General features: G+C 45.2%; 1 long non-coding RNA gene across 1 annotated transcript; it reads left to right on the top strand.

Annotated features, from left to right (window-relative positions):
* The first annotated feature begins 795 nt into the window (after positions 1-795).
* Positions 796-35,994, top strand: LOC147659127 (uncharacterized). The gene is made up of 2 exons (XR_015307314.1): positions 796-877; positions 31,592-35,994. It is a non-coding gene; the product is annotated as an uncharacterized LOC147659127 (long non-coding RNA).
* Positions 35,995-72,089: the final 36,095 nt, after the last annotated feature.

The raw sequence follows: 72,089 nt of genomic DNA on the forward strand, positions 1-72,089 counted from the left end.
GGAGAAGATAGCGAGCTGGATTCCCAACTACTCCACTAACACAGCACTTGTTGCCTGGTAAAGAGTTATAGATAGTGAGGTGCAGGCTGACAGGTAGGCGCAGTGGCTCATTAAGCTACAGCAGCTGAACACGACTGTTCACAGAGGCCATTCATGTCAGTGGAAAAGGTTGACGCCAATGACGCATAAGTGAAGCTCGGCAAGATGGCCGGCCTCCATGAACGCAGGACCCATCTGAAGCAAAGGGGATGCTGGCGCAAGGACTGCAGTACCCAAAGTTATCCTCAGAAGTATGGGGATTTGGGAAGTTGATTTAGTGGAATGGATTCACAGATGGAGGATAAAAGTAAAAAAGTAGGGCACGCCAAGCTGGAAAGCCTATATTAGATGCACAGTAGTTTATGCCACCATGAAGTGTAACAAAATCGGATGATCCAATGAATATTCAATGATCAGATCTGGTAATCAGGACCTGCTACTTTTTTATTTTTTATAAAAACGTGTGTTTATCACAACCTAGTACTTTTTTATTTTTTTTAAAGTGTTTAATGTTTTTTCAGCATATACCTTAACATTAATAATACCTTTCATGCACCTTAATACATTTAACAGTATTCCCTTTAGTTCACATTGTAGGCATAACTTCAGCAGGTCAGAGCCAGCATGCTTCGGATTTAGCTGTGTTGTTTCGAAGTTTAGCGAATGTTGTTCAGCATACTTACTCTATGTGCTTCAACCATATACATCAGTATTCACTTCTTTTTATTTCCTTTTTCTGGTATTTTTTTCTTGATAGGAATATTTAGAAGCTATCCATAACCTTCATGAGGACTGGCTCATTAATCGAACCCGGTTTACAGTGCCTGCGCCTGTTCTAGTAAGTCAAGTTTTTCAATTATTTTATTCTCATTCAGTTGTGCTTGTAAGTACAGGGGAGTGGCTCTTTCTTGAAGAGCAATCCATTACACTTTGTTCCATACCATAAGTAAGATAACATATTTTAATTGAAACTATGTGTCTTGTCTACAGAAGCCTAGAGATAAAATAATTTTCAGGTGGGATATGCAGCCTAAATATGAATTCAGCGAATATATATCTTTAAATTGTTTTTCCTTATTGAGATGTGTTGTCTCTTTAAGGGTATCCTTCAGCTAGATTTCAGAATGGTTGCTTTGAATGCCATTTAAAAAGTATTCTGGCGTTGATATCTGTCTTAGCTTGTTCTCGACCTCCCTCTGTTGTCAGTATATCCACATACATAGGCCATGTATATGATCCCTATATAAACAGTAGTGTGCTCGAGGATCTTAAGTAGGAGTTATGTAGTTCCTAATTCACCTCCAGCAATTTTTCCTCGTTGAAGTCCAGCAGTTTCCAAATGCAGTGTTTACATTGGGGAAGGGGTGCTCTCAGGTAATTGCAGGTATGGAAATACCTCCGTTCATATGTAAATACCCATTTTCGGTGTGTCTACTAAGTGTAAAAGATGTTTACTATACCCGGTAAATGCCTTACCCCTTGGTGTCAGTATTTACCTGGTGTAGCAAATACTTACCCTGTCTCTGAGCCACCCATAATTATTGGGTGTGAGAATTGTTCTTTAGCAATAGTGCAGATGATACTTGCATGGCCTTCCCTTGGCTCCATCTCCCTGGCATTCCTGTTGCACTTTATCTTTCAGTTTTATGTTCTCCCCTCAACCAAAGTGGTTTCGAGCTGTTCTTTATTAGTTTTTCTTTTCAACCAGAATCTCATGGTGTGGGGCCCTTAAGAGTTTTGTGTGCACAGGCTTTTATCCATCTAGATTGTACAAATGCACAGCTGGTTCATGCAACCGAGACCTGGATTCAAGAACTGCCAGCCTGCAGGAGTCTGTTTCTTTTTTACATCTGAGATTGTCATCAGGTGCTAAGGGCTTGCTACCTCGAAGCACCTTTTTAAAGATTTAAAGACTACTCTGCAAGGGTCTTTCAGCTTCTAGCTCAAGAATGTGTTTTATGAATTTAGCTGTTCATTTTGGTTTTGTAAGTGCTTTAGGTTAGTAGTACTGGTTGAAAGGTTGTAGGTTTTAAATCAAAGTTTTTGGGGCACAAAAAAACCCAATTGTGTGCAGTCTGCTACTCGTGATACAATTTGGGAAATGTCCCAATCGGTCTCCACTGAATCTCGCTTCAGGAGTAAAAGCGGGATCGCTTTGTGAAGATGCTCTGGTGCAGTCATCAACTTTATGAACACGGCCTTCAAGTTCCCTAGTTGTCAGGCGCTTGTTTTACTTTTGGAAGGACAGATAAGAGAAACAACTTCTGCTCTTCTAGAGAAGATATCACAGCCATGAATTCGAAAGTGCAATACATCGCAGGTTGTGATAAAGTGATCAAGGATATATGGCAACACCTAAATAATATAGTTCATGAGAACTCTAATAAAGGTGTTGATACTCTCTAAAAATTGGGATAACATAAATCCCCCAACACATGCAGAGTGGCTATCTTCATTATATGCAACTTCAAAGCTGGATCTATCGAGAACATGCAGCCCTCGATCTCTTAAATTTTGGGACCTCTTGATCGATTGGAGGAGGGATAGTTAGCCAACCCGGGTTTTTTTTTTTTCCTCACCGGGTCCGATGATTGGGCCTAAAATCTCTCTGTCCAAAAGGGTGGTACCGTACAGCTACTGGACAACTGGCCGAATTGGTCCGAAGGGAGTATGTCTGTCCAAGCTCTGTTGGCGTTATTGGGGCTGACTCTCTGGGCACCTGGAGCTCAGCATTGGGCTTCTGGGTGCTACGGGGGGGTCGGTCCTCGTGTCTGTAAGGACAAGAGCATAGTTGGATCGACTTATTGGCTAATGAGGACAAAAAAAAGGGGGAAAAAAAAAGGTGTTGATACTCTCATTAGAGAGCTAAGCGAACTCATATGTACTGATGATGCATCTTTACTGCTGGAGGAATTCATACTGCATGTTAATGAGAACTCTGAATCCTCATATATTCTTACAACTACTTTTGAAGGAACATTGAATTGAGTGAGGGCATTGTACACTGGTCCAGTAATAATGAGGTTGCTTAAGAACACATGTACTGTATTGAGCCTAAAGCAATGCAAGCCAGTGTCAGTTAAACATATTTTGCATCCGCGTCTTTCTCCATCAAATTAATGGAACATGGAGCAGAAGATGGCAACATAAAGTAACATTGGCAATTTTTGCAAAACCAAATGTACCCTTTTGTGGGGCAGTGGAGCTAAGGTAGTTAATTCCATCCCATTTAAGGAAAGCCTTGCAATCCCCCTTATTCCTCCTTCAATATCTCTTCATAACCCTCGTTGATACATTTGTGTCCACAAACAGGTTTTCTTAAAAAAAGTATGGTATGCTTTACCAGGAAAGTATTTAAGCAGCCCAAAAACGTAGTTAAAGCAAGAGCCGTGAGCAAACTCCAAAACCGCTCGCCCCTTCCAGATCAATACACACCCAGACTAACAAATCCTGACAGGTATTTAAATGCTATAGTTAAATCTTACTTTACTGAATGACATGCCTCACAGAAGAGTTAGGAGGAAAAAATCAATTTATCTCGGAAAGGTCCCACATCTTCACTTCATGTCTCTTAAACAGCATTTGTCATGGAGATCTCGAGACTAAATCAGACATCTAGAGATTACATTAAGATGCTGTTTAATATCTTTATTCCTTGGATTTGGCATTTTATAGGGTGCCCTTGTGTCATTATTGACAACCTATCGGAGACTGTGAGGCTTCTCTTCAGAGACATCAAGATGTGATTAAAATCTCATTCAAAGTGCCTTGGTTGAGGGGCTATACCAGGCTTCTCCATCCAGTAGAGTCTGCTTTCTTGAAGCCAGCCAGTTTACCAGATTACCTTCACTCTGCATAGCTCCCATTTCTCATGGCACACTTGAAAACTATGGGGGCAGTTTGTGCTGTTCACACTCAATCATGTTTGGATACAGTAGACTGATAGGTGGTCATTCCACAGCATTCCCAGTTCAGAAGCTTGAGGATCCCCATACGTCGGCTAGCTCAAATATAACTGGTGTGTATTGAGAACTTAGTGACCTTACATTGGCACATTTTGCTTTATAAGCAACTATCCTATTTGCTTCACTGAGATTCTTGGCAGCACTGTAGAGGAATACCTTATTTGCTAGGATGCAATATTTAGACTTGGAGGGATGATAAAGGGGAATCTCTTCCTGATTGGCTAGAGAAAAAAAAGACATAATTTATGATTTCTCACTCATCCATCCGTTTAACCCCTCTCAAGGCTAGATGTTTGGTTTACTAAGCCCCTTTAGATAATATTTTCAAATTAATTTGGCTCTTTGGGGCATCTTCTTTGTGAGAGTCTGCATAATTTAACTTATTCCCGTGGTGGGGGTGGTGTAGCCTGCTGATCTCGGTAGTGACTGTTCGACTGGTGGTCTACTGCACAACTCCCAACCGTTGGGCCGAGAATGACCGCCTGTTCGATGTCTGAGTCTGTGTGAAAAGTGGCAGCATTGCACGATGAGATGCTGCGCTGAAAGATTTGCTTCTAACCTTACTTCATAACAGCACAGAGTTCAGTGACCTTCTTTGAACACGATTGATACATCTGTCAAGATGGCTCCCTCGGACCCAGGTAGCACTGATTGGGGCCCGGTGTGTGTGGCTGCAGTAGTATAATGCTGTGCAGATGCCAAAGTGGAGAACAGCATTGAACTGGACCCTGACCAAATTGTTGAGATTAAGGGGGTCTCCAAGCCCTGATGGAGAATGGGTTTGCAGGCTGGAAGTGGCAAAACAAATGATTTGGATGTCTTAAAAGCTGGTTTGGAGCTGTGGAGCTGATGGGCACATGGCTCTGTCTGGTCTGTTCAATGGAGTAACTGGGACATGCCATACCCAACCTTGACAGTGAGTGATTTCGGGGGCTGTTATTGTTATCTACTCATGTACTGGTATGCCACTTAAGGAGAACAAGGGTAAACAGACAGAAATTAGTTCTTTAACACCAGACCTTCCATATCTGGGAAAAATACTGACCCTGGGGCTTTGCTGCCCTGCACCTAGCTAACCACTCACAATTAGAGTCAGTGGTGGTTTACATTTTACAGGACTTGAACAAAAATTTCAGAGAGCTGTCCGTGACAGACACTCTAGTTAAGTTTGGTGCTGCAGAGATAACACTAGAGTTTAAGACGTAGAGTGAGAGTTGAAGTGGTTGGCAATAGATTTGCGATACCATGAGCCAGCGTTGTGGCAACATGAAACTCAGACTCAGCATCAGAAATCCTTAAAAGACTGCACGAGAGTCTCCACCCTTTCTCTGTAATCCAGGATTTTGAACACAGAGGTTTTGTAGGTCATTTCGCTAGTGCAATTTGACATTCACAAAGTGATGAAAGCCATAGAAACCCCCAGATAAGCGGTTTACAGCCATTGTTGAACTGCCTGGTACCAGGGAGTACCAGGATGGTAGAGAAATAGTTCTTACCCTCCGAGGCAAAATAATAAATCTTTTCCCAGACCTAGTCCAGACCACACGAAGTCTGAAAATATAGTTGTAGGTCAGCATATCTTTTGTATATCTATAGGCATGCTAATGCCCTCTAGCTCTGCATTTGTTAATAGAAGGGTTATATTCCTGACAGGTCATGGCCTTTCGGTGGCACTGTCCACGTTTAACAGAGGTGTATGCATTCAGATTTTCCTTTGCCACGCAACTTTCCCCCATTTTCTCCATATGTATTACATTGTAGGGATTGCAAAGCCGGCTTAGACATTGTGTCTACTTAAACTTAGCTGATTTACAATAAATGGCAATACTCAGATGTCGTTGTATAATGTACCTTGAACCAAGTTTTATCACAGTATTTACATTGTGTATGATTGAACATTTACTTCTGCAAATTGAGCAGGTAGAAAAACTGTTCAAATAAAAAGTTTCAGTCTGGAGTTTTTGCATACCAGTAGTACCACTCACTCTTTAAAGTGACCAAGTTTAGGTCTAACCTCTGTCAGTGTATACATATACAGAGCTTAAAATTTGGGTAAGCCCCCTTTAGTCGTTGACCTGATGGGTCAGGCCCCTTCCATTATTGCTTGTCTGGTCTCCATCTTTTTTATGTGGCGACTCCTCGCATTTGGTGGGTAGCTAAATTTTGCAGTGTCCAGACTTTCTATAGGTGGTGGGAAACAAAGTAGTCCCACTCCAAGATCGCATCTGCTCTTCTCCAACCAGACAAATTGCATTGCAAGCTAAGTCCATCCTCGTTGCCAAAATGTGGTGTCCAGAATTTATACAAAACTCATCCTTGGGTTATCCAGCAGTAAATGTGCTTATTGAACATTGGAGACTCCAGTGTTGTATGGAATGTGAACCAGTATTGTTCGTGTGACTTAAGTAGTCGCGTGATGGTAGTGATGATTCTGATTATAGAATCAGGACTTCAGTTTGGCAGTTGAAGATCCGGTTCTGGCATTGGAGAACGTGCATTGATGGGCTTCATTGTAGATATGAAATAAAGAAGATTTTGGATTACCTTTCCTTTTATCTCTGCCTCAGTGTTATTGAATGTGGTACTACAAATTGACGAGGAGGAAAGCTTCAAGAATAATCACAAGGAGCCCAATGAGATGTAATGAAGTGTGATTCCCAATGTGTCTGAAGAGCACTGGATCGTTCTGACATCCCCGTTGTGGTCAAAAAGGCGCTGGTTAAGAGCGATAGCGACCTGGCATCTGGCTGCTGGAAATTGCACATGCATGGTGAAGGTGCACAACAACAAAAAAGATTAGCCGTGCCAGGAGGTGAGCTACGGGGCTCAGTGATTGAAGAGCCTGCGGTTGTGCAGTGGGTATCTTGTGACGCAAAGGGTGTCAGATGGCCATTGTAGTGTCATATAATATTGGAGGTGTGGTCCAGGTATCCAGCGACGTCATCGCGCATCATGTCTCGCGGCAGCCATCTTTAATTCTCTTTTGGAAGTATTTTCCAGCATATACTGCGCGAGATCTAGTTATTCAGCTCAACGTATATTGGTGGCCATCTTCATTTTGGTTTTGAAGTGTTTCCCAACCTCTACAAGGCATTTAATAGGTGTTTCAGTGGTGGTTAAACAGTAAAACAAAATTGTCACCATTGTTACAGTCAGGCTTTGGGCGATCACCAGGTACTGTAAAGTCCTTTGGAGTCAGAGTCCTTATTTAAAGGATTTAGAGGAGCCTACCTTTTTGGTCCAAGAAGAAACTTGTATATTCTTGATACCCATTCAATTCCATGTTGAACTAACTATTTTTGACAGGTGGAATCATGAACGGAGGGGGTTGTTTCTAATCATAATTTGCCAACATTTCAACGTCAGTATTATTTTGGTATCTGTTGGTCTCAGCTACTCACTACGTTCATAACTCTGTTCGGAGCATTGAAATATTTGAGGTTACCATTTGCATTGGCCTCAGCGGCTTGCATATTTCAGAAACAAATGTATTATTTATTTAAGGATGTAACTGGAGTTGTGGCCTTTAAGGACAACGTGCTCTTCTTTGCTAAAACTGTAAAAGAGCATAACTTGATTCTGGATAAAGTGTTTTCCATGCTCAAGCAGGGAGACATGACGGTCTCATTGGACAAGTGTAAATTCCCTATTGAGGCCGTAGATTTGGGCCACAGGATTTCCTTTGGGGATATTGAACCTAAGACAGACATTCTCGAAGCTATTTAGGATGCTTCCAAAGGATAAGGACGAGTTAAGATCATTTATTGGTCTTAACGATTATTATTCAAGATTTGTCTAAGGCTACGCCACCATCATGGAACCACTAAAAAAAAATTGTTAAGAAAGAATGAAAAATTCGAATGGGGTGACAAAAAGAGCAGGTCTTCCTTGACATCAGAAATACTCTGCTAAAGGTCGAAGCCCTAAAATCATTTATCAGCGGATTGAGGTGCATAGTTGATGTTAGTGCGGTAGGGTTAGGCGCAGTGTTATGTCAAAAAGTTAATGGGTTTGAAACCACTATTGCCTTTGCGGCCAGAGCTTTGAAGGATGCTGAAAGGAGATATAGCACAATTGGAAGAGAGGCTGAGCTTGGTCAGTTGAGAAATTGAAGATGTATTTATAGGAGACACAGTTTGTACTCTGCACAGATCATGAGCCCTTAACTTATTTGTTCGGGGGAAAAGGTTGTAGCTTCATCCCTTTTATTAACGAATTTGGCTAAACTATAGGAGTACAATTTTGAGGTGCAGTATATTCCGGGTAGTTCTAATTGTAAGGCAGTTGTCTAGGTTACCGGTAAAGAGTGAAACAGAGGAGAACCCATCAGGTGTCGCTGTAAGCGGACGACCTCCTGGTATTTGTGCGGGACGTGAGAAACATACCGGCTCAACTGGAATATACACTGCGGGACTTCGCTGCTCTCTCGGTCTCAGAGTGAACGTTAACAAATCCTGCCTTTACCCATTTGGCGGGGACACGCAGGATCTGGGCTATGTTTTAGAGGGTACGAGGGTGCAATGGAATGCAGACACTTTCTGCTATCTTGGCATTCAGGTCTACCGTTGGCCAGAAGACCTATTTGACGGTAACCTAGGACGGGCAATGGCAGCCATCAAAGCACATGTGCGCTTCTGGAGTACATTACCGTTGAGTCACAGGCACAGTGGCACTGTCCAAGATGGTGATCCTCCCCCGACTCCTGTATTACTTTGCCAATCTTCCCCTTTACGTTCCAGCGGCCTTCTTTGCTCACTAAGATGCTCAGAGAATTCTTATGGGGTAACACGCGGCACAGGCTAGCGCTAGCAAAACTATATTTACCCACGGATCAGGGGGGGACTAGCTGCGCCCTGCTTTGAGCACTACTATCTGGCCGCACAACTGCAGTGGGTGGCCCGCTGATTCACTGACAGGGGCGGGGAGGATACTTCAACTTTACCCCCCCCTATTCTCTCGAATATATTGCTAAACTTTTCCACCCCGCCACCAAGGCCCCAACAACTGCTCCCCCCTTCTGGCGGTGGCTTACAGGTGCTACCGACGCTGCCTGTATCTCACTAAGACACTGGTCCCTTACGTGCCGGCCATACCATTAGCGGGCTCCCCCAGCGGGTCTGGGGTGCTCACGCCTTTTGAGCTCACGACCTGGCATAAAGCTGGCATAGAGACACTGGGGGAGTTGTATTGGGACGGCAGGTTCCTACCTTTCGACTTACTGGTTGAAGAGACAGGGCTTCCGCCGGGACAGTTTCTGAGGCACCGTTCACTCATCATGACTCTGTTCACCAGATGGGGAGACATGCAAGAGGAACCGGGCCAACATCTCACCATTCAATACCTACATGTGAATAAAACAGATTTATTAAAAAAAAAAAGACTGAAACCGAGGAGGTTATTGCGTTCGATGATGAATGTGTTGTGGTTGCAGTTGATGTGGTTGAGCAGTGTCAAAGTATCATTGAGGAAAACGTGCAACCTTTAGTTTGTGAGCAAAAAATGATAAAGACGAAGGTGTTGGATTACATACAGAATGGTTGGCCGCTTATTAAGCAATTGAAAGGAGAGCTTCTGAACTTTGCACATGTCGCAGATGAGTTATCTATAGATTCTGGGGTGTTTTTAAGGTCAGACAAGTTTGTTTCACCAGTGAGTTTGAGACCCAGAATATTGTCACTGGCACATGGTCATGTGGGATCATCATCGACAAAATAAATGCTCATATGCTCATTTTGGTGGCCAGACATATAAAGAGTGCATTTTATCCAATAAATATTGGAAGTTAAAGGACATCTCAATGATACCAGTATTGTTTCCACAGAAGGCTTGGGAAAAGATGGCCTTGGATTTTGTGGGAACCATAAATGCATTGAACAAGGAATTGTGATATGTGATTGTCTTGGTAGATTATTTTTCTAAGTGGATATACTATGAAAAGTGGAGGAAACTTGCACTAGAACGGCTATTTATTTATTGTCTAAAATGTTTCTATTGAAGGTCCACCCGCAGAATGAGTTACTGATAATGGTGGACTAAGGAGTGAAGGACTGTACTCTGGCTCTGTATAGTGCACACGCTAATGGTGCTGTATAGGTCCTGTGCCAGCTCCCTACGCCAGGCAAGAATGTCTCCTGACTGCCAGCTCAGCTTTCTCCTTTCACCACGCCGCTTTGTGTCTGTGTGACACTTCCACTCCATTCCCCAGCACGTGTGCAGTCAGCCTCATTTTGATAGCCTGCCAGCATTTATTGTGCCCTTTGGCTGCCTCCATCTGTGTTACTGTTCCACTGTAACTGCTTATTTTTTTGGGTGTCTTTTGTCTCTCCCATGCTGGTTCCCACCTCCTGCTATTTTCCTCTGCCTGCTCCTGCCACCGAGCGCCCACTCCCCCTCCCAGGACCTACTTAATAGAGGCTGCAGCACCAGCCCATTGAGCAGGTCCTGTGCCAGCTCCCCATGCCAGCCAAGCAGGTCTGCTGAGCTTTCGCCTTACTTCCTCCCTCTGCTTGCCGCCTCCTGTCTGCCAGTAAGTGTCTGTGTGAATCTTCTACACCCCTCTGTTCCCCAGCGCCTGGGTACAGTTTGCCTCATTTTGATAGAATACCAGCAATACCAGCGAACTCTCGCACTCGACTCCCACCGCACTGGACCACAATCCCTGTTCACAACCGCGAAAACCGTCCCCATCGCTCCTGTAATCCTCTCTCGGACCTCGACACAATCGCCCTCCTCCGCTCCTACGACCCAGCTCCCCATAGCAATACACCCAACACTCTCACTGCCATTCCTACGATTCACTCCAATCCCCTTAGACCCCCACACTGAACAACAGAATAGCTATCCATAGTAACCTGAGTAAAGTCCCCCTCGCTCTAGAACCCCCTTCCACCCTCGACACACCCCGTCTCAAATGCACTCTCCTCAACTGCAGATCAGCCGCGAAACACTCCTTCGCTATCGCCGATCTCATCCTAAAACTGGATCTTGACTTAATCATCATGACTGAAACATGGCTAACAGAATCTTCTACACCTATAATGGACATTCTGGTTCCCCCCAACTACCACATCACTAGACTTGACAGGACTGGCAATAAAAAAGGTGGCGGAATCGCATGTATACACAGGCGCAACCTCTCTGTCCTGAAAGTAACTTCCCCCTCCCTACCCTCCCCAACCACATGTGAATATATCTGCCTCGATATTATCAGTGAGGGAAAACCGATTTGCACTCTTCACGGCGTTTATCACCCACCCGGCGACAACCTTACCTTCTCCCAGCAAATCATGGATATAATCTCAACCAACTCCGGGCGACAACTCACACAAATATACCTTGGTGACTTCAACCTCCACTGGAACGATCATAATGATGCGGTGGTAAAAGGTCTGAAGAATTTCCTTAACGCCCTTGACCTCACTCAAATCTGCAATAGTCCAACTCACAAGAAAGGCTCTATCCTCGACCTTATCATCTCCAAAGAAGCCTCTATCCAACTCGAATCTATCCAACCCTGTGACTGGTCAGACCATCATATTATCACATTCTTCATCAATGAAAAAGTTAAATTTAACCCTGTTCAATCCGCCAGGCCCAAAATTTGGAAAAGAGACATGAAAAAACTAAACTCAAACTCTCTGCCCCCCAACAGCTGCAACTCACTACTTCCTCCTACTGGCGTTAAGGACGTCCAATCCTTGACTGATCACTATCTTAATACTATGTCCTCAATAATTAATGAAGTCGCACCCCTGCAGCTAAAGAAAGCCTCCTCAAAAATCTCCAATCCCTGGTACGACGGGAGTCTCAATGACGACAGACGCGCCATGCGAATGGCAGAGCGCAGCTGGAGATCAGCTCCCTCTGCACTGAACCTAAAAACCCTGAAGAAAAAGAGAAATGCCTACTTCAGGAAAATAAAACGCTCAAAATCAGTCTTCTTCAGCCGTCAGCTTGACCTAGCCAAAAATCGTCCGAGAAAGCTGTTTGAGCTTATCCGAACGCAATCCAAAGAACACCCCCAACCTCTCAACACTATGGGTGAAGCTCCCTCCTGCGAAGACTTCGCCTCTTTCTTTATCCAAAAAACTGACAACATAAAGAATGATCTACTCATGGATGCAAGCCGCTACCCCAAACCCCACTGCATAGCACCAACTAAACCAAAAAACAATGCCACCTGGTCAACCTTTGTCACCTACACGGAAGAAGAAATTGGCAAACTGCTCAGCACTCTGAAACCTTCCAATCACCTCACGGACCCCCTTCCTGCTAACGCTGTCAAAGTCCTTACCCCGTCGCTCCTTCCACTCTGGACTAAAATCATTAACAGCTCACTTCAACAAGGGTCCATTCCCGACTCCCTCAAAGTTGGACAAGTCACACCCTTACTAAAGAAACCTACAGCCGATCCCTCAGACCTCAACAACTACCGCCCCATCACCAACATTCCGACTCTTGCCAAACTGCTGGAAAAATGCGTACAAATACAGTTGTCTAAACACATTACTCAGTTTGATCTTCTCAACTCTCATCAATCAGGCTTCAGAGCAAATCACAGTACTGAAACTGCTATGACTCACATAATCGATGACGCCCTCCAAATCCTAGATCATAACGATACCTGCCTCCTCATCCTCCTTGATCTCTTCTCCGCATTTGACACCGTCAAACATGAGAATTTACTCGAACTATTAAACACAAGAATGGGCCTATCTGGAACTGTGCTCAAATGGTTCACGTCCTTTCTGCATAACAGGTCGCAGAAATTCAAGAGCAACAACTTGATGTCCGCGCCAAGACCTGTATCGCTAGGCGTACCACAAGGATCCTCCCTATCCCCAACTTTGTTCAACCTAGTTATGGAACCTCTCACCACCTTGCTACAAGAAGCCAATGTATACTTCCACATGTATGCTGATGACACCCAACTTTATCTCAAACTTCAATCACCCAATGACATCACGCTCTTGAACTCAACGATCAGCAGCACCCAATCCTGGCTGGCCGCTAATCACCTCAAACTTAATGCCCTCAAAACAGAGTTCCTTTTGATCTCACCTCCCGCGAAGATCACTACCGCACAAATGTGGCTTAAACACCTAACGGCACTCAATGTTCAACCCACTATCGTGGACTCAGCGAAATCCTTGGGCATAACACTCGACACCAATCTCAGCATGCAGGAACACATCAACAAAGCAACTAAGGGAGCAAATTACCAAATCAACACCCTTAGGAAACTTAAACCCTTCCTTCCAGCCAAAGACTTCCAAACTGCGGTACAATCACTTGTCATACCTCGAATAGAATACGGCAGCACCGCCCTCTGCGGTCTCCCCCTAGCTACTACGGCACCCATAAGAGCCTCTTTAAACGCCGCAGCGAGACTTATCACTGGATCAAAAAAACACTCACACATTTCCCCTGACTTCAAATCCCTGAACTGGCTGCCTTTTGAAGCCAGGATACACCTGAAAATCGCTTGTTTGACGCACAAGGCTGTCCACCTTAGCTCACCTAGATACCTCGCTCAGAAGCTAACGATTTCTGGAGGATCCAGAAACACTAGAGGCACAAACAATCTTTTGCTAAAGCCTAAAAGATTCCGCAAAGAAAAAACATACAAACGCTCTTTCTCAGGAATGGCCCCCAGGATTTGGAACTCACTCCCCCCTGAAATCAGACTCATCCCATCTACCATACTTTTCAAGAAAGAAGTAAAAGCGATCCTCATGGCTAAATGCACATGAACCACTACTGGGGATCAACTTCAAAGACTCAGTGCTCATCTGTACTACTTGTTCGAACCCTTTGCTTTTTGTTTGACTTTGAAATTGACTACTTGATTGTTTATGATATCATTTCACTGTACTTTTAACACTATAGATGTATCTGTGTATTTTTGCTCTTCTCCTATGTAAAGCGCTCTGATATCTGCAAAGATCTTGTTCGCGCTATATAAAACTTTCTAAATAAATAAATAAATAAATAAATTTGTTGTGCCCTTTGCCTTCCTCCATCTGTGTAACTGTGCCACTGTAACTGCTTATTTTTGTTGGTGTCTTTTATCTCTCACACAGCATTTCCCGTCCCCTGCCGTTTCACCTGCCCGCTACCACCACCTAGTTCCCCACCTTGCCCCCTCCCAGGACCTACTTAATGGAGGCCATAGTGCAGCTGCGCCGGCGGCACGCCAAATGCAAGCCCATCTTCTCCTGTCCGCACCTGATCCTCCCACATTCTACCGCTACACCTCCAAGGAGCTCATGGACCCCGGGAACCACTACAGCTGCTTCATGTCATCCCCATAATCAACTAAAGGACCCTTCACCTGCCGCCACTACCAATTTGCCTGCCACACAGGACCACTGGCCTGTCGTGGACCCCGTACCGTTTCCGTTCAGAAGAATACAAACAAACCGGAATGGCTCCAATGCATCCTGCTCAACACCTGCTCCTTCTGTAAAGACGCCAGAGGAATGTGGGACACCATCACCACCCTCTACCCAGACGTTGCCTTCATCACCAAAACTTGTCTCAACCTCTCCTGAAACCCCAACATCCCCACCGCCACTCCCGACGACTATAAGATGATACACCGAGACTGCACCAGCAAACTCGGCGGGGGCATCGCCATCATCTTCAGGGAAACCATCTGATGCACCATCAGCAACGACGACCCGATGACCCCTATGGAATACCTCAACTTCTGTTTACAGGCCAATGCTGAGACCACAAAAGAGGCACCCTCGCCTACAGGACCCTGACGAGCCTTTTGTGACGCCATCTCCAACCTCATCGCCCCCACTACTACATCCTACTCGGCGACATCAATTTCCACGCCGACGACTCAAACAATGCCATCTTCATCACCCTCCTGGAGAACCTAAACAACATTGGCCTCACTCAACGGGTCACCAAACCAATGCAGAATGCTGAACACACACTTGATGCCATCTTTACCTCCAACAACAGTTTCAAATTCACCCACAACACTGAACTCACCTGGACTGACCATACTATCATCCACTTCACCATCTCCAACCCCCAGCACACCATCGCCAAACACCACCTCCCCCCCCAACCCCCACTAAGGCTTGGGCAAAGTAACCGGGACCCAGTGGACACATGCCCTTATGATCAAACAACCCAAGATGTCATCAGAACCTTGACCAAGCCGTCCAGAACTTCTCTGCCTGGATCACCAAAGGTGCCAACAAAGTCGCACTGTGTAAACCAGCAAAATCCGTCAAATACTCAAAACAAGCCAGTTGGTACATCCCAGAGCTCAGACCCACCAAGCGCAGCTGCTACCGACTTGAGAAGCTGTGACGTGCTACTAAGAAGCCCTCCAATAGAGCCACCCACAAAGCAGCACTCAGCAACTATCACCTGCACCTCAAGGAAGCCAAGAGAGCAGCCATCACTACCTGCATCGTCGACACAACTGCCAACCACATGAAGGAACTCTTCAAAGTAGTCAACTAATTCTCCAACCCAACAGCCACAGACAAAACCAGCCACCCCTCCCAAGAACTCTGCAGACACCCTCTCAAACTACTTCCACAGCAAAATTGCCACCATCGACAACAATTTCGACCCCCAGCCCACTCTTGGAGCCTTGACAACCCCAACCTCTCAGCAAACACCATCCTTATGATCTCCACCTGGTCTCCACTCACCACAGCCATCCTGTCATCCAATTACTCCGAGGCCCCCACCATTGTTCTACCTCTGGACCAACCCAATCAGCACAGAGATCACCAACATCCTCAACACCTCTGTCTTCACAGCAACCTTCCCAGAAAGATGGAAACCTGCAGAGTTCAGACCCCTCCTAAAGAAAGCCTCAGCTTACGCCAGCGACCTCAGAAACTACCAGCCGATCTCCCTGATCCCCTACCCAGCCCTGATCCTCCTTGACCTCTCTACTGTTTTCTACACCTTTTCCCACCACACCCTCATCCACAGACTCTACACTATTAGTATACAGCAAAATGCCATCAAGTGGATCGCTTCCTTCCTCATAGGATGCACACTGAGCATCTGACTAGCTCCCTTCACCTCGGCACCCAAGGACATCATATGCAGAGTACCCCAAGGGTTATCCCTCAGTCCCACCCTGTTCAACATCTACATGACCACACAGACCTCATCATGTCCCATGAACTCAACATAATCACCCACTAACACAGCACTCAACTAAGCCTCTCACTCAACAAGGAACCCTCCAGCACCATGACCAATACATCTGCCTCAAACTCCACTCACTCCGACAAAACTGATCTTGGAGAAGAACACCTCCGCATGGGACCACAGTTGGTGGCCTGCAGAACTCGACCTACTCCCACACTGAACAACCATGCACCCAACCTCAGCATCATCCTCAACAGCCAACTGACCATGAAACAAGTCGTGAAACAAGTCAACACAGTCACCTATTCCTGCTTCCCCACCCTGCGCATGCTCTGCAGAATCTACAGATGAATCCAATAAACACCAGAAAGATAATCACACAGACACTCATCACCAGCCGCCTCATCTTCGAAAACGCTCTCTATGCTGTAGTCTCCACCCAGCTCCTCAAAAGACTCCAGACCATACACAACGCTGCAGCCAGACTCATTCTGGACCTCCCCAAATGGACTCACAGCATTGCTCCCTTCAGAAACCTCCACTGGCTACCTATCTAGAAAAGATGCCAGTTCAAGATTCTCACACCCGCCTTCAAAGCTCTTCACAGCCAAGGACCCCTACGCTCCGCCTCACTTGCGCTAGCGTAACACCCTCTGCATCTGTCGCTGCGGAGGTCACTCCTTCTCGTACATTGCTGCCTAGACCTGGAACAACCTTCGCCTCCTCCTCCGAACAGCACCCTAACTGGCAGACTTAAGGAAGAAACTCCAGACCTGGCTCCCCTCAGCACCCAGATACCCTTAGGGATGACTGTGCTGCACTGCATAAATGCTGATTGATTGATTGATCGAGAGGGTTGATACAATAATCAGAGGAGGGTGTTCAAACTGCTCTTACGTGTTGTCTGGATGTGCCAGAGTTTTTGGAGAAAAGAAATATGGGCTTATCATAATAACTCGCATTTGGTTACAGGAATTTCATCTTTTGTTTTTCTGAGAGGCAGGAATGCTCGTTCTAATTTGGAGGCAGAATGGTTGAGAAATATCTATACTTTTTTAAAGATTGAGCGAGGAGTTATTATACATTTGATGTAAAAAAATAACAAAAAAACTGGGAAATAAAGTGAAGTGTGCTCAAGAGAAAATGGTGCGTCAGTATAATAAACCTTACAAAGTAAGCAACATGGTTCTAGAAATAGGTTCTTGGGTGAGGATGAAGAACACGAGAAGCAAACAGTGCAAAACTGATTTTAGCTTTAATGGTGCGTTCAGAGTGGTTCAAATCTCACGCTTTGTGGTTAAATTAAGTGATGGACGTTGGTGATACCTTTGAGTGAGTTTCAGCGCTTAGTTTTGGAAAGAAACCTACACGTGCACAGTGATTTGATGTGGGATCACACGTCCACCAACAGTGTTGTGGGTCATGATGGGGTGATAGAGGAGAGTCAATCGGTGGAGCAGGTCACTACAGAATTTCCTAGTTATGGCAGTGGAGTAAATCTATTCACTGATTCTGCTGAAACCTTTAATGTTGGGGGTAATGCAGATCCATTTCCTGTGGTTACCAAACATGGTCGCATATGCAGGAAGGCAGAATATCTTGGACTTTGTTAATAAACATTTCCTTTTCCAGGGTATATAATGAGCGTGTACCTGAATACTACTGCTTTGTTGTATGTTTTTCATTAGAAAATAATTTATGTAATTCCTGCATTTTTCCTGCATACTACTTCTTTGTATCTTTTGTATTAGAAAGTAATTTAAGGGATTTCTGTAGTTTTATTTTTGTATAGTATTCATCATGTGTTTTATGTTTATTAAGCAAGGGAAATGTGTGGAATGTGAACAAGTGTTGCTCGCGTGTCTCAAGTAGTCGCATGAAGGAAGTGATTATTCTAATTCTAGAATTAGGTCTTCAGTTTGGCATTTGATGATCTGGTTCTGGTGTTGGAGGACATGCGTTGGTGGGCTTCATAGTAGATATGAAATGAAGAAGATTTTGGATTACCTTTCCTTCCATCTCTGCCTCCACCCCCTCTGAATTTGCTACTACGCCCAGCCACCATCCAAATGCATAGAGAATCAACTGATATTCTTAGAGAAATGCATTCAAATGAAGAACTTTGCCTATGAAACACTTTACAAATACTAGACTGCAGAGTGAAAAGCCACACAGATCCTCGAGCCGACACACGTATGCCCGCCTTTCTCTCCTCCTTTTACCATGCGTGATGGGCACACATGTATACAAAATGCTGGGTCTATATGTCCTTTTATATTTGGAAGAGTAACATTTCACTTAGAATGCTCATCAGGGGAACAGTACAAAACTCAATTGTGAAGGCAAAGATTCACCTTTCAACACTTAAAGTCCACCTCCCCATTGGCAAATCCAATACTTGGGCCTTCAATGTACTAACACAGGCATGCACGGTATGGTTTCTCCCGGTGTGTTGCTAATTTCCCATGCTCTGCCAAGCTGAACGAACACTGAAGGTGTCACTGGTTAGACTCTACTCACCAAAGGAAGGGGAATTATTGAGGGAACTGCTGTGAATTTTATTTATTTTCGCCATAAAGTACTTGCGCCTCTCTCAAGTGCTGCATCATCAATATCTTTCCTAATTTCTGGAATCCATTTTCAAACTTGTCTCACTCCCATAGTGGTCGTGGTATAGCACATCGTGTTCGAATTCCTCCTACTATGAAAACATATTCCTATGAAGCACAGCTCCTTTCCTGGAGTTCTTGGTAATATACCTTATCATTAAATGCAGGGTGATGAATCAGGCCACTAGCTACCATGCATGCACATTTCCTGCTATGGAAGTTACTGCCTTTGTTGTTCAAAAGCATCTAACTTGCAGCCAGACAATCCATTGAGACTGGAGGAAAAGCCAATGGGAGCTAGCAGTGCAAGAGTCCCAATGGTGAGACACATGCGCTAAACTGTTCACCTCTGCAAGTTCCGTTAAGCACTCGTGGGGGGATCAAAATCTGTTTCAAACCTATACACCCCTGTTATTACCACAGAATAACCAGCAACATGTGTGCATCTTTTCTTTATACAGACATGGTTGTATGAAACGAAAGCAGAAAATAAATGATATTTGTAATATTTCTATTTTCACCTGTGATGGGTTGCTAGGGTTGTAAAAAATCCCAAAATATATTTTTAAGTCTCGGGGCTGCCCTGGTCGGATATCTATCACCAAAGTAGGAATGCCCCGAAGCTCATGTCTGCCACGGAGCCCAGATGGATAATTTTGTAGGTTTACCTTTCAATAACATGATCCTGTGTGAGAGAACTAGACCTTAAATGTCAGCTTACCTGAAATTGCAAGCAGAACATGGAGCCCTATTTCCTCAAGCTTGTCTGGGCAGTCTGTCAAAAGGAAGGCAGATTCACAGCCATCGACCATTTCCTTCGTTTGTTCAGAGTTAGAAAACGTAGGCGTTTTCCTAGATTTTCTTTCAGTCATGGTCTGCTGATGGCATACAGTTATGAGAGTAAGTACTTGGGCACACCACAGCCGCTATGCACATCAAAGCACAGTTGGTCATGCCAGATTGCTGAAAATGTTTTTTTGTGTGTGTTCTGGGATTTAGGGTTCTCTTCCTGGTAAAAACAACAGTACTGTACAGTTTTGTTAAAAACAAAGTTACAAATCTCTTTTCCCGGTATGTCTGCTTGTTATGAGATTTGGATATATGGGCTGTTCTATTGAACTGCCTTGAATATAATGAAAAAGACAGTTTGGGAGCGCCTGCCAACAATTTGGGCGAACAAACAAACGACTCCTGGCAACTCTTAAGTGCAAACGCCTTACCGTGGAAATTTGGAAATTGTTACATTTAGTGGAATGAGAAAAGCAATGATTAATATACTTATTCCTCTGAATGGAGACAGAAGATAAAATTTGTGTATGTATAAAGACTCTTCAGTCTGCTGTTTTTCTACCTTTAAATATGTGTTAATTTTGTCGGACCAAAGTTTAAAATAAAGGAAACTGTTTCCAATATCCTAACAGCCACATTAAATGTTGAGAGTGGTTCAACTAAAAACATACCAATCAAAAGAGGGCTTACAGGAGTTTAGTGAATTTCCATAAACCACTGTAAATGAAATATCCATACTGCCGTCAAGAAAAATAAAAAACTAGTGATTTAACAGAATAAGAATATAGTTGAAATCTGAGAAACAATAGCCTAATTTTTTATATGCGAACATCTATTTTTTATCGAAACTATCTATTCTGTTTTCTGAGACCAGCTCAGAATAAGCAGTTAAGTTGTTTTTGATGGTTACAGGTGGTAAAAGGAAATAAGCTTAGGTGAAGTTCAATAATAGTGGGAAACAGTCTACATTCTACCAAACACACAAAAGGAGATGGGAGAAATAGTTGCAATAAGACTAATAACTGGCAGTCGCTCGGGTAGCATCCAACAATCGTTCTTTTGCCCACTATGCCACCTCAGATGAGACCAAGCCATATGCAATGAAGTCCTTGCTTATTCCAATAGCTAAGAGCAGGCAAGCTAGGCCGGGTCACCCCTCTTAGCCCGTCGGGTGCAGAGCTTTTTAAGCCTCCGAGTTACTCCCTCCTGAGCAGGTAAGTGACTTGAACTTTCTCCTTATGTCATTTGATTCCTGATGCATTTGCAGCAGTACCTGTTCTCTTAGCCGTCTTGTCAAAGTTTTTATACATAATAAAAGACATAGAGCGCTTCCCTGACTGGGGGGCCTTCTTGAAAAATGGGCAAGAGAAAAGCCCTACGTAGCCTGCAAGAGGAGGAAGAGTACAAGAGAGCGGAAAAACACTTGGCGGACAATTGTGTTGCCACTGACTGGCTTGAGCGAAGACGCTTACGCCAAGCCCGGCGGTAAACAAGACTATTCCTTGATCTCATATGTGGTGTGCTGGTAGGAGTCCACCTGACAACCATCTGGTCCGGTGCATTCTAAAGATGGAACTGGGTCTCCGTGCCCTGATGTGGGTTGTTCAGGTTAAAATGGTCAAACATGAGAATTTTTTTTTTTAATGAGTATGGGCACAACAAATTAAAGATAGATGTTTTGTGTTTTTTCTAACTCAATTTTAACCTTTGGAGTGCAAGAGCTTGCCTCCTTCTTTAACAGGAATCCTTGGGGAACATACTATTTGGATGTACACAAATATTGCTTTCATTTATACAGTTTTCTTCACACCTATATTTTTGGGAGTTGGTTATCGCTTCTGTCTGGGAAGCGCCGATGATGAAATAGTGAGCACATTGGTGAGTACTTGCCAACTGCTCCCAGGTTGTTGCTTACGTGAGGCACCTCCCAGACACATCACATTTTTTGTTCAAACACTTGTCAAGCACCACTGTGGGATATCGGCTTGCTTTTATTTTCTTCAAAAGCTACACATGGGTGGAATGTATGATTAGCTATCAAACCCTGTTCCACGATAAAGAACAAAATTGTGTGGCATCCCTTAGAATTCTGATGTTCATGTGTAATATGTAACCAGGGCTCTGTTTTTTTGTTCACCACTTATCTAGACAATTGTAATAGAGGAAGTGGAGTCACTCTTGGGAGATAAACCATCCTCCACTTCAAAGGAGTCACATGGGCAACAGAAGTTAGCACATTCCTTAGAACGAAAGAGCACACCGCAGGTAGCGCATCTGGGAAAAACCCCTTCTACCTCTGGCAACTCCATTTCCAACTCCACTAACTTTATTGATCCAGCGTTGCCAGTAGTCCTGTCCTTTTCGTAACAGATATGCACCACTTGGACTAATAGATGGCCCGCCTTGCACCACAGATCAGTTATTTTCAAAAGAAATGCCAACACAAACCAACCCTGCAGTGTTTTCTGTTTTTGCTGCTACTTCTGGTTTCAGTGACATCCCAATCGAGCATTTGCAATCTGAGATTACTGACCTCAAGTCTATGGTTCCTAAACTCTTCCACACAATGAAATTTTCAAGCAACGGCAACTTGCCCTACTTCCCAGAGGCGAGACAAGGGTATGGGTGTGTCCTATCTCTTTGCGCCTTCTGCCATCCAAGAAGAACTCATCCTAGGCTGAGCGCTCTCCCTGAAATTATCGCCTGAGCTTCCACTAGCTCGGATATCTTCCTCCTGCCTCCTTCTCATCTTGCCAACACTCCTGTTCTCTAGTCCTACATGTCTAGAAGAATTTTTCCAAGAGCTTTAAGAGAGCCAGGCTCTAGTGATAGCACCATGGTTTTAAACCCTCAAAATATTACGAGTGCAATCCAACCATCTTGCCCTTCTAGGAACTTCCATTGTAAACCACAAAGGTTTCTTCCTTCTCAAGATCTTCTCTCCGTCCCAAAAATATCCTGCCCTGTCGGTTTGGTTAAAAGTGAAATTCTTATGGTAAATGTTCCTAAGTTAACCCAACAATTTTTTGAAGACATGGAATCACTTATTAATAAAGTAATCTACTGGATTAGGAGGGTGAGGCTTCTATTCGATAATTTTAGATGATGTAGTGTGCGCAAAACTACCCCCTTTCCGATGTACTAATTGGAACTAAATTAAAATCACTTTGACTTGTGCCACCATAGCAAACACGCTTTTATCTCTTGGTCCGCCCCTCCCCCGTGGCTCTACAAGGACTGGGAAGGGAGGGTACTCCACCGCAAACATCACATCATAAAGCAGTGGACAATCTGAGCACAAATCAGTTACTTACCCCGTCACCTCCCCAAAATCTTTTAGCCATTGTTCTTCCTCTCCTGGTATGAAAGAGTGTAATCTAAAGCCTCACTATCTTCCGAGTGAGTCCATCGCCACCAAAACTAGCTTCCCAATGTGCCAAGATGACCTTGCATCTCTTGCCAATAATTTTTCGAGCATCCATTCTACACACTTGGAGAGTCTTGCTTCTCCCCAAATTGCCAAGGAATGTGTAGGTTATTCCCATGGCCAATACAGCGAGGCTGGTCAACACAATGTCTCTGAACTCTCAAATCCAGATAATCTAAAGTTTGTTTCTTGAAACGTGGCTGAATTTAAAAACACACTATCTGAGAATGGCTGGAGTTTTTTCATTGATGGTTATGATATATGTTTTTCCCAGCAAACTTGATGACAACCCATGCATTTAGGCCGGGATATAGATGCTTTTAGGTTATGGCAAAGAGCGCCTCGGTGGGTTGGGTATCGGGAGGCCTGTGCACATGGGTTTAAAACTTCTATTCAGGGCTCAGTTAAGCTGATCCCTTACTCATGCCATGATATTTTGATTTTGAACGTAGCTCGTGTAATTGTGATGATTTATTGTTTGTCAATGTATACAATAGACCTGTTAGCGGCAATAAAGAATATATCAGACTGTGCTTCTTGGACCAATTTTTAAAATCAGCCAAGAAAAATTAATCTATCGTAATGGGAGGTGATTTCAAAGTCTGTTTCAAACCTTCCCCACTTATTGATGACATCGGCAGGGAGGAGGATGCGGACTGGTGCATCCCGGCAATCGATATTCTCCCAGTTATTAATGAAAAACCCTCTGAAATCAGAGGGCCTTTCATTAAAAATTGGTGTGGGAAGGCCAGTAAACCAAAAACGAATGAGCGGTTTGACGCCTTGCAGGTTTTACAGAGCACAGGCTGTGAGTGCAGTGCTGCATGGTGCTGAAATATGGGGCCACAGCCAAGTTGAAGATCTACTTACCCCTAAGAACTCTTTTAGAAGATCTTTGTTGAAGTTACTGCCGAGCTCCACTGTATTATCCTTGCGCTTGGATCTAAATCTATGTACGATAAGCAACAGTCCCAGACTGAAACCCATCTTGTATTGGCTCAAGCTTTGGTCTACCGAAGAGCTGGCCCACTCTAGAGCAGCCTTAAATGACATAGCCAGCAGGCCCCAGGCGTTGCATATTCCTTGGCTAAAATATAAACAGAGTTCACAAACTAAGTTAGGTCTGGACAAGTTTTGGTCTGACCCTAGCACAATCTCCTCAAGCGCAGTTTTGCTACTGAAAAAGCCCTTCTGGCCAACTGTGCAGAAGACAAGCAGTGGTGTATCTTCCCCTGGGTCTTCCACTAATTCCTTTCTGAATATTCAAATGGATTCTTATTTTAAGGAATTTCTTGATTTTTTTTGCAAGCTCCGCTTACAAGAAAGTTTTATTTTCAGTTAAGAATGGACACCCTTCCTTAAGTCTCTTACAAGAACACTTGGGCTAATTCTTTGCCTAGCAAAGACTTCTGTCCTGTGTGCACTGCTCGCTGTGAAAACGCTGAGCACCTTCTTTTCTTCTGTACTGCGTATAAAATCCTGTGAGCTAAATGGACTAAACCTCTCTGCTTGAAAATGGGGCCAGACAATATCAGGAGGCTTCACAAATCTGTAAAACTAACTCCAATCCAACAATAGTGCTCCCTGTGTCTAGCTTCCTGCAAGCAGCTTGGTTTATAAAAGTATATGCATGACCATATAAAGTCCGAGCCATGGACTAGATGCAACTTGTTGTTTAGACCTAGGGAATGCTTAAGCAGGATCATTTATTGTCTTAAATTACTAGAGCTTCTATTTTTCTTTTTCTTCAGGGTTCGCATAGAATGAGTAATAGTCGTTTATACATTGGTGTTTATATAGCTAGCCCCTTATGTCTGTATTTTGAGAGTGAAAGAAAGGAAAGAAGGAAAGGACAGAAACATTAGTGATGAAAACAAAAGAGGTATAGGACATGCACAGAGAGAGAAACAGTTGCTGTACATTACATTTGGCATCAGCTATACATTACATCTGACACACTTTCAGGATGTTTGGGTCCGCATGCAGGCCCAACCGGGCTACAGTAGGGAACAACTCTTTGGGTCGAGGACCGATATGTTGTTTGGGCATCCTAGCGTTTTATGGGGGTTCATAAGAGTCTAGGTAAGTGCCCAGAGCTTCCCACATCCCTCTGGAGGACGATTTCCAGGGTGAGTACTGTATGGCAATATTGTCCGCTTCTCTGAGATGCATGACCCAGTTGATCCAGCCTTTGTAGCTGGTCTTGCTTGTGTCTTTCCAGTTGGTTAGGACCATTTTTAGGTATCGGCCTGATCCAGCGCATGCACTGGTCTCGGCCGAGACATTTAGTAGCTCTGAGAAATGTTACTTTGCCGGCAATCAGCTTGCTAGAAAGCGCACAAGAGCGCGCATGCGCGTTATAGCAAGCTGATCGCCGGCAAGATAGCACTTGCGGTGACGCGCTTGCACACCACGTGTGTCAAACTCACGTGTTTTTTTTGCGCACGTCTCTAAATAGTCAGCAGATTCCACAAGTCGTTAGCCTCTTGTAAGAGATTCAATAATCCTAGTTTCAAGTTGGACAAAAGCCTTTCTTTCAGAATGCTTTTCCTTGTCTGTTGCAGGCCTCCCTTTCGAGCAATAGCTGTAAGCGCAAGCTGTGAAGTTGTTATACTTTCAAAATAACAGACGCTATGAGAGCACAACTAAGTTCTAGGCCATGATCAAACGTAAAATAGACTACTTTGATATTGCTGAGTTCATGCCTGATCTCATTTACACATCTGTTTGTACAGTGAATTCCAGCAGCACTGTTAACTTAACAACTGCATTCTTTCCTTCTCTCAGAGCCCTTTGATAGGAGCAATGTGTGTGTTTCCATTGTGGACAAGCAATTGATCAAATGCAAGCCATGACAGAGCAGCAAAATACCCTGCAATAAACAATTATAAACACACGATTTTGAGTATTTTCGGGTGACTTTGTGTTTTTTCTTGAATGATCAAATCATGTCCATAACAGAGATTTTGACTTAACCCAACGTAGCTTGTTCAGAGAGCAGCTGGCAGGTTTGTCAAGTGCCCTACACGACCCAGTTCTGCCTTGCCTACTGAAGGGCTTTTCTCAGACTTTGCAATGATGCCGAAGGCTGCCTAAGCGCCCCTCCAATTGAGCGGATTTTATTGGCAGTCTGATGTTCATTATTGATACAGATTACAGAGGCACAGTTAAATGCACAAATGCTACAATTAAACAGCCTGGCGCATGTATTCCCCACCTCTCCCACTTGTTTACAGCTGCCAGCTTTCAGCGTAATTACATTAACTAAATAGTGAGTACCGGCACTTCTAAATGCCCGCCTCCAACGCCCAATACCTCTGACCACCTCCAACCCCACCCCAGCGAGTACTGCTACTTTGGAGCAGCGGGCTCGCCTCGGGTTAGGTATGTGTTGCATCGCACGGCAGGTGCTGCACCCGTCGACTAGATTGCCACTGAACGAGTATGTACGCCACTACCACACAAAGGCATAGAGCGCCGACTTCTGAGGCGCAGACAAATTGTTCAGCCACAGCTCTTTTGAATTACATCAGGTTTGCCGGGGGGCTCTGCCCATTCGACCACACTTTAGGCGTACGCTGGCCAGGCCCAACCAGTTATCGCGTCACACAGGAAATCCCACCAGTGAAGGGATGAGTGTGCGTGCCTGTAGCTAGGGATAGGTGGGAAGGTGATCAGCTCGAGACAGACTGAGGAGTTGTGCTTAAAGCACAGCTGGAATGTTGCATTTGTGAAAACAAATGCGTTGTATTGACTGCTGTCCATGCATGAGTAGCTGTGTGTGCGAGTGTGTGCATGTGTGGGTGCAAGAGGTGAGTGTGTTTGGTAGAAATGCAATGTGTAGAGATAGGCAACATAGATATTTAGTTTCTGCAAATCATGCTAGCTTTTCTTGTACATGTATCAAAGTTCTGTGCAGCATAGACTGTTTATACATCTACATGATAAACCGGGAACATGCTTGATGGAAACATTTAGAACATGCTTGATGGAAACATTTATAGTGCCTGTAAAGAAATGCATAGCGCTAGGTATACAACTCCCAACCAGACACATAGATCGAACCGCTGCAGTGGCGCAGAGAAGGAGATCTACAGGTGGCGAGGATGGGCGAGCAAACACTTCGACCTCACTGCCTTACTTGGCGATGATGTTTTATGGTACTGTAGAGTTTCAACATCTTAAAAACAATAAACACATGTGTTTGAAAAAATTCGAACTAAATCAATCAGTAGGTGCTACTTTCCATAAAACCACAACCATGTATTAAACATGTGGTATATTTAAACAATATTTTGATTCTTATACTCAATGACTAACAATTGCACAATCAAATCACAATTTTCAAAAGTACCTGGGTTTTCTTCCTAAAATGCGCCTACCTCGAGACTCAGTTGGCCATTGTTTGTGTCTACATATCCGCCCACCAACAGATGTCAGTGCACGCTTTTCCACCAGGCACACACACCACCAGTCTTCAGTGCACGCTTCCAGACACACACATCACCAGCCGTCAGTGCCCGCTTTGCCACCATGCACACACACCATCAGCCGTCAGTGCAACATTTCAACAGGCACACACATCCCCAGCCGTCGGTGCAGGCTTTCACCAGGCATACACACCACCGACCGTCAGTGTACACTTTCACCAGGCACAGGCAATTTATAGACTTTTGTTGCAATTGGTGTTGCAATATTTAGCAATGCCAATAGCTCAAACTTAATTATTGCGAGACCTATTGCATTGCGAATGCTTGTTACAGCTTTTGTCAGGGAAAGGTCGAGTAGGTCCTTGTCTTGTTCAGTTCTCAATTTCGTGCGCTTAAATGCCGAGGTGAGGGTGGAAAATGCCATTGCTAGTGTGCACCCAAACATATCGTTTATGAAACCAAAGATTTTCCCCCAGAATACCTTAAGTGTTGGGCATTGGAAAATAAGGTGTGCTAGGTCCCCCTTCCCCTTGTTACAGTTCCGGCAGAATGCGTCCTCCCTGAGGCCTAATGAGTATAGTCGCGCTGGGGTCCAAAATGCCTTGTGAAGCAGCAAAATTGAGTTTGTGCTAGTACTGGGGTAATATTATTACGCGAGGCAGAGGACCATAGTCTTGCCCATTCCTGTTTATTGAGCGGAGTTTCAGATTGTTCATCCCAGTAGGCGACTGTCTTTTCATTAAGTTTGGGGGTTTCGGGCTCAGGAGTTTGTAGAGCTACAAGACTTGGTGTACTAGTTTGTTAATGTTTGACACATATCGGAAGATTGAGGGTTGGGGGGTAAATAGTTTAGTTTTTGATAAGGCCAATCTTATTTTCAGAAACTTATAAAGTTTAATGTCGTTTAAGTGATGTCTTGATTTGAGGTCTGAAAATGTAATGGGGGTACTCCCCATTCTCTAGTTGGTACGGATAGTAAATACCTTTCTCTATCCAGGTATTGAAGGTAAGGCTTTTCCCCTTGTACTTGACCTTGCTATTAGCCGAAAGTGATTACATCTTAGACCCTTTGATACTAACCTCCATCTTCTTGTCTACTTTTAGAAGTGCGATTTTTGTGTTTTTAAAGATAGGTTTGGATGAGAGGGGATATCTATTTGCTGTTAGTAGGGCCAGTGGGCTCCGATTGTTCAAGATGGCCTTCTCTACCTGAAGCCACACTGGTATGTAGTCGGCCGGCGGGGAAACCCAGAATGAGCCCTGTATTGCTAGAAAGGCTAATTTGAACAACCTAAAGTCTGCTAGGTTTACCCGTCTTCGAGTTTTATCCAATCTTAGTTTCCTAATGCTTATCCTTGCCTTCTTTCCGCGCCAGAGGAATTTAGTGAACATGATATCGACTTTTCAGTGGAAATCCTCTGTGAGTATGAGTGGGAGCATACTAACCAAATAGTTAATCATTGGGGTGATCATCATTTTGATGGTTTTGATTCTTCCCCACCATGTTATGAATTTTGGGGACCAAGAGTCCAGAAGTTTCTTCATTTTTTCTAGTAGTATCTTCTCATTGTAGTGTAGTGTGTCTATTAGGTCGCTATCAAAATATATGCCTAGGTATTTAATATGCCCCGTCTGCCAGGCCAACCCGAGTTCCCTAGAATGTCTTTCGTGCAGTGAATGTTTAGTGGTTTACATTCAGATTTGTCCTTGTTTAGCTTATACCCTGATAGCCTGGAGTATTCTGCTATCGTGGTCATCAGTGCTCCGATTAAGGACTTCGGCTGCTAATTTTATTTCGATGCCATTGTTATCGACCCCTTTTATGCTAGTGTTTAGCTTTATGTCCTGGATGAGGGGTTCAAGGGCCAGTAAGTATAGTGCCGGCGACAGTGGGCATCCCTGTCTGGTTCTTTGTTGCAGTGTAAAGGGGTCAGAGAGTGTGCCATTAACTATGATACGGGCTGAAGGAGCATGATATAGGGCCATAGTCATTCGTATGAAGCCCTCACCCAAGTTGAAAGATTGCGTGCAGCGCTCTAGGAAGGCCCAGGAGACTTTATCAATGGCCTTCTCGGCATCTAATGCTATAGCTACTGCCAGTTCTGTTTTAGTGGACACTTGTTCCAATATGTGGCAGAGAAGTCGGGTGTTGTCGTGAGACAATCGGTTGTGCAGGAATCCGACCTGGGAGTTACTTATTATTTTTGGGAGAACCATATTTTGTCTAACTGCCAAGATCTTGGTATAGATTTTACAGTCCACATTGATGAGGTCTGTATTTTTTTGGTGATTGTTAGTCCTTACCCTCCTTTGGGATGACTATTATATTAGCTTCTGACATGGATTGAGGAACTTCCCCCTTAGCTGCAGCCTGGTTATAGACCTTTTTCATAGTTGGTTTGAGCTGGTTTATGAACGTCAATCGGCTGTATACCCGTGTGGCCCCGGGGCTTTATTTTTTTTCTGTGATTTGACTGCGATTTCAATTTGAGTGGAGCTAATTTCCTGACCTAACCTGATAGTGACTTTGGTGCTTAGCTTCGGAAGCCCATTTTCTGTCAAGGTATTTTGTACAGTCCACTTGGTTGAGGTTCTGGTCGTTTTTGTAGAGCTCTGAATAGAACTCTTGGAATGTCTTGAGGATGTCTTTGTGTCTGGTGAGGGTTTTGTTGTTTGAGTCTGTGATAGATGAAACCGCAAACTGGTTGCGTTTAAGTTTCCCTGCTTTGTTAGCTTTGCATAGATTAAGGGCTTTGCACTTGTTAAACCACAACCCTGCTCTCTCGCTCAGAATTTTGTTATATTCATATTTGTTTTGTGTTAATCTTGCTAGGAGCTTGCTGTCTTGTATAGCGTTTGCATGGGCTATTTCTAAGCGCATGATCTCCTGCTCGAGTTGATTTAATCTCAGGTGTGTATTCTTGTTTATTTTTTACTTAATTCCAATTATTGTGCCTCTGACAGTTGCTTTTAGTGCATCCCAAAGTGTGTTGACGCTAGTCACCCAGGAATCGTTATGGCTTAGGTAGTCAGTTATGGCCTACTCAATCTTTGTTTGTTCTCCGGATCTGATAAAACTTTGCTGTTAAATTGCAACCTCTGGGGAACGGCTTCGTTATGGCACCCGCTTAGTTTTAGACTGATACAGGAGTGGTCTGATACTAACCTTGGCGCTATTTCGGAGTGTTTGATTAGATGTGTTTGTGTTCCCAAGATAAGTATGTAGTCTATCCTGGTGTAGGAATTGTGTGGGTTAGAATAGAATGTGTAGTCCCTAGTATCCGGGTGCTGTAGACATCATGCGTCTTTAAGATTGAACTTCGTGCTGATGTTTTGGAGTGTAGCGTGCGAGTTAGTGGGGTGGTATAGACAGGAGGATTGTCCGTCCATTATGTGATCCAGTGGGATGTTAAAATACCCCGCCACAACCATGAGTTTGTTTTGGGGGAAACTGTCTAGCGTGCGTGACACCTCCGCCCAGAAGGATGGGTCGTCTGCATTGGGGCCATATATGTTCGCTACTTGAATCCGCTCCTCCCCCCTCCTCAGATGTGTTACTAGAAGTCTGCCCTCATTGTCGTGGGAATGTGAGTATTGTTATGTTTGATCTTTTGGCTATTAAGGTCAAGACCCCTCACTTCTTTTTGTCTGCTGGTGAGCAAGCCCTCTGTGCAATCCAATTGCCTCTGACTAGTTTGGTATCTTTCATGGATAGTTTGGTTTTCTGTAGGAGGACTATATCGCCTTTAGTTTTAGCTAGGTAGTCTATTATCTTCCGGCCTTTTAATCAAGGTATATCTTTTCCCATAGTTTGCATTGGTTAGTGCATTCTATATGATAACTTTTGGCATATTACGCTTTTGGCAGAAATACGCTAGAATCACAGTGAAACACTTGTTGCCTGTTTTGCCTATGATTCTGCATTGTTTTTTAAAACTTTTGTCTTAATTTTTACATTTTGTCATGTTTTGTATCTTATACATTTGCCTTGTTTTGTCGATGAATTCATGTAAATTCGAAATAACAAATAAATATTTTTAAAAAAAGAGGCAGCAAAGGTCAGTTAAAATGTATTCACCTTTTGCTGACTTCATGCCAACATTTCCACTGATGAAACACTCAATTATGTTTGGTGATTTTGCTTCCAGCATTGGTTAACTTGTTGTTCCAATATTTAATCTCTTCTTTCGACAGGTGATTAATGCTGATGATGACCTCCAGAACATGATCCGGCAATATGAAGAGCACCGGGATTCCATATTAACCCCAGACAGTATCCAACGGTGTTTGTAAAATGGGGCCAGGAGAAGTGGTGTGGATGACAGACTTTAGTTTCTAATACCTAAACCGATCATGTACTCCATGGATTGACAGTTGAAGGGATACTAAACGAAAATTTGCTTCAGGAAGGAATCCATTCAGAAGGATGTTCGACTGGACATCAAATATCAAGTTAATAGGAATATTCTGTTACAGCAGGCACTGCTGCATTATCGGATCATGTAAGGGAAAATACTTGCATAGCAGAGATCAATTGCATTTATTGGTTCAATTGCTCTATTACCAGGGGATTCCAGCTATAAGTAGTCTGTAAAAATATTTGCATTTCTTTGGAAAATCACATGAAATACTGTTCAGCTACCAACATGGCCGCCATTAGTGATGGTTTTTCTTTTCAAATATGTTTTTAAGTTCTTTGAGCCCGCTCACAAAAAACATAATTTAATTTATTTAGGTGAGGCACACTTCTGCTGCCCTTGTGAAGAGACACTGGTACCATTACACTTAGATGCATGATTCTGTCTGTAGGAAAAGTAGGTTTGTTGGGATTGAGATGATATTGATCCTGCTCCAGTGTGCCTGGTGTCTGCGATGAAGGCAGAACCTGTCACGGATATATCAATCTTGGATTTGAAGCACGTTTCAGACAGGTATTTGAATTAATCTATTTAATTTAGATAGGGATGCAATTAAGCCATTGGCATTCATTCCAGATTAAAGTCCGATTTCGATTTCGCTGCTTTTTGCTTCATCGCAGAAGTAAATATTTGAAAATGAATGAAAATGTTTAAGTTAAAGACCTTTGAATTTATAGAGATAAATCATACAGGTTTGATTTGTTCTGTCAAACATAATTATGATTGGAGTATATTTATTGCCTGCAGGAGTTAATGTTAGCTTGGTTTCCTTGTTCCTAGATTCATGTAAGTGGTTGGTTGATTGGGCAATGGACTCAAGGCTTTAAAGGGATTGAAAACACAGAGGAAATGTGTTAGAGAATGTGAGCAGTCCGTTAGCTTGCTTTCGACTGAAGTGGATGTGTATTAACGCAGGCAGCCTTCGGGGAATTCTCAAGCTCCAGCTCTGGTTCCAGAATCATTGTTACATTCCGTTGAGAATGGGTACCGCTCAAAATGCTTGTCAATCAGATTTCAGCATTTTCCGTTTTTAACTAAAGTGAGACGGTTGTATAGTGTCCAATACAAGAGCTTGTTTGAGAACCTAGACTTGACAAGTTCCTAACACTTGGGAATCCAAGGGCTCTTGTTTTGATCTTTATTAGATCCGAAGTTCGTATTCTCAGACATTCACTGTCAGTCTTTGGGACAATTTTCGAGGTCAACGTAAATTGTAATACATTTACTGCTGTGAATTCCGCATATGCAGCTACTACACAGGCCAGGCTTTTACTATTTGAATTTTGTTCTGGTATCTTATGTGAGAGTTGGTCTTATTTAGGTTAAATATTTCCGATGCAATCGTATTTTGCGGGTTCATGTTGTAGAAAAATTGATATCACATGCAGTAGCTATGAAGAGTGAGGACAACCTTTTCATTATTTAGCATTTATTCATGGGTCCAATATGTTCCTCTGGCTCCATAAATATGAATTGTTGTGATGTTTGTTATGCTTATATGATTTACATGTCATAATTTTCCCTTTTTTGACAGTATACCTTATGCACATTTTTAAAAGGCGGAAATCACGTTATTATTTTAAGCAGCAAACTTGATTTTAAAATCATGAGGATCGAGTTTATTAGAATGGCTTATTTTAGAGAGCCCAATTATTATAGGAAGGTAAACGTCTGTCTTTTGCTATTATGTTTCATTGACTGATCATTGGTTTGGTCTATTTTTTGATTTAAATGATTTTTGGAGCTATGCTCAACCTTCAAATCTCACCAGTAACAGCACTGTTGAAACAGTAGCTGTGCTAGGGTGAAATACCGAAAAGTAAAATGTAAAAGCATGTCTGTGTTTCTGATATTATGCTGTGGGTATTTTTGTGTTTCACTACTGTGACAATTACTGATGTATTTGGGCCTCTGCATTTTAGTAAAGATGTTAATTTAATAACTAATTTATTTTTTTATAATTATCCTCTTGTTCAACTGTATATCGCGCAATGACCTTATCTGAAATTAGATGTTCTTTGTACTTGGTACTTTTATCTTTCATCTAGATACAGACGCAACTCATTATAACTTACCAAGTCAATTCCGGAAGTTTGAAAGGACGAGGAACTTCCTTGAATTTGAGTCTTCAGCAATAACGTTGGGATATAGTTTTTTTTTTTTTTTTAAATATACCCTCACATTTAAGGCAGTTTCAGCTCAATATGGTATAGAGATTTTATTTATAAATGGAGAGCCCTTCTTTATTTTGTATCCTAAGGATAAGGATGCTTACATTATTATGCACAGGAATATTGTTTAGTTATCTAATTAAATTTCCCTTTGTTTTTACCATCCGTGCCATTAATTTGTTTGCATGTGGGCCTAGGACCCACTACTTTACTGTAACTTCTTAACATTATTTTCCTTGAGTGCAATGAGACAAATGTTTTGATTGTAAATTGTATAGCATTACAGAATACAAACGTAGAAACCTTTAACTGTTGGTTTCATGTTCATCTTGTAAGCCTGATATCTAAACCTATCAGTTCATATCGTTTTTGGTGCACCCATGCCTCTTTTAGCCAAAGCCTATTTTCTGTTAAAGCTTCAATTTAATGACATCTTGAATAACAAGTTCAGTTAGTTTTATATCCCCGATTCATGTTCATACTTTAGAGAATCTAAAGGTGGTTCTTTTTGTTTTATTTGTATGTCAGAATTGATAAACTATGTATTAACTTGTAGCGGCCTGTAGATTACATTATGGCCCTTCTCATTTAGTCCCTACGATTGAGGTGGAGGTTACCTCTGTGACAGTAAACCACCTGCTCAAGCATTTCTTTCGTTTTTTTCCATTGGCTACATTTGCACCAGCTTTTAGGAGCATCCACAGGAGTCTCAGCTCTCAAACATTTCACTGGTATATGCCCAAACTGGAGACAGCACAATATTTCCATGTCTGGAATGGGTGCAAGGACTGAGAAAACAAAAATGTAATAGTAATGAACGTTACCGTTATATCGTGTATACATCACTTCTCAGCCATTACAAATGAGAGATACCGTAGCTCGCAAGTCAAATAATAAAAAATTTACCAAGATTAAGAAATCCTACAAACCACTCTATGAATTTATTAAAGAAAAATATTGAATTTACTTTTCGAAATGGTGAAGTACATAACCCACAAACCCGGAGACTCCTGAGGAAGGTGATATTGCTGCACAAACATGTAGGACACTGCCCACATTGCTACCTTGCCAATGTCAATCAATGGAGCTCTTTTGACTTGCTTTCAGGAAAACCACATTTCTCTTGTTGACCTCTTCTTATTCAACCATGGAATGAGAGCAAGGGTCTACTCATGGAACTGAATGTGGCTATCCTTTCTGACCAGGGGGGTAAAATTGAGAGGCAGGCTCTCGTAAAATGGAGTATGGACTTTGTAGAGCCTATCAATTGCCAAAGCTTCTTGCAGCTGACAAGTTGGACATGCACAAAGCTAGGCAATGTCTAGATGTTGAATAGATGAAATTTAATAATTTCCTAAACCACCATAAATCAGTTTCAGCTCGAAGATAAAGAGGCTGCCCATTCCAGAGTTTAGCTGCTACTCCTGTAAAAGCTCTGGGAACCGAACTGACTGTTCTAGGAAGTGGCACTAGAAACTGTGAGACAGAACAAAGTGAACAGCAAGGGTGACTCAGAGTTATTTTTTTATAAAAAATATTGAGCATTTCTTTTCAGTTAATCCTAACCAAATCAACATATGGTACAAGGGGCATTTCATTATTATCATCGTGAAATTCATCACATTTTAAAATATTGATTTTTATATATCTCTTTAAATTCAATCTATAATCAGAGATTAGTATATATTTCATATATTCTGAAACAGAATAAACAAATGTGATGAATTTCACAATGATAATAAGGAAATGCAACTTGTACCATATGTTGATTTGGTTAGGATTAACTGAAAAGAAATGCTCAATAATTTTTATAAAAATTCGTGTTTTACACTACCATGACCAGAATGCCTAGCGGTAGATCTAAAGGAAATTATGTAATTTGAAATGCATACATAATTGTATGGCCGCTAATGGCGTGTTGTTCGTTTTCTCCGTCAGCAAGAGGCATGCTGCCTCGAAACGCGTAGGGGTGCTGGTGTTTTTTGCAAATAAAACTGGAGTGAGAAGCGTATTTGGATTGTAACGCCATTTATTGTTACAAGTGCGAGGATTTAACTTCTAACGAAGGAAGTGGGTTTTGAATATATATATATATATATATATATATATATATCGGGCTACAATAATATAACATGCTAAAGTCAGTTTAAGATGGTGATGGTTGGTGGTCATCATCAAGTACCCAACCACAAAATTGATTCATTCATAACAAGTCACAAAAAAATTGAAGCATTATATTCCTCCTGAAGTTATTCCCAACACTCGCGCAATGCACCTCTAGGCACTCTCCTGGCCTGTTTGTGGAGCACACCAAGACGTACATGCAGGTCCTGCAGTGGAATCTGGAATATGTGGGCTCAGCACCAAAGCAACCTGTTGGACCCCATCGAGGTTTCAAATCAAACCGGAAAAGATCATCAACGGTTGCTGCATGACCAAGATAGGGTCAGCAATAGACCCCTTCCCAAACCCCCACTCACAGCTAACAGTCGTGATCGATGCATCCTTGCTGGGTTGATATGATCATCTGGGACAGGTGGAGATCAGTGAAGTTCGCGTCTACATATATTTGAGTGTTTAGTTTGGTACTGAAAGCTTGAATTCTATCCATCAAGGGAGATAGGGTACTCGTTTTTAGAGACAACACAACTGCCATGATGTATTGCAACAAACAGGGTGGTGTGGGGTCATGGGTCCTGCGCTTGAAAGCTCAGCAACTGGAGGGATCTTCAATCGCCGGGCAGACCAATAGTGCCTACTGGATCACAAGTGGTAGATACACTGAAAGATGGCACAGGGCATCTTCTTGCAGTGGGGAGAACCGTGGCATGAGCTAGTCGCAAGTAGACCACACACAGTATCCAAACATTTTCACCTTTATGTTCTCAAGGCAGTCATCCTGCGGAGAAGCTTTCTTCCAGCCGTAGGGATCAGGAATCCTGTACCCCTTTCACCCCTCCCTCTCCTGCCTAGAGTGATGAAGGTGAATATAGAAATGAGAGAAGGCACACAAGAGACATCATTGTCTGATGTTCACACAGGTGCTCTTGTCAAATGGAGGTTCTCTCAGGTGTTCTGCAGTCTAACGAGGGACAGCTCTTTTACTCAAAACCGAAAACAATGTTACTTTCAGTCTTTGCTCTTACAGCAATTTAATTTGATTGCATTTCTTTCTTTTACATGGATATCACATGAATGGTACCATTCCATAGAAACTGAATTGATTCTGAAAGTCCCAAGATTCACTATAGCCCAAGACCCAAGAATCACTTTATCGACAGAAGCACTATAGTGAACACTCAACGTTGCAATGTCACAGTACCCTTATCTTGTTCGATTCAAGGGAATCATCATGAGACTAGTCCTTTTCCAAAGTCCTACACACAGTTGTTAAAGCTCCACACCTTGAAGCACCAAACAGAAAAAAAGGTTCACGCAGGATTTGTAAATAACTCTGTGAAGGTGCAAGAGATAGTTGTTACGGTGTAACTTAGAAGGCGGTAGAGTTCCAGTACGAAGGTGCAAGGGGCAGTTCAAGAATCCAACAATAGTTTCGCAATCCAAAGAAATAAATGTAACTTTCCCTAACGAATCACTAACCTGACATCTCTCTGAGGACAGTGCTAGGAGAAGCAGGAGAGTTCCAAGGATGAAAGGTTTGAAGAAATGCTGCACAAGTTCCAAGGTGTACCTCAAACTTGTGAGAAGATGAACTCTGTATCTGGCTTGAATATTATCTTAGCAGGGGAGCTAGCAAGACAGGTGAAGAGCAGAACTCAAGTTAAGTGATACAGACGAAGAGCACTTCTCCTCAACAAAGAGGTACGCAAATACATTTATAGACCTTGCTATGGCCCTAGCAAAAAGGTGGATAGGAATGTCATGGAAGTCTAGCACAGGACCAAGAATAGACACCTGGAAGCGGGACGTAATTAATTGGGCAAGAGCTGAGGGTAGAGCTTTAATAAGGGAAGAGGCTAAGGGACTGAGACGCCACCCCATTGCCGAACAATGCCATCGCAGCCACAGAGCGAGGAAGAAGGGAGCAGGGAAGTGAAAATGCCAGAGTAAATAAACCTAACAAGACTGAGGCCATAAAGAGCCATGCCCCTGAAGACAAAACCGCAAAGAATACAATCAGGAGTATTCTAGATTCTTTACAGATAACACCACCAACTGAGCCCACCCAATCCAACACCACGTTAGAGTATCGAACATCCCTTTAATTTCCCTACAGAAATGTAATGTACCCAGTCTTCCTGCAGAGATAATACTGTTCCCTAGTTACAGTTTATAATAAGTAGCAAACGATTATACAAAAAGGAGGAGCGATGACACACTGATACTGAATGACACATCTAATTCAAGGCAGCACTATATGAAACACAACTTATGTAATGATAATGTCTGATCTGCAAATGTGTACTTGAGAGAAATGCTAATACAAATATGCTTTAAAAAAAAACAAAGAGGAAAGCCTAATTTTGGACTCGTCCTGACTGTGGATTTTATATACTGCAGGTTCCTTGAATTCTGCAGTACGTCCTTGAATCCCAGGATCCTCTAATACCGCTGTAGGCTGTCACTCAGATAATGTATGAAGAAGGGTACTGCACTCAATTTAATCTATTTTGAAATGTTAGTTCGGTATGTGTGCTGTACTAGATTAGTGCCTGCTCACTAGCTTGAAGAATATATGTGGCCTGGTGCAACAAGTCACCAGGACTTTAGTACGCACTACTTAAATGCAAATTCTCCTTTAGTACATTCAATTTATTTTTATCAGTGTTTCAAAAATGATGATAAAGAACATCACATATAATTTTTGTACATGATTGCTTACGTCATTAGCAATTATTTCATCATTATAACATTGTGAATTCAAACAAATATTACATTTCCCGTAACATAATATAAAATAAAAACCCAATGCATTTCGGGGCTGAGGCCCCTTCGTCGGGGGTCTGTTATAAGAGAAAAAACAACAACAAGGAGATTATGTTACTTTTGCTGCTTTTAGAAGTTTCTGAGTGTTTGAAATTTAAAGGGTTCTATCTATTCTTACCACGTGTGTAGAGAAATAATATGATCACTTGTAAACTTATTTTAGTCGCGTTACAGTATGCAGAATTATACTGTAACGCGACATCGGCTCATCGACAGCCTCGCCAACCCCTAGCGGACCAGTCATCCTCTGGTCTTAACGCCGCACCTGAATTTCCTCAATCAGAAGAAATCATCACGCGTTCATCTCCTTGAATTGACAGCGACCGAGACGCCTAACTCTGTAAACACAGACTCGATTTCCGAGACCTAACGGTACTACAGCCCCCGTTCTAAACTACCAGCAGACAACTCGCCCAAACATAATTCAGCAATATCAATTGAAGATCCCCAGCGCAAATTCTTATGAAAGCGTGCCTGTACAGGACAGTAATCCTAACTCCACTTGTAGACCTAATGTAAAGCCACGACTGCACACAGCACTGTGGTATATCAAACGCAAGCCTCATCCCTGATGCGCAAGTAAAAAGCCTTCATATTTGAGATAACCCAAACATGGTAAATGGGATAGTATATTCCATCCCTTATCAAGCGGTTAATACCTTAATACCATGATAACAAACAGATCCCTCATTCTCAACAGGGCGACGGGCGGCAGTCTATATATTGAGGACATCCACTTTGACAAAACCTCAATTACAGACAAAGTCTTGGCGTTTGTATGTTAAAAGGTTTTATTGAGGCAAAGTTATATTTTTTAAGTCCTGAAGATGATCCCCTAATAACCGAGCTTGGGATCGAAACGTCGACTCCTCTAAGAGTGATCCATACATGTGAACTCAATGTATTATTGTATGGTTGATTCACTCCAGGATACACTGTTAATTTGAATTCACGTCAGTGACCTGAAAGCTCACTCTGTTTGCCTGATATTTCTTTCACTTACTGTCCTCTTCACTTTCTTCTCACGTACGGCACAGGACTGTGCCTCACTGTAACCCTTATTGTTTTGGTTACATGTTTTATTTCCATACTGAACAAACCTATCAAATTAATAAATATTCTCTGTCCGGCTGGACAAGGGATTGCGAACTATATAGCAGCCCATTGTGGTCTATATAATATCTTTGCTTACTTTTATTCCTATATGCTAAGGACCACTTGTTCCCTTCAAAATGCCAGCGAGCTACGGCTCATTTTTTGAGGGAAAACTCAATGCAATTTAACTCTGGAAAGACCGAGGTCCTCTATTGTTCAGTGGGGAAGGTTCCTTCTGCGCTGCCTGGAAATTTTTGACCCTTTGATACACCAACCGCATTGAGGCCGGTGGAGAAGGTTTGGAACCTAGGCTTTATGTTTAATAACAAACTAATGTTGGAGGCTCAGGTTATCAAAACGGTGGGAAGCTGTTTTGCTATTATTAGAACTCTGCAGAAGATTTTTCCCCTGTTGCCTTCCCACGCGCGAGTGCTAGTAGTACAAAGTACTATATTAAGCAGATAAGATTACTGCAACGCGCTGCTGTTAGGAGTCCCCGAAATATCTTTTAGATAGACTTCAGAGGATTCAGTCACCAGCAGCCAAGCTAGCCTTAGGATGGCCTAGAGGTTCCCCATTGGCTTTGGCAGAGCTGCATTGGCTCCTGATAAGACAAAGAATCCAGGGTAAATCTCTCTGCTTAGTGTTCAAGGCCCTGCATGGGACTGGACCCGGTATCCATACATAGAAAATTTGAATGGTACATACCAGGGAGAAGCCTGCGATCCTCTTCAGCCAGACAGGTGAAAATACAGAGATTCAAGAAAATAAAATCAGGTAGCAGAGCCTTTGGTGTATCAGCTGCCAGATTATAGAATGAACTTCCACTAGAATTGAGACAAGTTAGTGATCTTCTCCCCTTTAGGAAGAGATTAAAAACCTGCCAGTTCCCCAAAGTCTAGATTTGTTGTCAGCTCCCAGGGGCTTACCTACAAATTGTGCACTCTGAATGTCAGCACTAGGATGCCTGTTAGGTGACAGGGCGCTTTACAAGTGAGATAAATTAATAATATCATGCCAACAAGGATGTATCCTGAGTGGCAATGCTCTGAGCAAGGGCTGGAAGGGACAGCTTCACTGAAATGTGTGAAGTAAAACAACTTTTTAGGAAGGTACGTCTCCGATCCTTCTTTGCAGATAAACCTGATCAAGATAAAACCGACAGGGGCTACGTAAACCTTCCTCCTTTACCCCGCCTGACTCAATGGTTCCCCCTGAGATACTAGCTTTCGAAAGGGCGGTGCGTAGGAGTCTGGACAACAAACCAACTACCGTCTCTTACAAAAATCTGAGCACAGCTGAGAAACAAGCTGTCTTAGCACTGGGTAATGACACCAGTATAGTGATCAAACAGGCAGACAAAGGTGGGGCTACTGTTATCCAAAACAGTACTGATTATGATATCGAATGCAAACGCCAACTCTCTAACACCACCCATTACAGACCGCTCACTACAGACCCCACAAAACAACTCAGTACTACAATCACGAGTCTAGTTTTAGAGGGTGAAACGAATGAGTGGATCTCTAAAAATGAAGCTGCATTCTTAATCACCACAGACCCGGTTATCCCATATTTTTACACCCTCCCTAAAATCCACAAAGGGGTGTCACCAGTCCCTGGGAGGCCGATTGTCTCCGGCATTGGCTCACTGCTTGAGCCATTGTTGAAATTCTGTGACTCTTTTCTTCAACCAGTGGTCAGAAAAATCCTGTCTTTCTTACAAGACACTAGAGATGTCCTCCGCCTCATCGAATCCATTGAGGGGAGGGATGACGTCGACCTCCTCCTCACTATGGATGTTGAGGCATTATATACTAACATCCCCCAGCAAGCCACACTGGAAGCAGTGGAAACCACCCTGCTACTAGAGGAGTGGTCCTCTCCTACTCCTGTTTCGTTCATTATGGCGTGTGCTTCCCTGGCATTGACGGAAAATTTCTTTCAATATGGAACACAACTGTACCACCAGATCCAGGGGACTTCCATGGGTTCGACATTTGCTCCAAGCCTGGCATGTATTTACATGGCAACTTTTTTTTTTTCAAAACCAATTTTATTGAGCAAATGAGCAGTGAGAACGTGGCGTCCCCATGACCGGAGATCACCACCACAATATCAGTACAGCAAATCACAGAGGCAGCAAGTGATGAAACACACTCAAGAAGAGGCTCATTATGTAGACCCCCCCAGGTACCCACCCTATCCCACAACTCGGCCCCCCCCAACCCCAAAACTCCCCCCCCAGCCCCCCCTACCACACGTGTATATAAAGCAATAGAATAAAATATGCAGGTGTAGTGCAACCAGAGCTTAGCTGCATTCAGGCCAACAATGTCACTGTAGTCAAATGTCCTCCTCTTGCTCCGCCGGGGGATCCAAAGACAGGCCTCGGTAGTCGGCCCACCGCTTCCATATCTTGTAATGTTTGCGCGGGCAGCCCCTCGTCTCAAAGATCGGCCTCTCCAGACCCATGAAATAATCAAGCCCAGCCTTCCATACAGACAGGGGGGGCCCTCACCGCCTTCCATGCCCGGGCCAAATCCCGCTTAGCCACGACAAGCCCCAAGAGTAACAAGTGGCGCTTATATATGTTTCCCCCCCACCCCCTCCATGATGTGCAACAACCCTAGTCGGTGAGTACGGGGAAGGTCCCAGCCCAGGACCTCGGACAGACAGCTCCACACACCCCTCCAGAACCCAGTTAGCCGGCCGCACGTCCACACAGTGTGCATCAGGGACCCAGGCACTGCTCCACAACGCAAGCATTCCGGGGATGCAATCAGCCCAGCCTTCCACAGCCGTTCACGCGTATAATAGGCGCGATGCAAGTATTTAAATTGGATGAGTCTGAGCCGGACAGCAATGGCGGTTCCACGTGGGGATTCCAGCGCCTCCCTCCAATCGTCCTCGTCGAGAGGGCCTATGTCCACCTCCCACGCCGCCCGAAGCGAGTGCAGGGTAGAGGAGCAGTGGATGACCAACGTCTGATATATCCTGGAAACCTTTCTGTCCCCCAGATCCTCCATAAACACCTTAGCCTCCACCGGGCTGAACTCCGGCAGGGAATCCAGACCGGCGATGCTCGGGGTGAGGGCATGTCGCAGCTGCAGGTAGCGGAAGAACTGGGACTGAGGCATTTGGAACTCCGCACGGAGTTCTTCAAAGGATTTGAGGGTAGTGCCGGACATGACCTGGCCCAGTTGCGTAACACCTATGGCTTCCCAGCCCTCAAAGCCGGACAGGGCCGCCAGCTCCGGGAGCAGACCATTATGCCAAAGTGGAGTCTCGGCCGTCAATTTGCCCCACCAGCCCATGCGGCGCAGGGTCTGCCGCCACACAGCAAAGACTATTCTGGTAACCGATGGCAGCACACGGCGCAGGCGAGGCGAATATAGAATGGTGTGAAGCGTGTGATCGCCCATGAGCGATCGTTCCAGGGCGTACGCCGGATCCCCTCTATCGCCGTACCACCATTCGTTAAGGACCAGTAGTTGGGAGGCCTGGTAGTAGGAGAGGAGGTCCGAGGTGGCCAGGCCACCACAGTACGTAGACAGAAAGCATGTCTTCAACACCACCCTGGCCGCGCCGCCGTCCCATAGGAAGCGGCCCAATACAGAATTAACTTGACGGAACCACTGCTGGCCAACGGGGTACGGGAAATTCTGGAGTTGATAGAGGAGACGCGGGAGCTCCACCATCTTAAAGATGGCCGATCTCCCAAAGATAGTAAGCGGCATCCTGGACCAAGCCTTGACATCAGCCTGGACTCGTTCCCACACTGGCAGGACACCACGAGCCCAAGCCACCACGCGCGACTCCGATAAGAAAATGCCCAGATATTTCAGGCCATCCGTCGCCACCCGCAGTCCCTCAGCCCAGGGGTCAGTGACAACTCCGCCGCCCAGCACCCACAGGGTCGATTTATTAAGGCTGAGCCGGAGACCCGAGATCTCACCAAACACGCGCATGATCTCCAGAACCCGGGGACCCGAGTGTTGCAGATCGGAGAGAAAAAAGAGGACGTCATCCGCATACAGCGCGATCCTATCCACCAGATCCTCGTTCCATACAAAGCTGCGCAGCTGGGCATCCGCCCGCACCCTCGACGCCAAGGGCTCCATGGCAAGGGCAAAAAGATATGGGGACAGGGGGCAGCCCTGTCGAGTACCCCGGCCTATACGGAAGCGCCCGGAGGTAGCCCCGGCCACTCGGACCGAGGCCGTCACGTTAGTGTAGAGCAGGCGTATGTACGACAAGAACACTGGGCCTAGGTTGAGGCGGGCCAGCAAAGTAAATAGGTATGCCCAGCTCACAGAGTCAAAGGCTCTGTCCATATCCGCCAGTAAGAGTGCCGCCTGCTCACCCCGGGTACCCATGGCATCAACCGCCGTCTGTGCCCGTCGGATATTATGTCGGGTGGCCCTATGGGGCATGAACCCGGCCTGGTCGGGGTGGACCAGGTCAGCAATGTGGGGCAACAAGCGGTTCGCCAAGGCCTTTGCCAGAAGCTTGGCCTCGATGTTCAAAAGGGAAATGGGCCGGTACGAGTCGTGCCTGTCCGGCGCCCTGCCCGGCTTCAAGAAAACCACAATCTCGGCATGGCGCCAGTCAGGCGGCAGTTCCCCTCGGGTCCGCGCCGCCTCCAGCGCCCGCCGATAGTGGGGCCCCAACTGGAGGTGGAACTTTTTATAGAATTCGCATGGGTAGCCGCTCGGGCCCGGCGCCTTTCCAGTATTCAATTGGCCAAGGGCCTCCCCGAGTTCCTCAGCCGTGAGCGGAGCGTCCAGAGCGGTCCTGGTCTCGTCGGTGACGGCCTGCGGTAGTAGGTCGTCAAGATAGGCGGAGATCTCACCCGTCTCCAGGAGGTCACAGGAGGCGTACTGCGTCTCATAGTAGTGGGCGAAGCTAGCTGCTAGCATGTCTGGGTCCGTCATAACCGAGCCGTCCTCCGCCGTAAGACCCGGTAACACAAGGGGCTGGAAGGTCGCTTGGCACAACCTGTGAAGCATGGTACAGGACTTGTCACCCCACTGATATACCCTGCTACGTGTGGCAAGCCATGCCTGCCTTGCCTCGTCGTAAAGGACCGAGGCCTGCAGGAGTTGCCTTACTGTGTCGTCGTCGCCCCCATCCCGGCCACGCTGCTCCAACTCCTCCACGCGGGCGGCGGCGGTCACAATGGCCTCCCGATGCTTCCGCCGAGCAGCCACGCACCAAGCAATGTCGATACCCCGCAGCGTAGGTTTCAGCGTCTCCCACACCACCATTGCATCCACACCGTCCACCAGATTCTCTCGCCAATAATGATCAATCGCCTCACGCAGGTGATGCACATACTCAGGCTGCTGCAATTGCCAGGACGACATCCACCATCGAAACGGCTGTCTCTTCGAGGGGAGGGCTATAGTAGCCATAACAGGGGAATGATCGGACAGGCCTCTGGGGAGTATCACAGCATCCCTGACTCGGCTCAGACAGGCACCCGGTACAAACAAATAATCAAGTCTCGAGAAGGACCCATGCACCGCCGACACATATGTGAATTCACGCACAGCAGGATGAAAATGGCGCCAAACATCAACCCAGCCCAGGCTATCCACTGTTGCACGTAGTCTGGTGGGAGCAGCAGCAGGGGGGGGGATCCACAGCAACTGGCACCCGCCTCTGGCGATCCAAGTCCGCATCCATAACCTCGTTCCAATCACCCCCCACCAGGGTCAGCACATCCGGAATCTCGTCCCACAGCGCAAACAGTCGCTCAGACAAGGCCCACTGCAGGGGAGGGGGGGCATACACGCTACCAAAAACTACCTGCTCAGTGCCCAGCAGGCCCTGAATGAAAACGTAGCGGCCCTGGGGATCAATCCATTGCTTTTCATGTACATACGCCACCCTGCGATGGACCAAGATAGCCACCCCGTGAGCCCCTAGTAAAGCACGCATGGTACACCTGCTGGAAGCCGAATCTCTGGAGGCTAAGGACCTTGGAACCCAGCATGTGGGTCTCCTGAAGCAGCAGCACATCCACCGTCTCTCATTTCCCCCAGCGTAACACAGCCCCACGTTTGATTTTATCCAACATCCCTCTCACATTCCACGTCACAACCCGAAGGGCCTTATGAGGAGAGACAGTCGCAGAATCAACCATCATCAAAACAGTACCCATCGCCCGACCCTCCGCACCACCCCGGTGCACCCCACCAATGAACAAAATTAAAAGCAACATACACATGTGGTCCCACCCCCCAACCCCAACGCTCATTAGATCATCCCAGGCGCAAGCCGCCCCCAACGTCAGCAAGAAAACAACACACCCCCCTCGCCCCGCTCCCCCCACCCCAATACCTCATAGAACTGTGAAGTATCTGTCGCGGCATGGAGAGACCCGGGTCCAAAACGGAGGACCCAGGGCCCGCCATACCAATGGATCCCAACACCCCAATCAGCACACACTCACCTCCCCCCCCACCACAACACCCACAACCGTGAGAGTCTGAGGCCCAAACTAGACGCCTCCCGAGCCCCACAGCGTACCCGACAAGAGTCACAGGATGCCTCAGACGTGTATTGACTGGCATGAATAAAGTCACAATAGTACAGTCTCACCAGCCGACGTAGGGCAACACATTATCCGGCAAACAAGGTCCAGTCCCCATCAATGTTCAGCTGCCGGTATCAGAGTGTTCCGAGTCCCTCGCGCCATCAGCCTGCGATGCACTGGCAGAGGCCGACCGCTTCCGCGATCGAGACCTCCGGTGTCGTCCCTTTCGATTCGGGCGGTTCGTCCGCTCCGGCGACGATCCCTGAGACCTGCCTGGGTCCAGCCCCGGCTGGGCATGTGGCCTGAGTCGAACTGCTTCGTCGGTCCAACGGAACACCTCCTCGGGCGAATCAAAGAAATGTGTCCGGGATTGGTACACTACTCGCAGGCGGGCCGGATACAGAAGGGAGTATTGGAGCTTCAGGCCCCGCAACTTGGCTTTAGCGGCCACAAAGGAGTGTCTCTGCTGCTGCACCAGCTTCGTGTAATCAGGAAAGATCATGATGGTATGATTGTCATAAGTGAGTGAGCCTTTGTTCCTCGCCTCCCGCAGGATGACATCGCGGTTGTGGTAGTTCAGCAGCCGGGCGATAACAGGCCGGGGACGCTCACCCTCCGGCGGCCGCTGGGTTAGGGCCCTGTGCGCCCTCTCGATCACAAAGCACGCGGACAGTGCCCCTTCGGGGAGCCAGCTCTCCAGCCACTGGGTCAAGAACCTCTCCATGTCGTCCTTCTCGCACCGCTCCGGAAAGCCGATGAAGCGGAGGTTGTTCCGCCGTGCGCGCCCTTCGGCATCCTCCACCCGGGCCGCCAGTGTCCTCTGAATACACTCCACCTCCGCCATCCTCTTCTTCAGGGCACTAATGTCTGTTTCGGTCACTGTAATCCGGGATTCGGTCTCGGTGATCCGCTCCACCGCATTGCGGAGGTCTTGGCGCAGCAGTGTAACGTCCGCTCCAACCGCTCCAATTTTAGCATCAAGCATGTCCCGGGACTGGGTGATGGCCGCAAGGATCGTTGCATTGTCCGGCCCAGGTCCGCCGCTGCCACCGGCCGCCCCAGAGCCACCGCTCGGCCCAGTGAATTTATCAATAGGGCCATGCTTAGGCGGGCCACCTCCACCAGCCCTGGTCATGGCTGATCTCGGGCCCGTCCGGACCGCACACCGGGTGGGGCGGACACCACCCACAACGGGTCACAGTAACCTCTCGGGAGCTGCTACGAGCGCTGGAGGCCCCAGGCCCCGGAATGGAACGTCGGCGCAGGAGTCCCCAGAGAGAAAAAGGGCGGGCCGGCACAGGCCCGAAGTCGCGAAACTCGAGGTCCCGGCTTCACAAGGGCGGGACAGGCCTCCACCACACCTCGTCGCCTACGAGTGTCCGCCCGAGGCGTAGAAATGATCGGCTCCTCTGTGATCCGATGGCAGATGTAGCTGCAGAGCAGGGCCGAAGGCAGCGCAGTGGACGCCACCACCACCCGCGCGCCCACAACCGCCACTGGGTGTCTCGAAACTCGAGGTCCCCGGTCTCCAGCCGGTCACCAGGCCGCACGTCGCCGTCACCACTTCAGGGTCTTAGGAGAAATAAAAGCGCAGAATCAAGACACCGGAGCAGGCAGGGGACTCCCCTGAATCGGTGCCAGTCACCGGGTACCAGCTGCGGGCTCGGGGGCCAGGATAAATGAACGGATTAAGTCCGGGCCAGCGGGAGCTCTACAAAGCTGCGACCGCCATCTTCGCCCGCCAAGCCACGCCCCCTACATGGCAACTTTTGAAGAAAGCATTATCAGGTCTGCACTCAACCCCTACCTCGACAATATCACTCTGTGGCGCAGGTATATTGACGATATCCTCATTCTCTGGAAGGGCGATCGTACAACTTGCGAGGCCTTCTGTGCCTGGGTAAACCTTCAAAACCCATATCTTAAATTCACTGGTACCATCTCCGCAACAACCATCCCCTTCTTAGATCTTTGCATCAATCTCAATCCCACTGGTCTCAGTACAACTCTCTACCGTAAAAGTACTGACAGAAACAGCCTCTTAATGTACCGAAGCTACCATCCACGAGCCCTGAGGGACAATCTCCCCTTTGGGCAATTCCTCAGGGTTAGGAGGAACTTTACAGCTAAAGCAGATTTCCAAAGGGAAGCGACACTCCTGCAACACAAACTACAGGATAGAGGATATCCTACTAGACTACTGAACCAGTCGCGCAAAAGAGCACTGAATAACCCAAGAGAGAGCTTACTGGAGCAACACCCCAGAACCAAAGATAATCAGAAAACCTGTGTCACCTGTTTCACTCCAAACTCATAATTTCTGAAGAAAACCATAAATAAACACTGGTCCATAGTGAATTCTGGTGGATTAGAAATCCTAAACCCTAGGTTCGCTTTTAAAAGAACTGCTAACCTAAAAGATGCACTCATCCACACACGCCCAAAGAAAAACACCACTGATAACCAAAGAACACTGTGGAACCTCCCCCCAGTGGTAGGACATTTCCCTTGTGGCGGATGTGCGGTATGTCCACAGACATCACAGTGTAAAGAGGTTAGAATCTCAGACCCTTTTGTGTGGCAGCTTCGCAAGCATACGAACTGTAACAGCACAAGATGTATTTACATGATTACCCTTCCCTGTGGGAAAAACTACATAGGGATGACTATGAAGCATATCAAAGTGAGGATTATGGAACACAAAAGCAACATAAGGTGCTCCAAAACACATACCAAACTGTAGAGCATTACTCCCAAAATAACCACTCTGCCGACAGCCTCACATGGCTGGTCCTGGAATCCCACCCAGCCATTTCCAAACAAGCACTGTTTAGGATTGAGCAGAGATGGGTCCATCGCCTCCAACTGGACTTACTGGGGTTAAACAACTCTGTCCCCTGGGCATCCTTGGGTATGTAGTCTAACTGTCCCGCTAATCAGCTTATCTGATTCCTGCCACCCACCCTTATAATGAACCAGTGGTATTAATAAACCCCCTTGTACCCCCTCCATCTCGTGCATATACTTGCATTAGCACAAGTTGTCAGCCAATCAACCGGCCATTCTCTGTAAATAACCCCATCTGGAGCGGGTCCTCTAATAATGCCCTTCTCCTGATGTATCCAATTCTGCGGATTCCTCCCTTCTAAGATGGCCGCCGCTGTCACCGTACAGCCCAATGACTAGTTCCTTTCAGCTGACGCACATGCGCGGCTGTTGTAGGGGGCGGTACTCCCGCGGCGGTGTGTGACTGGACGCGCAGAGGCTAGCTACATAAACAATGGTGCTTCCGAGGTGTCTGGTACCAGTTCCTCTGCGTCTTGTTCAGACGCCTCTCGTGGGGTAGGTGCTTCGGTTAGGACCGGATGCCGCCGAAGGTGAGGCTCACTCTTTACTTTACCCTCCGTTCGCCTCCCTGACACCGGTGAGTTTTTGACGGCCATAACTCTCTGTTTTCCAAGAGTTCGGGTCTTTGGGTAATCGTTTGTTACCGTGCCGCGGTACTGTCTGCGGGACTGTTTGGCTGCCGGGCGGATGCGCTGTGCGAGGCTGCTTCGCCCCGCCGATCTGTGACTCTCTGCTGATTTTTTGGCTGGAACACAGCGTGGGCGCTGCGGGCGCCTGGTCCATCGCGCTCACACCCTTAGCACCCCACCAGCAGGCCAGCCCTTACTGAATCACGGAGCAATGGTTATACCGAGATACTTCGTCACTTGGAATAAGAGGTAGACTGCCAACCTCCAAGTGTTTGCCCTTGATGGTGGGGAGACCTCGCGCCCCTCCAACCAATGACCCGACTTTGATAATGGCTCCTCAGATGACTATCCAATGATTCCCCCCCATTAGGTACCATACCTTCCCAGCCGGTCCCACGGGAGCAGACTGCGAGGTACCTCAGGGAATCTTCTGGGGTAAGCTTTTTTAACCAGGCCCTTTCCTTACCTGTAGCACTATTTGCCTTCATCGTTTTCACCGCTGCATGTTGTTGAATAAACCAGTTGGTCTCTTGATGCAATTACCAACTTGTTATGATATATGCTCGGTTTTTTAACCCTTCACTACGGTTTGTGTGTGTATGTGTGTGCTTGTACTAAGTTTGAGTAAATCCTTCTCATTGGAACACTTCACTAACGCTGCTATCTCGTGAACTGTTTTCATTTCATTTCTACAGGTCACAATACTGCAGCAGGACCAATCGGCCTGCACTCCGGTATTACCGACCATAGAAGGTTGTATACCCAATTGCAAGTTTTATCCATCACTATTATAAACTCTTTCACTGTGTGGTACTATCTACTGAGGTCCTGAAGAATTGCCATCAGGCAAGAAACATGTCGACCAAATTTGAGGGTAGTAGTTAACTTGCTCGGATAGTTCCAGGGCATTTACCTCCCCTCTCACCCCTTTTTAACCAAGGGAGTCTACCACGAGAATAAATTAGGTTGTGGACTGACCCACCTTTTTTAGCTTCACTTTCACGTCACGACCACACTTCCCCGCCCTCTCAGACGCATGCACCATATGGCCGGAACAAAAGATCTCCGATAAAGAGCCCCGGTTTCGGGAGCCCGTCAGACATTGCAGCGCCAGTCTGACGAGGAGCAGAACCCATATGATGAAGCACGACACCTAGCTTGCTGGGTGTGTGAGGGTTTTAGTTCCAACTAGGGGATTCCCCTCTCTTACTAGCACACACACACCTTTCCTCCGTCACTCTTCCCGGGAAACTTTGTACCCTCTTTGTGCTACTAGTTTCTGGACCAGTACACTGGACCCCGTAAAATATTGTCCTACTCCAGTCCCTCCTTTGTTCAAACAGCTAATAATGCCCACAAAGAGGTGGATGGGTGGTGGGGACGAGCACATGTGGCAAGCCAGCATCACAAAACTATGCATGTCTGTGATCAGACCAATCATAACAAGTTTGCTTAATGCATATTAATTATATGGGATCCTCCCCCAGAAATTGAAGTATGCTATTGTAACTTGTCCACTACCTAAACTGGCTGGGAGCCAGGTGTCTTGTCAAACAATTCAGGCTGGTTTCTGGTCTACCATTTGCTGCCAAGATTCTAGAAATTGTGGTAACCTCACAACTCTTGACCCATCTTGAAACAACCACCACAGTCATTTCCAGATGGACTTCGGACCAAGAAGGGTAAACAAAACTAGCATAAATATGTTATGGAACCACTCATTATAAGGCGTATGACTGTGTTACATTTAATACAATGGACAACAACATCCTTCTGTCTTGGTTGGAAACATTCAGAATTTAGGAGACAGTACTTTAGTGTTCAGGCTATGCCTATCAAATCAAACTGAGCAGTAAAACGTGATCTACTTTTTCTGAAACCATCACCTTCATGATTAGCAGTCTGGCTTCAGATCATGCTGCAGCATGGAGACCAGACTTGGATGTTCGGTGCCTATCTGAAGCTCAATCTAACCAAGAAAGAATTTCTGTTATTTGCTTAGAACAACAAAGAAGAAACCGTGCATACCAGACTCCATTATATGAATCTCACTTTTCACTGAATGCCTAGTCACTTGGGTACCCCCTGGAAATCAAGTTCACCCTCAAGCAACACCTTGCCAAAAACACAAACTCAATTTAGGCACCAGTTCTTTCTGCTAAAGAAAGAGGAACTATTTCTTCCAAAAAGTGATTTCACAACTGCTGTTCAAGCCCTCGTACTCTTGCATCTTGATGGTGGTAATACCCTGCTCCATGGCTTCCCAGACTCCACTTTGGCACTTCCTAGGGGCATCTTACATGCCCCAGTACATCTCATCCAAAGCCTTAGGACATCTGATCAAATTAACACCATCCTGATGTACCTCCATTGGCTCTCCTTGCCAGAAAGGGACACTCTTCAAAACCAGCGTCTTTATTCACAAAGCCATCACAACCAGCATCCCTGCTTATCTTGCAAACAAGCTCACGATTTCTGGTGGCTCTCGGTGCACCCGCAGCCAGGACACTACCACAAGGCAGTCTGACTGTGTAAAAAAAGAAAAGAATTGGCAAAGTAGGTACAATTTTGTATTTAATTCTATGCCATTATCATTTGATAACAGAAAAATATATAGAATATAGGCAATGTTTGTGTCTTTGGTGCTGGGCAATGAAGATCACAGGATAGCATGTGAAAAGTTGACGTGGAAAGTAAAAAGTTACAAATACATTACTGAGTCATTAAAACCAATTAGTTCTGATCAGTTATCCCTTGTCATATTAGTTAATCTCTTAGACTAGCTGGTGGCGGTGGCCCCCCTGAAGCCTGGAGTAGTTTTGTCTACAACTTTGCTGCCTATAAAATCTACAAAACAAAATCAGACTAAAGGTGCTTATAACCACCTCAAACGTTGACGTGAGGTTTGTAATTTATAGGCACAGTGTACTATGGTCCATTTCAAATACTATGGAATTCACATGGTACCCCAGAGTTTTTCAGTGACAAACTTAGTCTACTTTTAGAATCTATGGGGCTCAGATCCTTATTAGATGTATCCTAGGATAGGAAGGTAGAATCTTAGGGGAGAGCTCATTTGAGACAGAAGATAAACTATCCGTATTCAAATACATCGAATTAAGCTGAATGACAGCGATGCATATAGAAAATGACTTTTTGTATTTAACTCCGTTTGAAGAGTAAGTGAACGACTCACAAAAGAAGTGTTGATTTGGAACTAACTCCTTAAAGAGCTGGAAGAAGAAAGGATAGAGCCAGAATTGGACAACATCGATGTGTACTACGGCTGTCAAAAGCTCAAAGCAGAGATTGGTCTGAATTGGGTAAGATATGCCAAACAGGTCTCAACAAGGGAATTCAGGTGGGTGTATTTAAATGATTTTTGGTGTGCAGGAGGAGCAGAGTATGTGGGGAAATAATCTAGTCAGGACATTCTATTCTACCTAATATTGTTGGCCAGAGTATAGAAATGCAACAAGCAGGAAGATTTCTCACCGTTTTTAGGTTGAGCATTCGAGACCTCTTGTATATACTTTAGTATATAATTATATGTGTATGTACTTTGTGGGCTCTGGAGATCAACCCTGGGACTTGTCTGCTTCGGAACTGTTTGTTCTGTTCAACTGCCTCTATTTAACTGTCTTGATAGAAAACAACCAGTAAAGGTCAGTAAAATACCAGATTTTCTTTCTGCTTGTTCAACTGCCTCTACTTAACTGTCTTGATAGAAAACGACCAGTAGAGGTCAGTAAAATACCAGATTTGCTTTCTGCTTGTTCAACTGCCTCTATTCAACTGTCTTGATAGAAAACGACCAGTAGAGGTGAGTAAAATATCAGAATTGCTTTTTGCTTAGGGACTTTATTTATTTTTTTTTTTTTCAACTGCCTCTATTTAACTTTCTTGATAGAAAACGACCAGCATAGGTCAGTAAAATATCAGAATCACTTCAGCATTCACTAGATTCCAGTCCATAGAAATTGTCTTCCACAAGCACCCGTGGACAACAATATATTTTTTTAATCTTGTATTTTCAGTGATATGACCACCGAAGGCCCGGATTTTATATTAAAAACAGAGCTTTGGACTATACCATTTCCCACTGAAAGGTAATATTTCTCTCTATGTGGTCCCAAACCTGGTGTGTCACGCAGTTTGGTGCTTACTTCCCCTCCATGTTAAAGAATAGTAGATGTTTCCGTACCCAGGCTAATTTGCTGCATAGCTAAATAAATATAAAATCCCAAAGGCAAGACCGATTGCATTGCAAATACTTGTTCTTAAATGGTGAGTCTCTGTTTAAAGAGTTGTTTGCTTATAAATCCATTGAACCATGAAAGGTCAGTAGTTGTTGAAAAATGTTAAACAATGACAAGACCAGATAACCAGCTTAGGTCCTAAGAATATGAGACAATGTGCGCATCACAAGAGCCTGAAGGGATCAAGTGCTTATTGGAAATAGAAACGTTGCCAGATATGGTTGTGGATCAGTGGCATCACTATGATTAAAATAGTTCTAGTGCATACTAGGATCAGTAAAGCTCAAAAGATTTTTTTTTTTTAATTAAACCCAGAAAGGACTCAAAAAGCTCCAGCCCTGAGGCCCTCACAAAAGTATATGCAGAGACCCAATAAACTGAAGTAACATCTTCTATAAGAACTTCTTACAAGCAAGGTAAGTCCTCACAACCATATAAACCTTACTGAACACCCTGCAGGACTTCCATAGACCTCTAAAACCCTGGAAAAGGATTACTGCTCCATTCCAATTATATTTAGGAGACCAGAAAATCAGGGACCCTGTTTATTTTCTGCCTTCGTTATAGAAGGGAAATCGTTCTGGCCAATATCTCGGTTGACCAACTATAGACGCTGCAGAAGTGGAATACCTCAACATATTTACCAACCTCAACCTTTGCCACCTTGGATGCGGTTGGCCTTCAGGATCGCCACCACTATTTCGTGTCAGTAGCATAGCTCTCCACAAATTTAAATAAAAGGTTGAAATTCTTCCCCTTAGACCACAGCCAAAATACTAAGGTTTGGAAAAACCCTGCTATATGCAGAATGCCTCAAGGTTTCCACATCTTTCATCCCCCTAGGTTTTCACAACCCTCACTGCCACTCAGTGGCATAGCCAGACACATGTACAAGTGAGACAGGTGATAACAGATAATTGCAAACATTTTCACAGGTCTCAAACTAGATTAGGAAAATGCTGAGACTGATATATCAATACTGAGAGGCTAATCCTAGGGCCAGGCCAGCGATTCAAACAAATTCATTTTCTCTGCCCCTCCCTCATAACAGATAGTGAGGAATCTAGTAGTAAACTGAGGCGCAGCCCTCAGCTTAGAAACCCAATTAGGTTCGAGAGTGCAATCAACCTACCTACGGGAGCCGGTCTCCCTTACCCCCCCCCCCCCCCCCCCCGGTTTAGTTACTAGTTATCTTCCTGGCGATATAAGCAGTTCTGTCCCCACTCAACCCCCCACCCCCCTCCCCCCCACCTCTACCTATGGAGGAAGATGGAGAAACGGCCCAGTATACCCGACGCTCTACACATTTTATATTGGCTTAACAGAAGAACCCCTGGGACAGAACGGTCTGTTTTAAGTTAAGTTTTATTAGTTACACGTATTGGTCTCTGCAATTCCTCTAGATAACTCTATTTATGAAGCATATTCACTTCACTCGCCTGGGGCCTCACTTACTAAGCTGTGGGGATTCAATTTGTTTATGAGATTGATGGGCCTAGGCTGACTTATACTAGATAGGAAATGTGGTCTGCATTCATCCTATTACAAAGCATTTATATTGTTAAGACTGCAGTCTCTGCTCCACATTTTACCTGTATTCTCATCCAGGATGTTACACTGTTCTCCGTCTGAACAGGCCTGCCCCGACCAGGCATGCACCACTTAGCAGGCTACCATTGTAATATACGGATCAGTTTGACTGGGATCATCACTTTCACGATAAATTGTTGTATATCAGAAATGCCAATAAAAGTACGTTTCAATAAAAACCTACCAACTGAAAGTCTTCTAAACAACCCTGCTCTTTATTCCTCCTGGAAACCACCCCGTTACAATAGGCACCTGGAATATGGCAGTGCCCTGTAAGCAGGCTCTCCTATATACATGCCATTCAGGAATCGTTCAAGTTTTTGTGCTGAACATACGAATGCCAAAACGCTTGGCGCCCACATAACAAGAAAAGTTCAAAAGTTGCTAACCTTTCTGCTAGCTCTACTACGACAAAGCAGACCTTGGGGGTCCCAGAACTAAGGGGCTTTTTTTTATAAGCTCCTTGTGTCGCGGGTGCGTCACTTTTTATGATGCTATGGCGGCGTAGTTTGCAAGACCTTTATCTACGAAGCCACGCAAAGCCACTTTGCGTGGCTTTCCATGGCCTCATGGATATGATGTAAGGCAATGCCGCGCAAGTCACTTATCATGCAGAATGCTGCACACATAGAAAGAGGGAAAGGCCTCTTAGGATTGTGTTTATGCAGGAAGGTGCTTCTTCCTGCACAACAACAATCCTGCCTACAACGCATACACCATGGTGCAAGAGTGCCTGCATAGTCGTAAGGCTGCCAAAATGGTGCCACCACATTGGGAAAGGATAGAAATGCGCCGTATATCATAAATACAATGCATCCTGCCCTTTCCTTTTGACGCAGAGCAGCAAAGTAAGTACTGTGCTGACCTGCATAAAAAAATGTAAGTGAGGCCCCAAGTGCAAAAGCAAGCGAGAGCGATGGTTCCCTCCCACTGGACACTTCCTCCGGAAGGATGTATGATGTTACAACGCGATGATTTACATTGCGGTACATTACATCGCTATTTTTACACGCAAGTCGTAACAACAGTATGCTTTACTATTCCAACTCCAGCCTCCATTCAGTAGGGAAGGTGTTGGAATAGTAAATGACACTATTCTTTAGTCTAGAGCGCCCTCCAGTGGAAGTCGTGGTAATGACTTGCGTTGTAAAAGCAGCGATGTTAATGTATTACGGTGTTTTGACCGCAATGTTAAGGTCGTCTTCCCTCTGGAATTGCCTCCCAAGGCAAGGGAGAGCAATGATTCTCTCCCACTGGACACTTCCTCTGGAATTACCTCCCAATGTGCATCCGCCAACCTCTAAGCTCATGATCGTTACAGCAAGTGTAAGAACACATCAATTTCGAATGCTTCCCGTGTTAAATTTGACTTGGTGCCTGTCAGTTGTCCATCAGATGAGAGCGCAAAAATATTTTATGTAGATATACCCAGTATGAAAATATATGGTAAACGTAGACAAGAACACATCATACAAATGTGAAACTCTTAAGAGAGATATATGTAGCCACTGGCTCTCTTTTCATGAGACTGTGTTGCTTCTGATGAGTAATTCAAAGTAATCAAGATCTGCATTGTGTGCTATTCAGACAAAATATACATAAGAAAGCCTGGTTGGCTAAAACCAAATGGGTGAAATCAAAGCACGCATTAGCTGTTCACACTGCGTCACCAGCGCTGTGCTCAGAGGAAACATCACAATTCACAAAGTATGCCATAGCATTGGGAAGCCACAAGAACAAATGTGACATAATGTCATGGACATAAACCACAACGAAATGCAAAAACGACATTCCCAAAGTTGATGGCTCCATCTTTGCCTCTGGAGGAAGCTTGTGAATGGAAGAAATCCTCACACCAGGAACAGAGACACACGGACAGGTGGAGGACGTAAGTCCTTTGCACACGTACCCAGCACTCTACCCGTTGTGTATTTCTCGGCCTTATAACGCGTGCAGTTGTTTGGTACCTAAAAATGCTCTCTGCTCTTCAGCGGCGAGTTGGCGCCCGGCATTATTTGTAGCCTCCAAGTGCATCCTAAGAGACTCCTTCCTCTTTTCCGCTACATGCAGTAGTAACCTACTCATATTTTCGATGGTGCTATACCTGAATCATCTAACAAAGTTTCTCCACCTGTCTGATACACTTTCTCCAAAGTGCACTCGGTCTCAGCATTTCTGTTATGAAGGTCTGAATTGTCTCTCCTCTGTTTCTACTTTCATTGATCTGGCTTCCCCAGCCCCAGTGCATCTTTGCACACCAAGAACAGGAGAAACCTAGGCCCAGACTTATGAAGATGTCACGGAATGCAGCGCAGCACCAAAGTTGCTGCGCTGCTTGATAAGGAAAGAGCAGAAAAGCGCCACATATACATACATATGGCACTCTCCTGCTCTCTCCCTAGTGTTTTGGCATAATTATGCTGCAGAGCACCACGCAAACACCTTTGCACCATAGTGAAAGAGTATGGGTTTTGTACTGAAGAGTACCATTCCAGTATAAAATACTATGCCTAGACAAACGTGAAAACGTTTCTCACTTCGATTGGGTACTGTACAGTGCAGTACACAAAGCGCTATATAAAACTCTTCAAATAAAAATAAAATAAATAAACATGGAGGCGAGAAAAAAACATGTATCTGGTAAGGATGAAGCAAATGGTTGAAAAAGCAATGCAGGGGGAAACCACACAAAGATGAGTTCAACGCTGGGGACAACAAAAAGTGACACAGATTGAAGGGAGAAAGAAGTACATGAAAGAGATAGCTGGAAAACACATACATTTGTATGGAGTACTTAGCTCAAAAGAAAAATGTAGTATTTTAAAAGAAAAACATGAAACGACACACAAGGCAGTCATGCTCCAGGAGTGAGACAGACACAAAAAGAGGAAGCAAGCTAATGAATAAAAATCAAGCAAAGAAGAGTGACAGTAAAACCAAACCACGGTGAACACATCCGGGCTCTTCTCGCGCTGTTGTGTTTTTTTCGTTAAAATCACTTCCAGCGGAAGCAGTCGCTGGGACCACACCCGGGACACAGCGCGGAGAACGGGTACTCAGATGACCCCGTCTGTTTTTCTAAGGCGGTTTCTTCAGGATCACTACTGATTCTCCGTCTTTACCGTTTCTCCGTGGAGGCAATTATTTTACCTTGAATTCTCCAGTAGCTTGTTTAACCACACGTCTGGAGTGTCGTCTTCTACAATTACCTTCTCATTTCATTCATTTGAACCTTATTTATAATTAGAATTCTCCGATCACAGCATCTTAACTCAGTCCTGGACCCTGTAGGGTCGGAATTATCATCGACGGAGCGACTCCCCCTACGACACTTCATATACCTTTAGCCCTGAAGAGTCGCGGGAATACTGTCCCACACGAGACGAAACACGTATCGGCTGGTTTTGATGAACATTAAAGACACACCATCCATTAATTGACTACACAAAATCTGTGTTTTATTGATGAATACAACGCTTTGTCTCAATTTTCAATATTTATGTCCACCATGACAACATTGTTTTACGATTAGAGTGTGCATAGGTTTTTGTCTTTCATTTATACATAGCGTCAGCCCTTGCGGACACTATTTCGAGGGGTTATAGGGCTCATCCCCTCAACCTGTTTTGCACCTCAACACTCGTTTGACACACCTAATAACTTTGTGTCAGTACTTAGCTGTGTGCCCTTTCTCTTTACCCTTACAAAAAAACCCTTCCTTTGACGCTCATTACAACGGTGAACAGAGGGCAGGCTCTAATCCCACTGCAAGCTGACAGTAAAACATTTTTGCCAACAAACAGCCTGCGCTGTCTGGTAGGTGAGAGATAACCATCAGCTGATTATAAAAAATATCCTCACCCTTTGAGTGAGTGGTGATGGTGAGAAAGCAGCACTTGGCATCTCAACACTCCATGATTCTTCATTGGATCTTGTCTTCTGTTTTATTTATTATAGGTGATGTGATTAGTAGCTCCTATTTCTTAGATAAGTTATAGTTCAAGTAAAATATTGAGAAAATATTTTTGTGGTGCAAACATTTAGACTGAATTTAAGCAGCCTTGAGGTCTAAAAGAGGTAACCCATCCACTGAAAGAAGAATGTCTCTGAGTAGATAAATGGTCTGCGGCATGAAATAATCATGCAAGCCAAACTGAATGAACAGATTGCAAGATCTCAGTTTGGTTGTCAAAAAAGAGCAAGGGAATTGTTACATTTATTATTTATTTAAACGAAGTCTGTTCAACAGACTAATAGTTTGTCTTGCTTTATACTACAGGTCTGTGCTTTATTTAGCAAAGAATGTATGCGTTTTATCACTCAAGCAAAATTTCAGACTTCCTTATTACAGTGCCTATCAACACTTGAAGATTGAGGGGGCATATTTCAAGGCGCTTGCGGCGCCACTGCATCACTTTTTTTGACACAGTGGCGGCGCACTCTGTGCTCCATACTGACAAAGTGACGCATTAGACATAATGCGTCACTTTTCTCTGTCTGTGTCTGCTTTTTTCCTGCACTACAAGCAGGTGCGTCAGGTTTCGTTAATCATATTCAAGATAGGCATTCCCCCGTTAGATCCAACACAGAACTGACTCATCCATATTTGCAAGTTTATGGGAAAGTGACACGTTGTTGGCCAATGATGTGCAGAGTCCAAAATGCAGGAGTAAAAATGAAGCATCAACATTGGGACATAAGCAGAACACACCCAGAGCACTTTGGCAAGGTCAACTATGCCATGGAGCTACTCATACTGCAGCTCTTAGCAGGAAGAAGACAACGAGGATGCCCACCACCATCACCACGGAGGCAGCGCAAGAGAAGGGAGTGGACATACCAGCAGAGATTACCCTCATTGACCTTAGGGAAGAGGAGGTCAACACCTATTACAGGCTGAGGAGACAGTCCATTGTCCTCTTGCACCAAAGCTGCAGACAACATCCCAGAGGTGCAGCAACATCCCTATGCAGGCCAAGCTGATGGCAGGGCTCCACATGCTGCCATCTGAATCATTCAAACCCACCACAGCCAGAATGGCAGGAATATCCCTGCCACCCTTTTCGATATTCCTTCCCTCTGTCCTGAATGCCATCATAAGCCTCACACCCTAGCACCTCCAGTTCCCCAACACACAGCAGAAATAACTGGAAAAGAAGCAAGGCTTCTATGCCATCGCTGGATTCCCACATGTGTTGGGGCAATGGACCACACACATGTGTAGCTAGTGCCTCCTGCGGCTACATCCCACCTGTACCACAATAGGAAGCACACATATTCCAGCAGGGAATAGTGGACCATCTGGGGATGCTCATCAATGTGTTGGCAAAGTGCACTGGGAGTGCTCATGATGTATACATCTGCATACATTCCATTATCGATGAGCGCTTCCAGAATGGGAGATATCGGAATGAACAACTGGTTGCTAAGAATATCTCAAGCACATGACTGTCCTTATGACAGTAAACTATATAGGATAAAATAGCCATATTTGTGTTGGGTGAAAAAAACAGTGCATACGTACCAGGTGTGGGCCTCATACTTGCATCATACTACATGGCACATGTGCAATGCAACCCTCAAAGTCACACATTTTAAGACCTATAGAGCCACTGTGGGCCTCATGTGCTAGAGGCCTGTGCTGCTGGAGCATCAATTTCCATGATGCTCTGTTGGAGTAGTTCTCCTGTGTGTCGTTGCATGGCCTCATAGATATGGACTAAAGCAAGGCAGTGCAAAGTGCTGAGTTGCCTTACTCTACATCAAGGATATGTTCCATGGTCTTATGGTGGGTTTCTGCATGCAAGACCAATGAGATTTGAAACATTCCCAGAATTATAAGGACCTGGGAAAATAGAAATATGTCAAAAATGTGTGCCTCCCCAGAGGATTTGTAACAAGGAGAAATAACCTCATTACTCCTCGTTATTTACTCCTTCTACGTGTGCTGCATTATGCAGCACACATACAAAGAAGGAAAAAGTCTCCATTGTTTATTTTTGTGCAGGAAGGTGTCCCTTACTGCATAAAAACAATTGAGCCCGCAATGCAGACACACCTTCACCATGGTGCAAGGGCGCGTGTGTTGGGGCTAGTCACCGATCTGTGATATTGCGCATGCAGAATGAACACCAATGCGCTATATGTCCTTAATATGGCACATTCCTGCCCTTTTCTTTTGATGCAAGGCAGGGCAGCACAACTAAGTGACTCCCTGTGCTGGCCTGTGGCAGCAGCACATAAATGAGGACCTGTGATTGTTTTGAAATAGTGGAAAGATCCTGTGCAATGCAACACTATGTAAAATGCTGTGTCACAATACCGAGTTGAAGGACAGGCCTCCATTTTCTGTTGTCTATGTGTCCACAGGTAACTCCCATGGTCATGAGGCATGTCATGTATCCAATACCTGTGAACATGAAACATATTTAACACATTTGACCTTCCCCAGGTCATGAGTTTCATGGAAAATTACAATAGTCATCAAATGCGTGCTCCATTTTGTGCCAAACAAACCTACTCTATCAGTCCTCCAAGGGTTCTGACTGTGCAGTAAGGTAAACCCTCATGCACAAAGTACAGCTCATAGGACACACAGCCACACATTCACCATTCATATAATGTGCCTGTCGTGCTGCAATGCTGCCCATTGCCTGCCAGTGCAGGCTGCAAACACAGGACACTCCATGTTGAAAAATATTTCTGATTGAGGACAGTGAAGTTCTGACAGTTTACCAGTTACACTGTACAGCGCAAGACTCACACATATCTCTCTCCTTGTGTACTGTCAACAGAGTGAACTTCTAGGTGTAGAGTATCAAGGCCCAGAATGAAATGTACTCACTAATCTCTCCATGGTGTGTTGTACCAAGATACAAACAATGCGTTCACTCATACAAGTACATTCTTGTATGATGGTAAAACACAACACAAAGAGTCAGAATATGACATATTTTCCCAGAAGCAATGACTAAATGCAAGGTGAATCCAGCCAAGGTATGATGCACTGATGCTTTCCAAGTCATAGTGGCAGATTTAATCAATAAACGCCCAGGTGACCATCTTGTGTGAATGCATACCCATATCCTACGTTGAAGTAATCCCTCAATATAGAAACATACTGTGATGAATGTCTCTAGCAAACATATCCCTCTTTGGAATAAATCAGACTTGTTTTGGCTATACAAGCTGGCCTTGTGATTACCAAAATATAGACAAAGATTTGAGGCACATACAATGTGCATTGGCACCGTGCACGTTCCACACATTTTCCTCCAGGCACAAGCCCATACAGCAGATGTTTGTGTACCACAACATGATATGGTGACTGTTGGTAATGACTCTCTGGTAACTGTTGGTAAGCACATATCAACATGTGTCATATATGCCTAGATACATCCATTGAAAAGGGAGTCAGTCAATGTGTCCCCGCATGCCACATACACTGTAGACTAGCTGAACCAGCCAGTGTATGTCACTCCCTGAGTGGGTAATGCATCCACACGACATATTAGGATAGCAATGTCTACAGATATGGGCCTAGGTACCATAGGCTGGTGCCACTGGTGTTCCACTACTCTTGGACCTCTCATCCATATCCGCGAGGCCTTGCTATGTCACACTGTGTGGCTCATCCTGGCTTCATAGCTATGGATTAAATTAAGGCACTCCAATAGTGCCATGGGTGCGTTGCAGGGGTCTGGTGTGGGGTTTTGCCAGGACACACACATAGAATTTCAGGATAACTCATGGACTTGATGTTCATGGTCAATGTGTGCTGCAGGACACATGGAAACAGAAAAGACATGGTCATTTTTATAAATTCCTCCTTGTCGTGCCTTCTCTGGGGATGTGTAAGTATTTCTGTACTGCACCAGGTTTACGCGAATCTGATAGCCTGGCTCAGTGTCAAACTCCATGGGTGTTGATTGTGAACACCCACTGCAAGGCACATGCACCACCTCCTCGATGCAGAGTATAGCAATGCAGTGGTTTACGTTGTCTTAATTATGAGATTCCTGCACCCCCAACTTTGAAAAAGATGACTCTCCTGTGGGACAGGACCAATGTATATGAGCCCCCTATTGTCCACCACTCCAGAACACACATGGCTATATTTCAAACTATTTTGTGTCATGTTTAAATCACTGTTGTTGCCCATCCATGACACAAAATGCCAGTAGAGAAGTTAAAAGCCAGGCAGGGGGCAGCCTGCACGCTTTCTGTGGGCTAGAAAAGAAGGTAATGAAAGTCAGTGGCTTGTGTCGCATTGCATAACATTTCATCCTAGAAGCCATTTCATGGGGGGAACATGAACGTTCTCGATACATCCACCCATAGATTTCATGCAATCCCCAATTTCACAAGGTACGTACCCTAGGGATTATGTGATTTCTCCACCCATCACAGAGGATGGCATAATGATGGTTGGCATATGTTTGTACCTAGTCATTTCCCTTAGCTATGTATGCTACAGATTGGAGCACACATAGAAATAAGGAAATGCCTTGAGAACTTGAGAATATGCAGGAATATATCCCCTCCTGCACAGAAACAAGTCTCCTTGCAATGCCAGCACCATGGTGCAAGGGTGCCTGTGTTGAAGCTAGGCAGTCTGAAGTGAATCCGTAAAAGGAGAGAGAATAAATGCTCTGCAGCTTCATATACATGGGGCAGTTCCGTCCTCTCCATTTCACGCATAACAGCATATCAACTTGGCTTGCTGCCCTGCGTTGCGCTAATTATTAGTCATTAGGCCCCTTCACATGCTAGCCAATTTGAAAATGCTACTTTGTGTGCCACCAGTATTCACACCAGCGGCTGTTATATAGAAGTGATGCTAAAGCACGATGGGAGTTTGCACACACATCGTGCACCCCCAAGGCCCTTTGGAATGCCTCAGGAGCTGCAGACGCTTGTGTGGCTCCTCATTAAAAAGCAATAGCGCTGGGCCACTTATAGTGCCCGCGACATCACCAGAGGGTGTTCGCTCTTATGCAGGGGAGTGTGGCCCCCATGCAAATGACGAAATCCCTTTGCCTCTGCGTCTATGCCATATTAAAAACGTGGGCCCAGTCAAAGAAGATGTCAGGAGGCGCACTGACGGTGTGCCCCCTGATGGCAGCCCTTTGGAGGGGGAAATGGGTCCTATGGCCCCACCCAGACATCTCCTTGCAGGTGGGTGCAGCCGCTCACTGCACTTGCCTGAAAGGGGATCTGTAATCCCACCTAAATTTGCAGACAGCTTGCCGCCTGCACTGTGCTGATTTTCAAAAGCCACTCCAATTTACACTTGAATGCGCTGCCCGAGAGCAGTGCAAGTTTCCGGAAGCGCAATCAATGAGATAGGGTGCACTTTCTCAGTTTGTGCATGGCTCACCTCTCAAAGGTCAGTACAGTGATTCCTGTAATTGTTTACATGCATTGCACAATACACTACACTGTAAAACACACATTTGGCCCATTGCGCCATTTAAAAAAGATGCATTAGCGTAATGCGTGACTTTTCGCACCCGTCGGGCCAGCAAGATGTCACGCATCCAAGCGGAGCCGTCCAAAATTTAGTATTGTTCATTGTCAATTGTTGTTTACAAATCCCGGTTAGCCTATTTTTCCATGGAATCTTTAAAAAAACAACACATGTTAGATCTGGCATCCTTGGCGTGCTTTCCCCAGTCTTTTTGCCTCTACCTCCTGTATTTTTGACTGTTATGCTGGACTTCCTTTTTTGATGGTTTATATACTTTGGGCACTTTACCACTGCTGATCAGTGCTAGAGTGTAACTGCTCCCTGTGTAAATTACAATTCTGATAGGTTCTCCATGATTGCCATATTTCATTTACTGGTACGTCCCTAGTAAGGTGCACTAAATGTGTCCAGGGCCTGTAAATCAAACGCTACTAGTGGGCCTGCAGCACTGGTTGTTCCACCCACATGAGTAGCCCTGTAAACTTGTCTCACAGCTGCCATTGCAGTGTCTGCGAGTGCAGTTTTAATCTTCCATTTTGACCTGGCAAGCACACCCACTTGCCAGGCCCTAACCTTCCCTTTCTCTACATATGAATCACCTCTAAAGGAGGACCAAAGTAACGCCATGGGCAGGGTGCAGTGTATGTGAAGGATGGAACAAATACTGGTGGGTTTTACATATCCTGAAAGTGAAATTCTGCCAATGTTGTTTTTCAGTATTGCAAGGACTAGCATGCCCATAGGCTATCATTTGGGCTGCTTTGTAACATTACACAAGTTTAACTTTTAATTGGGACCAGCTAGAGATTTAAAGTTTGTCCTCCCTGAGCTCAGAATTAAAAAACACATCTTTTAGTAGAGGTGGTTTTCAAAATGTGAGTTTGAAAATGACACTTTTAGAAAGTGGGCATGTCCTTGTTTAACCATCCTTGTGACTATGTCTGCCTGTGGAATCAATGTCTGGTTTAGACTTGCAGGGGCCTGTTTGTGGATTCACTCTAGACAGTCACTCAAAGGAAGTTGAGGTGTACCCTGCATATGCTGATGGCCCATCACCAGACTAATGGGTCTTCCTGAGCTAGAGAGGTGGGAGGAGCTGAAACCTGCACCTGAATAGGGATGTGCCTGTCCTCTCACAATGCTGACTCCACCCCGCTGGAGTGTGTCTGGAGCCGAGGCCAGGAAAGGCAGGAACTTGTAAACTACAAATACTTTAAATTCCAAAAAGGGGTATAAGTATTGGACCAAAAACCCCAGACTTTTAGAACACTTCTGGATAAAGAGGATGCTGCCAAGAAGAAGAACTGAAAAGCTGTCAGGAGGAGTGCTGCCCCTTTCCTGTGTGATGCTTTGCTGGGTTGGCATGCAGTTGCTGCTTCTGTCTGTGGTCAGTGGAAAGGACAGGACTTTTACTTTGCTGTATCCTGCATAAGAAGATTCTCCAAGGGCTTGATGTAGAGCTTGCCTCCTGTTAAAAAGTCTCAGGGATGCAAATACTTCACCTGCAGCATCCTGAACTTCACTGCTGGGAATTCTGACCTACATTGTGGTGCCAAATCCAGTACTGGGCCCTTGGAGGTTGTTCCAGATGCAAAGAACTGCTTGAAGACCATAAAATCAACGCTTTGCCCTTCTAGCACCTGTTTTTCAAACGCAGCACCACAGGGTCGTAAAATTTTCTACGCGCCGCTGCTAAAGCAAATGATGCAGTGCATGCATGTGGTCAAAAAATCTGCTGAACGCTGACTTCAGTGCACCGTGTCTCCAAGGTCTGAGACTCCAGCACTGATTTCGATGCATGCCCTGCTGGGCAGCTGTTAAGATCAACGCATTTGTGGGACTAGGGCTCAAGAAATCAAAGTAGCGTGTGTTTGCCGCTGCTGCATGGACCCCCCCCCCACGCATCCCAGATTTCCACGCATCGCACCTGTGCATCTCGCATTTCTGACGCAGCACCTGCAGACCAGAACTCTCTTGGAATCAATTAATCACTTCCCCCTACAGTGCGAATTCAACGCATCACTTCTCCTGCATGCAGCAGAACTGTTGTATCGGCTCCCAAGGACTCAGGATCTGAGGCATCGCTGTGTTTTCTGACGCGTCTCTCCTCTGCAGCTCTTTTGTATTGTAGATTCTGATGCATCTGAGGTATTTAGTGTAAAAATCACACATCCATAGTTCTCTACAGACAGAATTGCTTGAACGTTTAAAAAGTCACATTTTGAGTTATGTATGTTGGATTTTTGTCTTGTTTGGTTCAGATAAAGATGCTTTCTTTTTCTAAACTGGTGTGGTGTCCATTTGTAGTGTTTTCACTGTCACTGTATGTGTTACGTACAAATGCTTTACACATTGCCTCTGAGATAATCCTGACTGCTCATGCCAAGCTACTCAGGGGATGAGCAGGGGTTATCTTGAGTGTGTAACTCCCTTATCCTGACTAGAAGGAAAGGTCCCTATTTAGACAGGTAGCATACCACTGCCAATTAGACCCCTATTTCTAAGAACACATTTCCTGAAAACGTGGGGCATCCACCCAGGAAATGATGCAATGGCTCTGCCATGCTGCAAACCAGGAAGTTTGACTTTACTTTCACTTTCCCTTACATTTGTTTTGCTTTTGGTTGCTGGAGGTTGTGTATTGGGGTTGCTGGAGAGTGTGTAGCTGTATTTGTGTCTTGTTGGAGTCTGTGCTGTCCCTGTTGTGTTCCTAAGGTTGTTTTTGTATCTTGTAATTGTTATTTGTATCATTTAGTCCAGTGTATTGTCACATGTCTGTCTTTTTGGGGTTCTGTATTGTTAGGGGTAGTTTGGTGTTCTTAGGTAGTTAATTGTAATTTGGGCTAATTTTCTTTTTGTGAAGTGACATGTCGGAAAAGGCAGTATCTGCAACATGTCTAAACAGGTGTTGGGGGGCGGGTCCTGTGGCTAATATCCCACTACCTCCTAAACATCATTGTCGGCGGTGCTCACGTCATCCAGGGCTACCCAACCCAGGACAGGAAGATGCGGTGGGAGTAGGTGGAGCAGTACATGCAACAAATCTTCAAGGTTGACTGTACAGTGCATCACCTCAAGCATCGCTGGGCTCATGTGGTCTGATGGGAGGCTGACTTCCTTGATCACCTTGAAGTTCAAGTGGGTGGAGATGTTGGTAAGTACACATATGCTTTTGAGTTCATAGCTGCGCCTCCTTTGCAAATATATGACATTTATTAAATGACTCTGCATGTCACATATGTCTTAGAGTCAAAATACCATGTCTAAGCTGAGCTATGTTGGTTAGAAGAAGCATGCCACAGAGGATTTTTAACACTGGGCTGGCATTACCCCACACTGATGAGGTAGTGTGTGTAGTCCCAGAGGTGCTTCTTGCTCCCACCAGTACTGTGCAGGTTGTGTTGTCACCTGGTATTCCAGGTAATTACTGACACACAAATGTGTCTGCTGAAATCTGTGGGCCTTATTTCCTACTTCTTGGCGAAGGGCACTACGCAAGGCTTCTTGCTGCGCTGTCCTACGTCTAAAGGAAAGGTCAGGACTGGCATGTATTAATGATATACAGGGCATTCTTGTCCTTTCCGCCTGTGCAGGTGCACAAATTGGTGCAATTTCGCCAATGCAAGCACCCTTGCACCATGGTATCTGCGTTGCTGGCACAATTGCTTTTATGTAGGAAGGGATACCTTCCTGCACTAAAACAATCATCAGAGACTTTTCATACACAATAGAAAAACACAATGAGAAATAAAGATGTTTCTCTTTGTTACGCCTCCCCTGGACAGGCACACAGGTATGACGACTTCCCAGGTTTACATAGTCTTTCAATCTGGGAATGTGTCAAGACCCATGGGTGTTGCTTTGGAAAAGCCACCGCAATACACATGGAATGCCTCCTTGACATAGATAAAGGCTACGCAGTGCTTTGCGCTGCCTTGCCTTACTCCAAATCTATGAAGCCATGCCGAGCAACAAAGGGTGGCTTTATGTTGCCTCATAGGTATGATTGAGAGGGCTGAGCCACTGGAGCGTTTTAATGAAAATGATGCTCCAGCGGTGGAGGCCTCTTGTAAATATGGCCCAATATATGTTACTGGTGAACCCACTCATGTAATTATCTCAAAATGTCTGACAGGCTGGGGCACATCTGAACGTATCTCATACATATCAGTGTGCAGACGTTACCAATTATTAGGTTGACAGACCCATGAAAGACTGGCACCCTTGTGCCATTTCCTAAGTACCGATATGTGTGTATTTAGGCACATCATATCTGTGTACACTTCAACCTGAAATACCTATGTTTATCATTAAGCCATGTCAACTGTGCTATATGCTTCTTGTTCAACGTGCAGACTTACATAGAGAATTGCCAATTCAATGGGGAGAGGATGTGGCCTAACGGCTAGGGCGGTCGACCTCGAAGCTGGGGAACCGCGTTCGAGTATTGGCAAGGACACTCGACATCCTGTGATTCTGAGCAAATCACTTATTCTCCCCGTGCCTAAGAAAAATTAATGTGTGTGTCTGTAACGCAACTGGTGCCATGTAAAGTTCTCTGATAAATTTGGGTCAAGTCAGCGCTATATAAAACTCCACACAAAAAATGGACTGTACTTCTCATGTCCACAGTGTATGTGATCTACATTCACAGTGCAATGTACCATGTTTTGTCCTTTTGTCATGTAGGTGGACCAGGACCCTACGCAGTGGGTGAGGTGGAGAGCTTAAAGGATCTGGATGCTACAAGTGAGTGTCACATGAATGGTTACTGTGTTATTCAAGGACTGTGTGTGATGTTGGGCAATGTTTGTAATGACTTGTTCAATGGGCATTCCAATTCCAATGGAATCATTTGTTCCAGGCATGCTACATCGTAAAATAAAAGTTACAAAGTGGGAGGAGGAGCTACGCGGGCATCCAAGATGGTCGCGTGAGCAGAGAGCTCCCGAGACCCGCACCGCCCTTATTGATTTATCCTTCAGTTATCCTGGTCACTTTGACGGGCTTTTGAAGTGTTACTCTTGCTGATGCTGCTGAACTTCTTTGGGCCGAGATCGGACTTCGGGGTCCATTTTTACGTCGTCTCTAACTTCCTGGCCTAGCCCCAGACGGGACCGGGGACTCTGCTGCCTCGGATGGCCGAGCAGTAATGCAACAACAACGGCTGCCTGGCATCTGCTTCACCGATGGTGTGCCACTTTCACTTTCGGTTTCTGGTCCTCCCGTGTCTTGACTGCCTGCGACCTGCTCTTCAATCCTGGTTGGGTTTTCTCACTGGCAACACGCTTTTTCACAGTGCCGGCTCAGTGGCCTGTGACAATTTCTTGCAAAAACCAGACTTTCGAGGTCGAGGATCGCCGACATCCTGTCGCACCCGGGTTGTCCCAGTGAGGTGCTGAATTCAACATGGCGACGAAACCCGAGGTGGAGAAGCGCAGGAAGGCTACTACTCGTGGGGGATCGATCCAGTCCAACGTGATCGATCGCTATACGCAACCGAGAGGTTCCCCCAGTGCTGCCAGCCGCGGCTTGGAAGACCCAAAGACGGACATGGCGACCTCATTGGAAGTGTCACTTCAGGACCTACTGGCCGCCTTGTGGGGCTCAAGGCCGATATGAGCCAACAGTATGAAGCCATCGTGTCGAAGATAGACACGGTGGCGGTTGATGTAACTCTTATTCGAGCCGATCTAGCCAAGACGAACGAGAGGGTCAAGGCACTGGACCTAAAGGCATCCAGTCTGGTGACGGACATGGCGGAAGTGCAGTCGGAGATTGGGAATCTGCGTTCATCACAAGACCTGTTAGCCAAACGCATGGAGGACTACGACAATAGGGCCTGACGGAACAACATTCGCCTAGTCGGGGTGCCGGAGGACAGTGGTGCTGCCTCGATCGATCTACTGGTTGAGGAGCTAATTGTTGCTAAACTCGCTCCCGCAGGCCTTAGCAAGTTCTTTGCGGTCGAGCGTGTCTATCGCTTCCCGGGTGGACAGGTAAAGCCAGGGGGACCCCCGAGGCCTATAATTGCTAGGCTTTTTCACTTTCGAGACAGGGACGCCATTCTTCAGGCCGCCCGCAAGCACGGCCCATTGAAGTTCGACAATAACTCTGTCTCGATCTATCCTGACTTCACTCCTCAAGTGCAACGGCAACGTTCAGGATTCCTTGGAGTGAAGCGTCGCTTGAGGGATTTGGGACTAAAATATGCTATGTTGTTTCCCGCTCGCCTGCGTGTCGAATACAGGGACCATGCTTACTTCTTCGATCAATCGGATAGTGCCAGTGACTGGTTGGACTCGTTGCCAAAGGACGACACCGAGAGCGGAGGCCCCGGAGGCGCGGACGGCGGTGCAACGGCGCAGGACTGAATTTGGGCCCCCAAGGTCCGGTTTTGGATCATAAACTTTACAGAGTAACTTTTATCATGTGCTTTATGTTTATGTCCGGGGTGGGGCGGGTTGGGGTACTTTCTCCCTTCCTCCTCGGGGGTTTCTTTGTGTAGATCAGATGGGGCGACAGGCACACTGCAGTTTGGGGTGGCTTTTTAGTCAGCAGGGGTGCAGGGTGGGGGGCGTTGTCACGGGTTCATGGTTGGGGGGTGGGTGGTGGGGACTTGGTTGTGTTGCGTGTTTTTTGTTTTTCTTTTCACATGGTACTCTATTGATTGCGTACATCCTTGATCTAAGGTGTTCCGGGAGGGGGTTGGGTTGGGACACT

Source organism: Lissotriton vulgaris, unplaced genomic scaffold (assembly GCF_964263255.1).
Source record: "Lissotriton vulgaris unplaced genomic scaffold, aLisVul1.2 SCAFFOLD_5094, whole genome shotgun sequence".
Taxonomy (NCBI): Eukaryota; Metazoa; Chordata; class Amphibia; order Caudata; family Salamandridae; genus Lissotriton; species Lissotriton vulgaris.